At 35.9% G+C, this 65,942-nt stretch overlaps 1 protein-coding gene across 3 annotated transcripts; it reads left to right on the top strand.

The window, feature by feature from the left end:
* The first annotated feature begins 17,881 nt into the window (after positions 1-17,881).
* LOC134791996 (uncharacterized) lies at positions 17,882-58,238 on the top strand. Of its 3 annotated transcripts, none has more exons than XM_063763106.1 (7): positions 17,882-18,284; positions 33,389-33,540; positions 33,793-33,973; positions 35,416-35,644; positions 37,619-37,786; positions 56,093-56,882; positions 57,998-58,238. In XM_063763106.1, exons 1-6 carry the CDS (start codon positions 18,009-18,011, stop codon positions 56,854-56,856), a joined length of 1,770 nt encoding a protein of 589 aa, XP_063619176.1. In that variant the 5' UTR covers positions 17,882-18,008; the 3' UTR covers positions 56,857-56,882; positions 57,998-58,238. The 3 variants fall into 3 exon arrangements, with proteins under 3 accessions (XP_063619176.1, XP_063619177.1, XP_063619178.1); XM_063763107.1 differs by lacking the exon at positions 56,093-56,882 and adding an exon at positions 55,155-55,211; XM_063763108.1 differs by lacking the exon at positions 56,093-56,882.
* Positions 58,239-65,942: the final 7,704 nt, after the last annotated feature.

Raw genomic sequence — 65,942 nt, 5'->3', positions numbered from 1 at the left:
CTGCCACTTCAGCTTGCTAATTCTTTGAGCTATGTCGATAACTTTGGTTCTCTGTCGGATGTATTCGTTACGAATCCTATCCTTCAGAGAAAACTATCAATAAATCCTATCTATCCTATCAATAAATTACTAATTAAAATTTAAAAAAATCTTTCTATCGAGCCTACTTTAACCGTTTAAGGTTTTGGTTGAAGCCTGCCCTTGCTAAGTCTAGTTTCTGTATGTTTTTTTTTCAATTGCATTTTCCTTTGATTAGACCGTTTAAAAATTCAATATAAAAACTACAATTTTGCGTTAAGCGCCTCTTAAGTGGGCTCGATTTACTTACAACTTACAACGCAGTATGTCGCAAGCAACTTTGTAAATAGCGACATGTAAGTTTAATCCGCATTCGGATCCGGGAGCGAATCAATGACTTTCTCGAAAATTGTGTAGTTTAATACGGTAAAAGGAATCCGTAGTAGAGTGTTCAGATAAGGTTTCCTTGACTACTAAGTATAGTGCGACATAAAATAGTAGAAATTAAATAAAATGGAACTATAAAAATTCTATAAGTACTAAAGTGTTGCATTGTTTAAGCATTGTACGTCAAAAATATGACAGTATTTTCTACAATTACTTGTCGGACTATATATGTGAGGTCTTTGAAAATTGCGCTGAGAATGATTAGTGCTAAAACACAGGAACAATAATACGCATCTGTTCTGTTCTTGTCTTTAACTATTTTGCAATTGTCGGATTTTTTTAATGACACAAAATTTCAGTGCTTGAAACAGGTCTGCAAATTTATTTCAAGCAGTTTTACTGCCCGATTCGAACTTTAAGATACGTCAATTAATAGATCTAGAAACGATATGGATTAGATATGTCAGAGTCAAATGTGACGTTTCTTTGAACTCAACTAAATGGGGTTGGCCGGTGGAAGTTTTTAGCAGATGGCGCCATCATAGCTTGCCCTGTCAATCTCTAGAATTGTGTAAAATTTTTGTTTTTTTAATACCCTGGATGCCAGCCCTTTAAGCTAAATCTCATAGAAAAAGGGGCAAGCTATGATGGCGCCATCTATGCAAACCTCTGACAGTTGCCAACCCCATTGGCACATTATATCGCCCGATGAACCGATGAAGACGCAAATGAAGAGGATATTGCACCAAGATGGCGATAAAACTGCATTACTGCACTAATGCATATCGTATGCGCAACGGTTATCAGCCTTCAGATTGCACTTCCGTTACATTTAAAACTCATAAACTTATCTAGGTATTGGTAGGCGTGGCTCACTCCGCGATTTCGTCGCTTTGCTACAGGTAGCTAAAAGTACATCCGTTCCACACCAATTTTGGTGGTAAACCATAAGCCGCGCGTGGCGCTGTCGCCACCCAGCAGCCATATCTGTCCTGATCGTAACAGACGCGTTTTGTTAGAGAGTGAGTCTTCTGTACCTAGTACTATTATTTATTCTGTGGTATTGGCTATTGTGAATATACTTGTAAAAGTGATAAGAGTAGAAACTATTCCCCGATTCTGGCCCCACCTCTCAGTGGTCACCGATCCTGACCCCAGGGCCGATCCACCGCCCCCGGTGAACCTAAAAAAAAAAAAAAAAAAAAAAAAAAAAAAAAAAAAAAAAAAAAAAACAAATAGCCCCCCATTTGAATTGATTGCGCTAGGTCTCAGCAGTGCCCGGCGCCTCCTTCAGGTACTTACGAAATACGCTAATTAAACAATACACCTTGCTCACCACGGTAACAATAGGCTTATCGACCCTTTTCTATTGTTCGATCTCGACTCGGGCGCGTTATTGTGTTACCGAGAATACTACCTGGACCCTTCACCCACCGACGTCTTCATTCATGCCTTCTTTATGTGTGTATTATACTGTAGGTGTTTGTGATAGGTATTAGCGATAGGTATTTGCAATAGGTATTAGCGATAGGTATTTGCAAAAGGTACTTATTTGCGATGCATTATCTTATTATCTTACAACCTCTTGGAGCTATTTCGATTTATAAGGAATACAGTTCTAACCTAACCTAACCTAATTAGATTTTACACAAGTAATCCGTCGGTAGCCTAAACTAACCTAAACCTTCTTTTACCAAACCTAACTTGACCAAACCTAACTAAAATCAACCTAACTTCTCATTTCAAACTAACCTGATTTCACCTAGTCTTCGTTCAAGTTATATTTTAACCTAAATACCTAAACTTACCTATCCAAACTAAAGCATCCTACATATCGTATACATACTTACCTATATTGTGCATATTGTATTGTGTTATTTTATTTAGTTTTACCTATTTCTAACTCATTATTTTTGTCTGCGATAAATGCAATTCAACCTAATGTAGCCTTTTTTTATTCTTAAACTATTCTATCTTCTTAAACTTAGTATGTAAGTATGTCTCATTATCTAATACTATATATTTACTATACATTTTTATGTTCTTTGTAACACGATAGAAAGTAAACTCGTAGCTACTTGTTTCTTTGTATTATTAAAATAATAACGAGGCGTGTGAGGCATTTCTTGTGCACTTGTTTTCATTGTTATAACAGCTTAATTGCTTTATTGATAGACGTGTATTATATTTTATGCTGACAATGGATTATTATGTGGATATAATTTGGGTTTGAGTACAGGGAGCGTCTGTTTAGATGAACTTGTTGAGACATGTTACTTTGTATGATTTTAAAAAAATAACGAGACGTGTCAACTGGTTTCAACATGATTTAGTCTAATACGTCGGCATTTCTTGTGTGTTGGTATTCATTGTTATAACAGCATAATTGCTTTATTGGTAGACATCTATTATATTTTATACTGACAATGGATTTATTGTTTCCTATTATGCTTTTGAATTTCGGTTTTAGTAAAGAGAGCGTCTGTATTAGATGAACCTGTTGAGACATGATTTGAACGATACTGTATCCTGCTCACTATCACAGTATAAAAGTCGAAGAGAAATGGCTTTGAGTAAGTATTACTGTCGTGGCAGTCCTCTGTATCAGAGCTCCTTGTATCTACTGCAGTATATAGAAATATAGTGTTAATTCAACAGTGAAGTGTTTAAGTGTTTATAGAAAGACCCAACAATGGATGTAAGTATGTCTTTTATTACCGTAACTTACTTTGTTTTGTTTTCACTTGTGTTCTTTGTGTTTTAATTATCAAGATTGTAGACAGTGTGTAAATTATTGTTTTATATTGTTTCAGTTCACTGAAAATACTTTCAAGAACTATTACTACCCGGATGATAATAAAGACGAATCAAGCGATGAAGAGGGTACGCTTGGTCTCAAAGTTAAACAAGCCATCGCAAAGAAACGTTCAGGAAACAATATCGATAGCTTCTTTGAACGACCTAAAAAGCAGTCTAAAGTTGTGAAACGGTCTTCAAATGTGAGCAAAAGTTCACCAGACGGTGTTGCAAACTTGTCATCCGGACAAGACGACGGGGCCTATGCATCACATTTGATTAAAATCGAGATATATGATATGCATAAAATCAAAAACGTCCCACCCATGGAACACTGGAAGCATGCGGACTTCAGATTGAAATATTTTGCGTTGGAAGACGATTTGGAGCTACAAAATACGCGAAATATTATTTATAACATAACAAAGCAATTAGCTTCTAAGGACAGTAGTGTGAAATATTTTATAGATAATAAGAAACAGTGATAGTTATAATTATTAATGATAGTAGTAGCTTAATGATTGTGTTAACGTATTTCTCATTTTTTACCTCTCCTTAAGTACATTTTCCATGTAACAGATTATTTTTATTGTATCACATTACAACAAGTTTTAATTTAATACTTCTCATTTGTAAAGATTGCAGTCCCCACTCTTAGAAATCTTATACCTGTAGTCAACTATTTAAATGAAAGAAAGCACTGTATGATTTCTCATTTCATAATGGACTCTTTGAGTTGTGATGTCTACGATCTTGAACTTATCAGACTCTGTGAAGAAATAGAAGAAAATGAAGATCTATGCGAGGCTGCCCGTCTTGTGAGCCAACTACATCGAGAGGCGTAAGTAAAAGTATTCCTGTTCATACATGTTTATAACTCTTAACCAGTACCTGTTTAACAAAGGATGGGTTCCTCCTAACTTGTTGTGACCAGAACTTATTGTTAGGATAAACGTGGGGTGGGAGAGTGCTGGTTATATAAGCGGGGTATCTTGAGTTCATATCATTCAGTGTTTTGGTGCCGTGCTTGTACTGTGATATCCTTTTCCTTATTATCATATAATGGTGTTTACTTACTATCATATTGGTCTCACTTTGCCTCGTGATAAGATTGAGGAATTAAGTAAAGAATTTATTTTAGCATATTTTCATAGAAATATAAGAATGTGGTATATATCAAACAAATTACCTCACTCGTTACTGGAAGATTCTGATATTATACCGTATTATACACCATGTGATGGGCATATCAAAAATTCCAAGGGGAATACTCAGTCATCAGATGTGATTGATGGAGTTTTGATGATGCGGGCCTATTGTCAGCAGTGTCGAAAAGACTTACGTTAGTATATACAACCAACCGTTTTAGTAATTATTTTTATTTTATCTGACATTAAGATATTTATGTTTATTATGTATTGTTATAGATCTTCTCAAATAGGACGGGGAGTAAAAAGGACAGCTGCAGTTTTGGAGACCGAAGAATTCTTGGTGAAGAAAAACCGTTCAGCAGCTGCTGAACCTGTAGCATCAACATCATCCGAACCAGTTCCCGATGTCATTGTGAGTACAAATAATAATCATGAAATTGAATGTTCTGTGTGTAATAAGTTTGTTTCTAAAAGATATTTTAAAAATCATTTAAATAGTAATCTTCACAAAAATAATGTTTTAAGGGCTGACATTGAATGGGTTAATGTTCAGTTAATTGAAAATGCTTTTAAGAATAGGGTGGCCACTTACAGAATACTATTAAATGAAAATGTTCACCAACCATTTACTCCCGAATCCATTTTACTAGGAAATAAAGAGAAAATCTTTGCATTATTGGATCGTTCCCTCACTGATCACCATGCTTTAAAAGTAAACTTTATTTTGAATGCGGATTTTACTCAAGAGAGCAAACAAGTAAATAATACATTTGATTTCCAATTATGTAACAATGTAGTTGATGTTAGCAGCGACAAAGATGATATTTTCGAGTCAGTTGTTAAAGATATATTAACAAAATTATTTAACTTTGAGAGAAAAGACAGTGGATGGAGTTTAGTAAAATTTAACTATCTAGATGTCAATGTAAACAAATTTAATCCATTGCGTGGTTCTTCCTACATCGAATTACCACGTGATATTCAGAACAGAAAAGCAGTTATTAATGTAAAAAATAATGATCATGAATGTTTTAGATGGGCTGTATTGTCAGGCTTGTATCCACCTACAAGTCATCGTTCAAACACTACGAAATCGTATATAGCGCATAAAAATAAATTAAATTTTAGAAATTTAACTTTCCCACTTAAGGTTGGAGATATTCAGAAATTTGAAAAAATGAATGATATAAGTATAAACGTTTTTGGTCTTGAATACAATTCGAAAAGTAAAAAACATGACGTAGTAGGCCCATTACACTTAACAAAGTGCAAAAAAGCTACCCACTTGAATTTATTGTACATATCCAAAGACAGTAAGGGGCATTATTGCTATATCAAAAATTTATCTAGGTTAGTATCTAAACAATTATCAAATACACAGCATGCTGCACATATTTGTGATGGTTGTTTGTCGAACTTTACAACTCGCGACAATTTAATGAATCATCAAAGAAACGATTGTTTCCATGTTTGTACACATTTACCTTCAGAACAGGATAAAAAGAAAAACTGGTTCAATGAAAACGTTTCCTCCAATATACTTACTTTCGATAATTATGAACGTAAATTAAGGGTACCTTTTGTTATTTATGCTGATTTCGAGGCCTTTCTAAACCCGATTCAAACAGGTACAATTAATCCTACTACATCCTCAACAACAAATGTACAAAAACATGAGGTATATAGTTTTGGATACTACATTAAATGTTCTTATAATGATAAATTGTCAGTGTACAGAACATATAAAGGCAAAAATTGCACCCAGGAATTTATGAAGTATATGGAACAAGACTTAAAGGCTATTTGTAGGAGAAATACTTTTGTAAAAACTCCATTGCCTTTATCTAATGCAAATAATGTGCATATTGCTCAGAGTAGTACATGTTATATTTGTGATAAAAATTTAAACGAGGATTCAGTCATTTCCTATAATTACCATACTGGTCTTTATGAAGGAGTGGCACATAAATTTTGTTCTGAAAAATACAGGGCACCTAATTTTGTACCTGTATTTTTCCATAATTTGTGTAACTATGATAGTCATTTTATAGTGCATGGGCTTGGTTTGGCGGAAGGCGACATTGAACTGATTCCAGAGAACAAAGAGAAATACATTTCATTTTCTAAGAGCTTACAAATAAATAATCGCACAATTAAATTGAGATTTGTCGATTCACTTAAATTTATGTCCAGTAGTCTTGACAAATTGGCAAAAAACTTGTTGCCTGAACAATTTCATGAATTAAAATTGAATTTTTCATGCGAGGAGGATTTTAAACGCTTATTACGAAAGGGTGTCTATCCCTATGAACACATGTCATCATACGATTCTTTAAACTTAACAGCTCTTCCCTCTAAAGATGATTTCTTTAGTTCCTTGTCTGATAGTCACATCTCAGAAGAGGATTATGATCACGCAAAAGATGTTTGGTCTCATTTTCAATGCAAAAATATGGGTGATTATTCTGATTTATATTTAAAAACTGATGTTCTATTACTAACTGATATATTTGAAAATTTTAGAAACCTTTGTCTTAAGACGTATGGATTAGACCCCGCTCATTATTATACTGCTCCGGGATTAAGTTGGGATGCAATGTTAAGAACTACAAAAATAAAACTAGAACTCCTAACTGATATCGATAAAATAGCTTTTATATCAAAAAATATTCGAGGTGGCATATCACAATGTAGTAATAGATACGCGAAGGCTAATAATATTTTTTTGGAAGATTATAATCAAAATATCCCATCGTCATTTCTTATGTACTTTGATGCAAATAACCTTTACGGGTGGGCTATGTCTCAATGTCTTCCTACCGGTAAATTTGAATGGGTAAATACAGATACTGACTTTAATATATCTGATGACGCTGATCATGGTTTAATTTTAGAAGTTGATCTCGAATACCCTAACGAGTTGCATGACTCTCATTCAGATTTGCCATTTTGTCCTGAAAACGTTTGTTTGGGTAATTCCAAAGAAAAAAAATTAATTCCTAATTTAAATAAAAAAACGAATTATGTTATTCATTATAGAAATCTAAAACAGTGTTTGAAGAATGGTTTGAAATTGAGTAAAATCCATCGCATTCTTAAATTTCAGCAGTCTATGTGGTTAAAAAGTTACATAGATTTGAACACCCACATGCGATCACAGGCATCATCCGATTTTGAAAAAGATTTCTTTAAACTAATGAATAATTCAGTGTTCGGTAAAACCATGGAAAATGTTGCAAAACGCGTAAATGTCAAATTATTAAATCACTGGGAAAATCGAGGAAAAACGCAGGGGGTTCAATCTTTGATAGCGAAACCTGAGTTCCATAGTTTATCCATATTCTCTGAGAATTTAGTGGCCGTTCAATTGAATAAAACTAAAATATTTTATAATAAACCGATTTATCTGGGATTTTGCGTATTAGATATATCGAAAACTTTGATGTATGACTTTCACTACAGCTACATGAAAACCAAATATCCAGACAACCTTAAGCTTCTTTATACAGATACTGATAGCTTAGTATATCAAATTTTCACGGAAAATTATTACGCAGATATAAAATCAGATCTTAATTTATATTTTGATACATCTGACTATCCTCCTAACAATAAATATGATTTGCCGTTAATAAATAAAAAGCGATTAGGGTTTTTCAAAGATGAAAATAATGGTAGAATTTTAAAAGAGTTCGTAGGTCTGAGATCTAAAATGTATACTTTAGATGTTGAAAAATATGACGAGAATGATGAGAAAACTGAAAAATACGGTGTTTTATCAAAAGCCAAAGGAGTCAATAAATGTGTTACAAAAAAATTTACTCTTGACAATTACAAAACGTGTTTATTTAATAAAAATTTGCAACGCGCTCAAATGCTAAGATTTAAGTCTATAAAACATATAATATTCACTCAAAAAATAAATAAAATATCATTATCGCATGAAGATACAAAACGGTACTTATTAGAAAACTCTTCTGACACTCTAGCGTGGGGTCATTATAAAATACCGCAATAATGAAAAAGTTTCAAAGTTGTAATATAATCACACAGAACATTCGAATTCCAAATTATTGTTTGTACATTGTATATTTTTAAGGTATTACTTGTAAACATGTAAAAAAATGTATGAATTTTATTTTATTGTATCTTTTAAGGTATTTTTGTAAATATGAAACAAAAAAATAATGTTAAAAGTGTGATCATAAATAATAAAAAAAAATGTACGTAATCATTTTGTTTTGTTTTTTTGTCTACTATATCTGAGTTGTTTAAATAGTAATCATCTTTCTGAATATTACCATTTAAAGTCCATCCGTTAACATATCAACACTCACCCACACACATACACACATACACATAGATTACGATATTTAATAATGATTCACTTTTATCATCCTTTCACCACCATTGTCGCAGGTCCTAGTGGGTGTGGTAAAACGCAATTTGTTACAAACTTTTTGAATAACTCCAAAGAGATATGTAATGTTGAATTTGATGAAATTATTTGGTGTTATGATGAAATGCAACCTCTCTACAATCTGGAAAATGTAAATTATAGTCAAGGAATACCAGATTTTTCAATTTTTGATGGGAAGAAACCTAAACTTCTTATTATAGATGATTTGATGAGAGAATCGGATGGACGAATCGTTGACATTTTTACGAAAGGTAGTCATCATAGAAACTTAAGTGTTTTTTATATTACACAAAACGTATTTCATCAAGGTAGAGGTCAACGTGATATTTCATTGAATACAAGCTACATTGTATTTTTTTAAAATCCCAGGGATAAAACTCAAATACGCTACCTGTCACGACAAGTTTACCCAGAAAACTCAAAGTTTGTGGACGAAGCCTACAAAGATGCTACAAAGGAGGCTCATGGTTACCTCATGATTGACCTGAAACAAAATACAAATGACATATGCCGTTTTAAAACAAAAATATTTCCGTTTGATGGTCATTGCACAGTGTATGTACCTAAAAAGGGGTTTAAATATGATAAAAATCACCATATTTTAGTCAGTTCTACATGATGCATGCAAGAGTAAACACATATAAACATTTACTTGAAGCATTGCAGTTGCTTAAACCCAAATATCGTACTGCATTACTTAAATCTTGTGACGATGAAGAGATCAACATTATTTGTGAGTGCATTTATAACGTCCTAAATGGGAAAATTCCATTAGAAAAAAAAGAAAAGACGAAACTAAAAAAATATAAAGATATTTTAAGAAAATTAGTTTCGAAAGGGAAACATAAAATAAGAAAAACTGTTATAGTTCAAAAAGGAGGTGCATTTCTACCTATTATTTTAGGTGCAGTTTTAAGTGCTTTAGTGAACTCTTTATCATAAACAAAATGGAAAACACAAAAAAAATGTTATTAGTTGAATCAGATTTTATTGAAAGGCTGAAACGGAATGAGAGTCCACCCGAAAATTCCTCATCTCGGCTAGATGGAGAGATGCAAAAAATCCTTAAAAGTAAAATGAATGATCGCGAAAAGTGGACGTTATATTCTCAAGCATTACAAAGATTTCTACATTTTATTGAAACAGATCGAAAACCGTTTAGAATACCCATCGTGATGGAGGGGGTAGATCAAGTCATCAACGAAAGTAATGATATTATAAAAACAAAAGTGAACAAAAAGGAGGAGATTGAAAATAATGAGTCAGTTACAGATAATGTAACTGAAGCAGCCACACCGTCATCGTTTAATACACCACCTGGCGAAATAAATCAAGAACTAATGCCAATTAGTCCGTCAAAAATTATAAACATATTACCTAAATCTTATGAAAAAAAAGCTCGAACGTTGTTAGATTACATTGTTTCAAGTAAACCGAAAATTTGGTGGAAACAGACTGGTGAAGTTGTTATAAATAACCAAACCATTCAAAATAGTAATATTACTGATTTGGTAAGCGACACCGTTAGATGTCTTAAACGTCCTAAGCCAATTGGATGGGAAGTGTTTGCTTTACTTTTAAAAGATATCGAAGTTCCTAGGTCATGCATAGGTAATCCTACAAATTTAGCATTTATTAATGGTACTCCTTTGATTGAACCCTTTACCCCCTCCACATCTGTGAAGACGAGAGCCTCAACAGATAAAGATAATAACACTTCTACGCCTCTTGCTACACGGGAGCAAAAGCGATCCGGAAAGAAAATAGAGTGGGAAAGATGGACTCCTTATTAGATATTAACAGAATCTATTATGACGTCTCTAATCCAGCTGGCTATAGCAGTTTAAATAATTTATCAAAGGAAATGAAAGGTCAAATGAACAAAGAGGAAGTGAAAAAATGGTTACAATCTCAAGATACGCACACGCTGCATAAACCTATTCATAGACGATTTACTAGAAATAAATACATTCTCTCGAACTTTAATGAACTTTGGCAAGCTGATTTAAGTGATATGAGTACTTATAGTCAATATAATGATGGGTACAAATATATTCTTTGTGTTATTGATGTGTTCAGTAAATATGCTTTTGCAAGAGCCATGAAGAAGAAGGATTCAGCAACTGTTAAACAATGTTTTGAAAGCATATTTACTGAAGCCAACTCTGTTCCCCGTCACATCCAATCTGATAAAGGTACAGAATTTGTTTCAAAGGCGGTTAGAGATTACTTTAAGAGCAAAAATATTAATTATTATACCACTAATAACCCCGACATTAAAGCAAGTATAGTAGAAAGATTTCAAAGAACACTTAAAATGAAAATGTGGCGTTACTTCACTCATAAGAATACATATAACTACACAAATATATTACAAGATCTTCTACATTCTTACAACCATAGCTATCATTCTAGCATTAAAATGCGCCCAGTTGATGTTAGCTCTAATAATATTATGACTGTTTGGTGTAATTTATATGATCGCAAAAAAGATAGGCAAATTTCATTAGAAACTAAAAAACTAAATGTAGGTGATCATGTTAGAATCACTAAATATAAGCATGTGTTTCAAAAAGGTTATGAAAGTAATTGGAGTGATGAAATATTTATTATTGATTCGATTATTAACAGATCGCCACGAGTTGTTTATACAATAAAGGATTTAGAAGGTGAACCCATCATTGGTACATTTTATTCTAAAGAATTACAAAAGGTAACTTACCTCCCCTCCAACGAGTATAAAATTGATAAAATAATACGCTCGCGTCGAGTTGCTGGCAGAAAGGAAATACTAGTTAAGTGGCAAGGTTATCCTAATAAATTTAATTCTTGGATACCTGAATCAAACTTAAAGAAAATATGAGTGAAAATAGTTTTTATCTAACTTTGTTAAGTAATAGTTCATCAGATTATTACACGGATAACACGACTGCACATTTCTTAACTAAATTACCAAAGACCATTAAATTGGATGGAGAATGGGTAGTTGGGTTGGTGGAATTTCAATATCCTTGTTCCATGTATAATGTTCAAGAGCACGAAAACATCATTTATTTAAAGAAAAAGGTGTTATCACCCACCGATAAAACTACAAAAATAGTAGATATAAAAACTCATATACCAGCCACTACATATGATAATATAGATCATTTTCTTCAAGCGTTTAATGAAAACCCACAGTTAAAAAATAACGTAAAATTTCGATATGATGGATTAACAAAACTGGTTGGAATAGCAACAACAAATAAAGAAATAACATCTATCATTACAACTCCGATACTAAGTCTGCAATTGGGTTTTAAACCGAAAACAAATTTAAAACAAAATACATTAGGAAAAAGCCCTGCAAATTTATATTTAGGTTTACCATCTCAAATATTTGTTTATACTGATATAATACACCCACAAGTAGTCGGAGATGTTATTACTTCATTACTCAGAATAATACCTTTAGATCCAACTAAGTTCATTTATGGAGCTTATAAAACTCACATCTTCTCACCCGCTCATTATGTACCAGTTTTACGAAGAGAGTTCGATACCATTGAAATAGATATAAGAACAACGACTGGTGTCAGAGTACCATTTCAATTTGGATCTTCTTGCGTGAAGCTACACTTTCAACGAGTAAAATGATTTACAACAGATCGTCAGTCTCTTGTCCTTACGAACATTATTATTCACACCAAGCCGGCTCTGGGATAGGTATTGTCTATAAGGGAGTTCCATATCAACGAGGACATGGTATAGGCAGTTTTTTGGGTGGACTATTTAGATCAGTGCTCCCTTTGTTATCTAGCGGTTTAAAAACCATTGGAAAAGAAACCTTAGGGGCAGGGGTTGGTTTGTTAACTGATATGGTAAATTCTCGTCCTATGGATAGTTCCATTCGATCACGATTTAAGGAAGCGAGCGCTAACCTAAAAAGAAAGGCTGATGAAAAAATTGATTCTCTCATGTCAGGATCTGGGTATAAAATGTCGAATAAAAGAAGAGAACCACTCATTACTCGAAAAGCATCGCGACGAAGAGGAAGTAGAAATAATAATAAAAATAACGATATATTTTCAAGTTAAATAATGTCATTTCTACACAGTCATTCATGTGAATGTGCAAAATCTGAATTAGATATATTTGCCCTTCCATCAACTCAAACAAGTATTGAAAGCGGACATTGGATTCATTACAAACCAATTTCATCTTTAAGTGATGATGGCCCCATTGAATTTCAAGTACCTGGATCAGGAGATGACTACATTGATCTATCACACACAATGTTACATATTACTGCTAAAGTATTGAATCAAGATGGGACAAAATTAAAAGCAGATGCCGGAGTTGGACCCACCAATAACTGGCTACATTCCCTTTTCAACCAACTTGATGTATATTTAAATCAAAAACTCATATCACCCCCAAACAATACATATGCTTACCGTGCTTATATGGAAAATCTTCTCAACTATGGACCGGCAGCCAAAAAAACCCATCTTACTTGTGGGTTATGGTATGAGGATACCCCAGGTTTTATGGATACCGTTGATGCCAACAACAAAGGATTTCAGAAAAGACTAGAATTTATCAAAGAGAGTAAGGAAGTGGAAATGATTGGACATTTGCATGGCGATATATTTAACCAAGAGAAATTCTTGATAAATGGTGTTGAATTGCGTATTAAGTTAGTCCGATCAAAAGAATCATTTAATTTAATTTGTCATCAAGATAAAAAACTTAAAGTACAAATAACAGATGCTAGTCTCATTGTTAGAAGAACAAAAATCAATCCTAGCGTTTTGTTAGCCCATCAAAAAGTATTGGCAACAACGACTGCGAAGTACCCCATTACGAGAGCAGAAGTTAAGGTTCTCACAATACCAACAGGGGTCCAGGGTAAAACATTGGATAATATATTTCTCGGACAAATTCCTAAACGCTGTATTATTGGATTTGTATCAAATTCAGGTTTTAATGGAAATTTAGCTTTGAATCCATTTAATTTTCAAAATTATAATATGAATTCATTTAGCTTGTTTGTAGATGGTCATGAAATTCCTTCTAAAACATTACAACCGTCATTTAGTTCTGGTTTAATAGCGGCGGCATATCACACCTTATTTTCTGGAACTGGTATTCATTTTCACAACGAAGGTAATGGAATAAGTAGAACAGATTATGGTGGAGGATATTGTTTGTTATGTTTTGATTTAACCCCTGATTTATCTGCTAGTTCAACTTCACACTGGAATCTTGTTAGACATGGAAGTGTTCGGATAGAAGTACGCTTTGATTCGGCTCTAACTAGCACCATTAATTGTATCGTGTATGCAGAATTTGACAACATTATTGAAATAAACAAAAACCGTGATGTATCTGTAGATTATAATAGTTGAAAAACATAATTATATAAATACAATGTTTTCTTTCGTTTACTTTATTTTGTTGTAGTCATTGTTTGCAGCATCATCAAGACATAAATTGTTATTAATTAAGTAATTATGGATACTAATGAGATTCAATTTTGTATGAAGAAATTAAACCCACTTTTTGAATCAAATGTTTTTGCTGCTAACAAAATACCTATTTGGGTCGATCTACCTGTCTTTATTGTTAGTAATTTGGACCCTGACACGAAACCAGGCTCCCACTGGGTTGCCATACACATTGATGTTACTGGTATAGGAGAATATTTTGATTCCTTCGGACGGAAACCTTCAGGTTACCATAACTTATTTTTAAAAAGAAACACCAGACAGTGGTTTTATAACAATAAACCTCTTCAAAACCATTTTACTTCAGTTTGTGGTGAATATTGTCTAGTTTATTTGTATTTTAAATATCATGGAAAAACTATGACAGATATGCTAAGTTTGTTTTCTGATAATTCTGTATGTAATGACCTTATATTAAGGAATATGTTTAAACATTTTTTGTGAAATAAAATAATACGTGTACTTAAATAAGATTTTTTATTTTTTTCATATAATACAAAGACCTTTTAAACCACACATTTTTTTTTAAATTTTATTATTTACAAAATATTTCTTAACATTCTTTGTTACTTAAAAAACGAGACGACACAAAAAAATCTGTTACATGGAAAATGTACTTAAGGAGAGGTAAAAAATGAGAAATACGTTAACACAATCATTAAGCTACTACTATCATTAATAATTATAACTATCACTGTTTCTTATTATCTATAAAATATTTCACACTACTGTCCTTAGAAGCTAATTGCTTTGTTATGTTATAAATAATATTTCGCGTATTTTGTAGCTCCAAATCGTCTTCCAACGCAAAATATTTCAATCTGAAGTCCGCATGCTTCCAGTGTTCCATGGGTGGGACGTTTTTGATTTTATGCATATCATATATCTCGATTTTAATCAAATGTGATGCATAGGCCCCGTCGTCTTGTCCGGATGACAAGTTTGCAACACCGTCTGGTGAACTTTTGCTCACATTTGAAGACCGTTTCACAACTTTAGACTGCTTTTTAGGTCGTTCAAAGAAGCTATCGATATTGTTTCCTGAACGTTTCTTTGCGATGGCTTGTTTAACTTTGAGACCAAGCGTACCCTCTTCATCGCTTGATTCGTCTTTATTATCATCCGGGTAGTAATAGTTCTTGAAAGTATTTTCAGTGAACTGAAACAATATAAAACAATAATTTACACACTGTCTACAATCTTGATAATTAAAACACAAAGAACACAAGTGAAAACAAAACAAAGTAAGTTACGGTAATAAAAGACATACTTACATCCATTGTTGGGTCTTTCTATAAACACTTAAACACTTCACTGTTGAATTAACACTATATTTCTATATACTGCAGTAGATACAAGGAGCTCTGATACAGAGGACTGCCACGACAGTAATACTTACTCAAAGCCATTTCTCTTCGGCTTTTATACTGTGATAGTGAGCAGGATACAGTATCGTTCAAATCATGTCTCAACAGGTTCATCTAATACAGACGCTCTCTTTACTAAAACCGAAATTCAAAAGCATAATAGGAAACAATAAATCCATTGTCAGTATAAAATATAATAGATGTCTACCAATAAAGCAATTATGCTGTTATAACAATGAATACCAACACACAAGAAATGCCGACGTATTAGACTAAATCATGTTGAAACCAGTTGACACGTCTCGTTATTTTTTTAAAATCATACAAAGTAACATGTCTCAACAAGTTCATCTAAACAGACGCTCCCTGTACTCAAACCCAAATTATATCCACATAATAATCCATTGTCAGCATAAAATATAATACACGTCTATCAATAAAGCAATTAAGCTGTTATAACAATGAAAACAAGTGCACAAGAAATGCCTCACACGCCTCGTTATTATTTTAATAATACAAAGAAACAAGTAGCTACGAGTTTACTTTCTATCGTGTTACAAAGAACATAAAAATGTATAGTAAATATATAGTATTAGATAATGAGACATACTTACATACTAAGTTTAAGAAGATAGAATAGTTTAAGAATAAAAAAAGGCTACATTAGGTTGAATTGCATTTATCGCAGACAAAAATAATGAGTTAGAAATAGGTAAAACTAAATAAAATAACACAATACAATATGCACAATATAGGTAAGTATGTATACGATATGTAGGATGCTTTAGTTTGGATAGGTAAGTTTAGGTATTTAGGTTAAAATATAACTTGAACGAAGACTAGGTGAAATCAGGTTAGTTTGAAATGAGAAGTTAGGTTGATTTTAGTTAGGTTTGGTCAAGTTAGGTTTGGTAACAGAAGGTTTAGGTTAGTTTAGGCTACCGACGGATTACTTGTGTAAAATCTAATTAGGTTAGGTTAGGTTAGAACTGTATTCCTTATAAATCGAAATAGCTCCAAGAGGTTGTAAGATAATAAGATAATGCATCGCAAATAAGTACCTTTTGCAAATACCTATCGCTAATACCTATTGCAAATACCTATCGCTAATACCTATCACAAACACCTACAGTATAATACACACATAAAGAAGGCATGAATGAAGACGTCGGTGGGTGAAGGGTCCAGGTAGTATTCTCGGTAACACAATAACGCGCCCGAGTCGAGATCGAACAATAGAAAAGGGTCGATAAGCCTATTGTTACCGTGGTGAGCAAGGTGTATTGTTTAATTAGCGTATTTCGTAAGTACCTGAAGGAGGCGCCGGGCACTGCTGAGACCTAGCGCAATCAATTCAAATGGGGGGCTATTTGTTTTTTTTTTTTTTTTTTTTTTTTTTTTTTTTTTTTTTTTTTTTTTTTAGGTTCACCGGGGGCGGTGGATCGGCCCTGGGGTCAGGATCGGTGACCACTGAGAGGTGGGGCCAGAATCGGGGAATAGTTTCTACTGATAAGTACATTTCAAATCACTAACATTTTATAAACTTAAGTCCCCCGCCGCGGTTGTCTATTTGTATTCCCGATAAACTCAAAAACTATTGAAAGGATTTTCATGCAGTTTTCACTTTTCAATGGAGTGATTCTTGAGAAGGAGGTACCTAAGTAAATCATTTGTTAAAGTTTTGTGTATCCCGTGCGAAGCCGGGGCGGGTCGCTAGTGAAAAATAGTTGCGATCTGAAAATATATTGGAGAAACGAAGAACATATTTCTAATAAACTAAGTGGCCGTAGTAAATAGTCCATAATTTTAACCTGTGTAGAAAACATAACACATAAATAAATGCTCTTACCGGGACTCGCACCGGGGCCCTCTTCCTGCGTAGATAGAGTCACTACCGATTTGGCTAGGATGCCGTTGAAATCAAAATAAATATGGGGCCACCATTATTTAATGCATTTACCTATACATCTTTAATTATAATTACCTACCTATACATTTACTGTGTTGAAGTCAGAATAGAATATAATTTATCTTGTAGAGAATCAGGATGTTCATATAATTTCCTGTGCAAAATCATGAATAAGCGATAAAATTTAGAACGATATCTCAGGTCCATATTTTGCAAAAGTGTATCTATGATTGTATGTGATAAATAAGTATTAATAACATGAGTTTAAAGAAAATGAAGAAGTTGTCTGAACTCTCGAGCCATCGGAATAACAGTTTGGTGCGTGTCAGATAGAGGGCGCTGTTTACCATTTTCCTCGTGTACCATATTCGCAAGACATCCGTTTGCTCATACCCCGCAAGCGAGTCCGTATGTCCAAATGCTGACCCAAATAACACGAGCCAAGATAACACCTGATGCTGTTATGCGATAATGCACAATAATAGCAAAGAGGGGATTTCAAGTTTAAATAAAAAGAAACGGCGCCGCGCCGGTGAGAGTGACAGTGCATCGCGAGTCGCACGCGCACCGCCGCGCGAGAAAGTTTACAAGTTTTGGCGCCAACGTTCCGAATTCAAAAAACACTTTTGCTTTTTAAAACAGGAACAATCTGGCTGTGTTGTGTCTCGCTCTGTCGTACTGGGTTGGATAGTGACGTGTGTAATTAGTGACTTTCGCTGTTTGGACAGGATGATGCGTTGTATGAAGGTAAGGCTTGTTTACACGGTTAATTGCTCGCAGCTATTAATTTCTATATAAGTGCCAATCTGACGTGGAAAGTTGGGGAAATGAATATGGACTGATTGATTTGATTATACAATTGGATTCTAGTTTAACACATTTTATATTTCTCCACATTATTTAATATAAAGATAAGATAAATAAAATATTATTTGGAATAGTAACAAATTGTTATGCACAAAAAAGTTTTTTTATGTATTTAGCTTAACAAAACACACCAAAATCGAATTCGCTCTGTCAAGGGTAAACATACCTACTTATAAATCAAAATTGGTATAAAACAAAAATAAAACAATTGAACGTAATTTCAACTAGGAATTCAAAATAATTAAAGAGTAGCATGGGCTGACAGATCTGATAACATAGGTATTACCGACGTAATAGCAGAAAACAAAACAATAACAAGTATACCTGAGAGAAATATATATTTAAAGGGGCCCACTGATTAACAGTCCGCCGGACGGAATCGGCCTGTCAGTTAGAACAAAAAGTTGACAGTTCCGAACAACTGACAGGCAGATATCATCCGGCGGACTGTTAATCAGTGAGCCCCTTAAGAGCCAACGGGTTAAAGTTATTTACACCAGGAAGATATTTTTTTTTTTTTAAATGCTTTTTTTGTAAAATTTGAATCTGCTATACCTGATATTAAATTTATTTTCTGCTTGACATACATTTCAATTAAGTTTTTAAATCTTTAATTCATAGTTAGTTTTAATGTTTTTTTTTTATTATTACCAATTATATTTATCCTATAAAATGAATAATATAATATGATATTAAGTTAATCTTGTATAATTATTTAAAATATATAAATCATTAAATGGTATCCCTTTTACGTCTCTGCATGCTCAATAATGATTAGGTAACAAACATATATTTTATTTAATTATGTGTTTCATTTGAATTTATTTAATGTTCAAATTATTCGCTTAAATAAATAACTTATATTTACGTAATAATTCATTAATAATGTATAATCGACTTGTATAATTCCAGTCGCAACGATCGTTCGTGCTAAGTGTTAAATTTCTCTACAATTTTCATTTAGGTATTGTACTTAGAGCATTTAATAACCTGAGTCGCCTTTAAAAGCTTACCCCTCTGCCGAAAACCTTACACAATTGTGCAAACTTTTGTATGGACTGACGTTTATCTGACATGGCTATTTGTACGTTACGTACAAATCATGTTTCATGTACATATAGAGCCATACATTTGACGTGTTCCTCCTAGGGAATGCAAATCGGTTATTTTTTGTATGGAAATAACCGCGGTTTCGGTTAATAACCGATTATTTCCATACAAAAAATAACCGAAAATAACCGATTTGCATTCCCTAGTTCCTCCCCCGCAAAAATCGGCAGACTGTTTTGTACAGTCGCCATCAGATATATCGGAGCGGCCAAGGTGCTCACAAATATCGGAACACGCCTCTATTGTCAGGGCGTTAGAGCGCGTGTTCAGATATTGTGAACACCTTGGCCGCTCCGATATATCTGATGGCGACTGTACAGAAAATGACAGCCAAAGCGTCTCCAGTTACTAAATGCTCTAAGGTATTGTAGGTATTGTTTCTACATATAATAAGTATGTTACCTATATCGATCTCAAAACCATTAACTGTGACTTATTTGGGGATAATCAGACATTCGAAGTTCTTTCACATGGAATATTAGTAACATTACTACAATTATAGGTGTCAAAGCTTAAGAATATTATTAATAAGAAGTGTAGATATTTTTTCATTTAAATATAAACTCTACATACCTGATGTGTAGTTCCAATTTCAAAAACCCATTTGCTCATCTTATCGGGTTTGACCGCGGATGCTAGATGTCGACTGCGAAAATAATAGTCGTTTTGGTACCAAAACTGATGTATGGAGTGAGCACTCTATTCTTCCTATATTTCTCTATAACCGCGGTCACCATTCGATGTATGTATATTATTTGACTCAAGTACAGCCATCAATGGTTTATTCATTCATATATATATATCTATCTAATACCTTTAAACGAGCTATTCTTGTTTATATATTTCGGGGATCTCGGAAACAGTTCTAAGGATTTTGATGAAATTTTCTATAGGGGTTTTTGGGGGCGATAAATCGATCTAGCTAGGTCTTCATCATCATCATATCAGACAGAGACCGTCCACTCCTGGATATAGACCTCCCTCAAAGAGTGCCACAATGACCGGTCTTGCGCCACCCGCATCCAGCGGACTCCCGCGACCTTTACCATCAGTCCGCCTTGTGGGGGTTCTATCCACAGCTAGCTAGGTCTTATGTCTGGGAAAACGCGTATTTTTGAGTTTTTATATGTTTTCCGAGCAAAGCTCGGTCTCCCAGATATTGTCATTGAAATGCTCATAATTCAAACATTACATTTCATTAAAGTTTCCTCTTACACTAGCTTATTTTTCCGAGGCAGTTTTTGTTCATTAATAAATAGAAATTACAGGAAACAACCATTCTTATAAATATAAACATAGTATCTATATTGCCTTAAATAGTGCGTGTTACCTACATTGATGAATTAATGTTGCGTGAGCAATTAACATTTCAAGTAAATAAAACTTTTGCGTGATTTAGCTACGTTTTGGTCTCGTTGATTGGTTAAAGTTTTCAAGTTCTTGGAAGGTACCTAACTGGTGCTCTCTTATGCAAGCCAAACCCTTTCCGTAATAATGTTATTATCTCATTATATGGTACTGGTAATGCGAAAATTACATACAGGTCAAGTCATAAATTATCATAAATATCTCGCATTAATACATGCGTCCATCGCCAAAGCATCAGAGGGCCTACCGCGAACCCCGAAGTTCGCAAATTGCGGTATCTTTCTTTTTTAGTCCAATTAAGGCGTAATCAGAGTGACAGAAAATAATGAACACAATTTGCAAACTTCGGTATTCGCGGTCGGTAGGCCTTCACATCAGCGTGGAAAGAGCTTCCCTCAGGGCAGCGACGGGGGTGGCGGACCTCTCGCTACACAGCATAATAGCGGTGATGCTGGGTAGCGAGAGGAAATGGGAAGCGGTGGCCTCCTTCTGCGAAGAAGTTATGTCGCAGAAGGAGGAGGCGGAGAGGGAGCGAGAAGCGGCTGCTGACGCGCTTCCTCTCCGACGCAGGCGGCAGGGTCGAAGGCGAGGAGCGTATGCTCGCCTCGAGCCCTAGTGGGGCCAGTGGGTACCGAACCCGCATCGCATCGGCCCCACACACGTCGTAGGGGTGGGGATCAAGCGTTTCTGATCCCCCCCTGCATTGTGAGGGTGCCCTGGCGATAAGCCGGGGCTGCCGGAGGGCGCCGTGGTGGAATGACCTCGATCCCAGTGCGCCCTCACGAACGGCAAAGAGGGTGAAACGCCGGAGTGGGTTTAGTGGGTAGGGCCAAATTCTCCCCCCCCCCCCTCTCGCTAAGAGAGGGATAAGGAGCGGCGAGTCCCACACACTGTGCGTAAATGCATTCCCACTCCGTCAAAAAAAAAAAACCGTACCGTAACCGTTCACATCAGTCAAAAATCATCCGCAGCCGAAAAAAGCTTTGTACATCACTATTACCACCGTACAGCATCGTTATTTACGATTTCGGCCAGATCCCCAATCCATCTTACTTTTCTACGCTTCGTTTTCCTTGACTATTGACTATTGTTTTTACCATTGTTCAAATAAACTTCAATAGACAAATTATATAGTTTACACCCTCATAGTCCGGCCGTTGACATCGTTACGTCGAACGAAAGCGAGTTCGTCTTGCTTTCTGAGCCCATGTGTTCAAATTATAACTATTACAGCATTTGTTTATATTGACGTGTGTCATTGAGGCATATATTTTCCTATGCAACTGACCATTACCATGGCTGGTTGTTGGATAAAAATTACACAGGAACTGGACGGTTGAGCAATGTGATTTTTAAAGGTCTCAATGCAGTTTCAAGTCTAATGCTTGCCGCTTTGGAATGTTTTCCTTTTAACATTTTTATTTTCATTTCCCGGATATGTACATAAGTTGCGACACTCGCTTGTTTTTACATACAATAGTTGCCATTATTATACAATAATTTACAAACAACAATTGCCATTAGCAAACTTGTCGATAGCTTTTCCTTTTCTCTATTTTGAGCAATATGCCTACGGAGTCTGAGCCAAAGAGAATTAAATCGCTACGTTTTAGTCTGAGCCATAGAAAATCACAATGTGGATGGCAGTATTTACTATTTACATCTGGTTTTGTACACTGCGTAATATGAACATTGCCATACGAAGATTTACGACAGCATTTTTTACTTATAAGTTTAGTTTAAGTTTTGTAAAATTTTAGTTTTAATTTTGACGTTTAGTTTTTTTTTATCATTTTGTCTGTTATTAATAAAAAAATATTGGTCAACAACATTTAATAAAAAATCTCTTCTATGAATAAGAGCAAATGATTATTGTGATAAGGACGAAATTAAGGACGAAAAATGAACTGCAGTAACTAACTCGTAGCATGACGTGCACTTTTCATATACATAATATAAATTTGCATATAACTATACAAACAAACATAATAAAGAAATAGGTGAGAGGTCACATAGTTTAGCAAAGTTGCAAAGGTCATGCACTTAGTGATAAAAAGCTTACATAAAACCCATGATTCAGATGTAATTTACATTGAAATCGGCTTAAAATCACGCAATCACAAACCAGCTTACATCCGCATAGAAGAAAGTTCAAGCCTGTGAATCCTATTCAAGACTACCTAACCTAAACATGTACCTACTTGCGCAAACGCACAAAACGCGTCATCAGTCACTGAAGACGATCTACGTTATCTTGGCTAGTCCCCCTGTGAATTCTATTCAAGACTATCCAACCTAAAGTAGTGTTGGTAGGAACTCGAGTCCACTGAGTCTGAATTTGAAAAACTCAGCTCATTTTTGCGAAACTCGGCGCTTAAAAAACTTCTGAGTCTTTTAAGTCCTTAACCGAGTCCTTTGTTGAGTCTTTTTTAAGAGCAACTCAAAAGGACTCGAGTCTCCGAATACAGACTCCGTCAATAATTTTATAGGTTTTTCCTAAATAACAGTAAATAAATTAGGCGTTCATGTATGATATGTGTACCTAATTCACGAATTTTACATAAAGATGACGTTTGAATTTTTTTGTAAAAAAAATCGAGAGTTCTCTGAAAAGGACTCAAGTTACTACAAAAGACTCGAGTTTCTAACAAGTTGAAAAGAACTCGAGTTTAGACTTAATTATAAGTCTCAAAAACTGAGTCGAATCTTGAAGCAGATGACTCAAAGGTCTCGATCGACTCTTAACGAACACTAACCTAAATACATATTGCCGATTTGCGCAAACGCAAACTTTAAGATCAGTCAGTGAAAACAATGTACGATTGTCAGCTTGGATAGGCTCACTGTGAATCTTAGTTAAGACTACCTATTCAAACCTAAACGTGTTGCCTACTTGCGCAAACGCACCATCAGTCACCGAAGGCGAGCTGACAAAGACCAGAAACTCATTTCCTTCCTCTCGCAAACCGGTTAGGATAAAGATCTCCAAAATAATGTGTGACCGAGAAACCTAACAATGTATCATATTATATAATGTGGATTGTTTACGACAATTGCTCTCGCTGTTTGGGTACGGGTTGGGACCGCGTTAACGTGCTGGCAAATTGTTATGTCATCAGAGTTGTGAAGTTACTTTTGGAATATAATATATAATGGGTATAGCCCGACATACTTTAGTGATGTATTCTTTGTGCTAAATTGAGTTTAAATAGACATGACTTAGTTTTAATTATTAATTTTACCTTCTAATACACCGTTAATTTCAAGGATGCATTCCTTGGCTTTAAATTAAGTTATATTTTCAAAGATACCCGTATTCTAATCAACTCTGTTTTGAATATACCTAATTGTGACGTTATCTATGAAAAGGGACCTTATTGTCGATGGCGCTTACGCCATTATAAACGATGCTTCGATATAAATACAAGGCCGCGCGACGCTGTGCGGCGTAAGCGCCATCGACAATAAGGTCCCTTTTCATAGATAATGCCCCAATTAATCCTTTTTGTATCTGTTAAAACTTTTACAAGCGTGTGCAAGGGCTTAGGGCCTGTTTACATATTGATTAGTGTTAAGTACGAGTTCATACATTTTCTGCTAAACGTAGGTACTATTTCGGACGATCGATGTGGTATTTCCGCGTCTATTATGAGAAAAGCATCTAGTTTACAAATCTCGACCTAAATAGGAATTACCAGCCGTGTTATATCATATACCTGGGCTGGCACTGGCAACACCAGATTTGCTAGCCTTTATAGCAATGTATCATTGCTTTCGAGCAAAACTTGCTAGCGGTTACTCGTAAAATGAGTTTTAGCGCGCAGATTTTTACCGATACATATTTCCCGTTCTCCTAATATGACGCCATTACTAAGTAATTGCTAGTAGTGGCTATGCTAAGTATTATACTTAGTATAACTAACTGTATGACGACAGACTGGGCTCATTTTAGAGATGTTTGCGTGTTTGTGGTGCAAGTATAATGTGTCATAATTATGACGAGGTGTGTTATTTCAATCGCATACCATGCATGAGGCAAAGCCAAAAGTATATATACAGATGACGAATAATTGTTAAGAATCCCGAGACCACGGTATATTAGTGTCTGAAAACTCTGTTCACTTGCGTCTGCGCAACCGACGGAAAGAGGACCTGCAGTTTGTAATATTACTAGATTTACTAGTATTCACCTAGTAAGAAACTACGTCAACAATTCCAATGACAGTGTTGTGGGGTTATTGACTACCACGGAAAACCTGGTTTTTTAGACCGCAAACAGTGTTTTACACATTGGATTGTCGATACACGATGGCATATTAATTTTTTTTTTTTAGTAGGGGTGTCTTTCGCCACTCGTCACGGCTTTGTGCATAATGTGCATGCTCCCGCCAGTGGCCACAGAATGAGTCCAGGTCGTTTCGCCATCTCATTTTTGGCCTGCCTCTGCCTCGGGTAATCTGTGGTGCCCATTCGGTCGCTATTTTGGCCCATCTGTCCGGGTGCATCCGACAGATATGTCCCGTCCAATCCCACTTGAGCTTGGCGGCCTTCAAATAAATTTACACTTACAAGACGCTTTTTTTATTCTTTCTTTTTTCTTGTGACTTTTCGTAGCATCTGTCATCGCGATACATTTTTTCTATTCGTTTGCTGTTTGTCGTACGATTGTCGTCTTAGCTAGGCCCCCAGGGACCTTACGACCCCATACTGTAACGATATATATGACACCGCCGTAAGATTGTGCACCCGTTAGTTTACAATGATCTAACTTAGGTTAAATAATTATGTTAGGTTAGATTGTAATCTTTCTACCGTCAGTTTATAATTTAACTAGCGAGAATGTAAATTGAGGAGCGTTGTAGAAGCGCTGGTGGCCTAGCAGTAAGAGCGTGCGACTTTCAATCCGGCGGTCGCGGTCTCGTACCAATAAGTTTTTCGGAACTTATCATGTACGAAATATCATTTGATATTTACCAGTCGCTTTTCGGTGAAGGAAAATATCGCGAGGAAACCGGACTAATCCCGTAAAGGTCTAGTTTACCCTCTGGGTTGGAAGGTCAGATGGCACAGTCGCTTCCGTAAAATCTAGTGCCTACGCCAATTCTCGGGATTAGTTGCCAACCGGACCCCAGGCTCCCATGAGCCGTGGCAAAAAAGCCGGGACAACGTGAGGAAGAAGAAGGGTAAATTGACGAGCGTCTACAGTTTTATTAGAGGATTTTCTGATTTACGTAAAATAACCCAGAGCACGATAAACTCCAATGCAGACATAAGTAATGCAGAAAACCGGTCGAGAGGAGACACGGCCGCTTTCTTTCTTTACTATGCGTTAATGGACACCAGAGGACATTTACACTTGCAGATCTATATGCTTAATCACTTTTCTGCAAAACAAAAGTTTTAGAAAATAGTGTCTCGTCTTTTTTTGTTTAAAATTCTCAGTTTTTGTCGTCTCTCCTATCGTTTAGCAATCTCCACAAATTTAATGTGGTATTCAGAAATATTAGCCCAGTAAAGTCAGCTACATATATCTCATTCAACTTAAAGAGTTAGTACTGGAAAACTCAGAATGCACATCATTGGCCAGAGGTAAGACCGCTGCATGCGCATATGATGGGTTTACATGGCACCCAAATTTTAGTCAATATCTGTCTTCGTACAGTGCAGACGTGCTCTATAGGTTATCACCAGGGACCAGGGACAGGTGTGTCAGATTGTGTAAACGCGCATTTTGAACTACAAGACAATGGATAAGCTGAATAGGTATAATCTTGCTAATTGTTTGATGATCAAACAAATAATGCCGGCGATCACAAATTTATTGGCTTCTGTAGCAATTTTCTTTACAGCCATGACTGAACCTAACCGTAATATCAATTTTTATACCGCATTGATAGCCTATGTATTGTAGTACTTAGGTGTTGAATAAGGCACAAATGCAATTACTACAGACAATTATTTCGGAGGGTCCTGCCAATACACTTTGACCCATCAGGATCTTTTATGAAATCGCGCCCTCAGTAGCAACCTTTAGTCAACACGAGACGCTTTTTCGACCAGGATGAAAGAGCTCTGAATTCCTTCGGTTTCAAATAGCCTGAGGACCTACCGCGAACCACGTTTGATGTGTTGCCTCCCTGTCACACTTACGTACGAATTTACAAGTGTGACAGGGGGGCAACACGTCGAACGTGGTTCGCGGTAGGCCCTCTGATCCAAAGACTTTCGTTCTCTGTCTGGTTAGGGCTTGACATTTACACATTAAGTGCATTACTGTCTCTTTCCCGTCGCCACACATTCGACAATCGGCGTTGTCAGAGTGGCCCATCTTGGCCAAAACTCCTTTGGCCGTGTGGTGACCTGTAGACACCTCAGGGTGCGTAGACGAGGTGCCAATCGTTCACGCTCCGTAGTGTAGCGTTATCTCTCTCTATCACTCATCCATATTTGTGCGACAGAGACAGTTGCGTTTCGTTCGCTACGTAGCGTTGACGATTGGCATCTACGCACCCTGTTATAATTAGGTGCGTATTGTTAATACAATATCGACTTAATAGTCGATTCGTAACCGTAATAGTATCTTGTAACTGCACAATTTCCAGTATTTACCAATTAAAACCTTATTGACGCTGTCAAGCGACGCGTGAGCATCAATTTGTATTTCAAAAAATGTCTCAAAAGGAAACCGGCTATTTGTCATAGTTACAATTTTACGCGTGTATGGCCATGATGATTGGCGACCGTATGCTTTTTTATGACAACCTAGAATTTGGCGCACAAACACAATACATGTTTGTCTTGTTATTTCTTCAGATATCTACACTAGTCTGGTAAAACAACCAAACTAAAATGTGTTGTTTATTTCAATATATAATAATTTAACTAGCAGGTCATTGAAATAAAAATGTTTTCAAATTAAAACAAATTTTCATCCTGACAAGTTTAACGTAGTTCGTTTTTTTAGAATTAGAAAAAAGGTAAACAATCTTGATGTGTCTTTTAATTGAAAACACGTTTTAAAAATAAGTCAGGCAAATATGTAACAATTATGAATCTAATACGATCATTTATATTCTTCTGCTTTCATAAGTAATAGTTACTGATTTTTAAAAAGCGTTTTTCAATTAAAAGACATTTCAAGATCGCTTACTTTCTTTCTAGTAACGTGCTAAAAAAACGAACTATAATAAGGGTTTATGAATTTGAACTGATTTTTTTTCCATAACAAATCCAGATCAAATTAATAACCTTCTTATACCTATAGGTAATCAGAATAAGCCTCCGGACCAAAATTAAAATTAAAAAGTGTTATCTATCAATTACTCAAATCTAACACAAAAACAACAATCGTCAACATCTAACGGTAACAAACGAATCTAAATAAATGCCGTTTCGTTCCACGCTTAACAGCATAAACACGGCTGCATTCTATTCGGGGCGCGTTCCGTTTCGCGCGCGCTCGCGCGTGCAATTGAATCATTCGGAACCCCATTGCGAATGAATCGATTTGTTTAGTTATCAGTGACGATGACATTGCGGTTTTTCGTGTACGCATTTTTATTTGTTATAAAGTATGCGTAAAAAAGTAAGTAGGCACTAGTAGGCAAGTAGGTATCTATACCGAGTTAGTTTTGTAAGTAGGGATAGACGTCAACTTTAGAAATATAGGTGGGCGAGAAGGCGAAGGGTCGATATCCCTTACACATTATAAATTTTGCTTGTGTATTGTAAAATTATAAAATGTTGTGCTGCAATGCTGTTGCAAATGAAATGTAGGTAACCTTTAACGTGAAATAAATTGGCTTTTATGACACAAAGAAAACTTTGGAAAATCATAGATCTATATGCTGGCACCATAAAAAAGAAAAATACGAGCGTAAGAATTTTAAAGTAGATATATCAGTCTTTTATATATCAGGAAAACCGAGGAAAAGGTGAACTGTGTGAGAGATGATATGAAAAGAAAGTATGTGAATGAGATGACGGATGACACAAAGGTATGAAATGAATAAGTTTTTCGTTAAAATTTTCAAACAGACAATTTCAACAAACCCAAACACTTCCTGTGTCCATCATCAGATCAGCTCTATGGTAGGTACCATAATATTGCATTATAATTATAAGTATTATTAATAACCCAGCTTGGTACCTACTATGTAAGTACCTAGGTGAAGTTTGAGCTCAATCGAATAGTGGGAAGAGGATCTAATTTAACTTGTAAGATTTGACCTGAACATACATACATACAAATAGGTATTGCAAGTTCAATAAAAGCATGTAAAAAGACATGCTGTGCCGACTCTGCTACCATTGCCAGCACGCGCGTAATAGCACAGAGGATGGTAGGTCCATCTCCTATTACACTTTTGTTATCGGCATCTATTACTTATAGGCTATAAGTTATAGCCAGTTTCATTTCGGTATTTCTGTTATTGTATTTTTCTCAGATTAATAATTTGATGTAATATTGTTACGCTTATTACTATTAAGTGTAAAGTTCTGAAGGCGAATTCTTTTATTAAGCTTTTACGAGCATAACAACCTCGGAAATCTGCTTTTCTTTCGTTACCTAAAATAAACTTTCTTCGTAACTTTTATCAGAAAGTTAAATATCGCCAGGCGTGCGGAAAAGCACGATTGTCGGAGAATATGACTGTATTTAAAAGACATTTACTACGGTAATGCCACTGCAATATTGTGGAAGTACTAAATATTATATTAAAATGTACCACAAAGGGTATTATAATTATATGAAAGAGCCCTTCCTACTCGTAGAATAAAATTTTGAATTTTGAATAAAAATATTTAAAAAAATATTTGAGTTTCTCACAATAACTCATATCATTCCCATCTAGCTTTATTGATCATAGATACATATACACACAAACAATCAGGAGGGAAGATAAAATGAATACCTTAAAACCTAAGGGACTAAAACTAAAATACCACAACATATTTTTTTATAAATTTAAAACTGTGGAAATATAACAAGTACTTAGGTTCTATGTAGGTACTTTAGACCACATATACGCTGTTATGAAGATTCTATAAGCTTAAAAGTTTGTTGACGATATTGACCAACTGTAGCCTGTCCTTGTCTAACGATCTCGCATTGTTATATGTTAGAGCAGTGAAGAACCTATTCTTGGCACTCAACTTTCCGTAAAGACAGAGAACCTAAAAATGTCCCGTAGCGGGACAGTGGCAGATGTTCATCAGATATCTGCAAAATGGGGCTTGGCGGACAAAGGAATATGGCACTCTAGTTAATAATGTAAAACATGGAAGATATTTCGATTGGTTTAAACTATCCCGTAGTCTAAATTGCCTCCCTGCACCTTACCTAAGTTAGAAAATTAATACTTTTAACCAATTAGTAATAAAAATTCACAATGACAATAATTGTATAATAATATGGTCACTGTCCAAGTTTGGTAATCATTATATTACTGACGATTATACTTGTCATGCAATTTACAATGAACTCGCGTTGTGGTTTTGTTTTATTTCATTTTAGTTTCCGTTACATCATTAACGTCAGCACACTCATGCTAAATTAATGATGCACAAAAGCTTCTAGCGAGTACAATATACATGACAGTATGTACAGTCAGCAATGCTGTTAGCTTGGCACCCCTGCATATAAATATGTATATATGCAGGGTTTTGATACGCAGGCGAGATACTGTCGCTGCACTCCAAGCCGGCAGGAGTGCTATGCTAATAAAATTAATACCAGTAAGATGCCAAAACTTTTTACAACGTATTATTACTGAGCAAGGAAACCCATTTATGGAGTTAGGACTTAAGCTTACTTACCTACATATGACCACACATTAGAAATGAAAACCAAATGAATAATATTTAATATTTTTCATTGAAAATCAACACTCAAACAACTCAAAATTTTACTTTAATAAAATGCAACTAAAGTGAGCCTTTACTAGCTGGTGTGGTGAAAAATAGGATTGAATCTTGTGCAGCATATAAATGAGGTTAACAATGACATATATTTTATATTAGTAGGTACCTATTGTAATATGGCATACTTATATCATCGGCATGATTTCAGACGTAAATAACACGGAATGAAATATTATCTTCAATAACTAATAATTTTACATCCGTCACGAGACATAATTGTAAGGAAAACCTGTGGCATACCGCAGACATAAAATACTTAATATACCAACATCGTATCTTAAAAATACACTTAATGAGTACCTTAATGATTGATATTAAGATTCAAAATGCAGTGACCTGCCGGTTTTGATACCGCGGTTTGCCGCGCGGAAGGCGATGACGTCACGACTTTCGCTTTTCACTGCCAAGGCGCGCGCGGTGCGACCGATGACATGATCTTTGTAACGTTAAGTCACTTTTGGTGACAATATGAAACGTAGCTGCTGTCTTTGTCTCTCAGCTTGGGTGTGAAAGAGGTACGGGTAATTTGTAAAGATTATTGCGTGAAACGAATGTGATGAACTCTTGATCTCAATTAAGTGGAGAGGTGAATGAATAAAATGCTGCTATTATCTCATGACAAGCAAGAAAATTGATTTAAGTTAGTGCCTATGAAGCAGACAGTAATGATAACAGCTATGAATATTGTTGTATAATAAATGTAAATGGCTGTAACGATTTTATTATACCTAACACAAACAATACCTATACTTTATTAATGAAAGTAATTGCATTATAAATCAACATGATTTTCTCAGTCATGCGTGGCAGCATCTAGTTTTTCTTATTATATAGGTACTCAATATAATTTAATACCTACCTATTACACAATACACTTCTTTTATTTTTATGTTATTACGAGAGTGACGGATAAATACTATGGATCGATAACTTTTATTATTCGATGACTTTACATATTTAGCCCGAGAAAGGTCAAACTGAGGTCATAAGTATATTTGTTGAAATATCTTCAATTCTCGATTATAATATCCCAACAAATGTTGGAAACTGTTTGAAAATCTCATACCTCGAAATGGTTTTCGAAATAGAACATTAAAAAAACCGGCCAAGTGCGAGTCGGACTGCGCACGAAGGGTTCCGGACCATTACGCAAAATACGGCAAAAATATCACGTTTGTTGTGTGATAGCCCCACTTAAATATCTATTTTATTTTGTTTTTAGTATTTGTTGTTATAGCAGCAAAAGAAATACATCATTTGTGAAAATTTCAACTGTCTAACTATCACGGTTCATGTATTGCAGCCTGGTGACAGACGGACGGACAGCGGAGTCTTAGTAATGGGGTCCCGTTCTTACCCTTTGGGTACGGAACCCTAAAAATGAACAATCCTACTTCACCAACAGCACTATCAACCATAGAATATAACATTATGTCAGGTCATGTCATGTTACTTAGAACTCAAGTTCCGCCAGGTTGCTTTGATGGCGCCTGTTATGTTTTTCAAAGTTTGTTAAAACCTGTCTTCTTATACTGCGCAACTTTTTTTTTGTACTTCGGGTCCTGCTTCGAACATAATAATATTGCTCAACAGTATTCATCAATCGGACACTTCTCACACTAAAGTGCCCATTCTCCGTACAAGTCTCAAGTACAAATACTCAATAGGTAACTAATGAACTAATTTACAGTCATTGCGAGAATTTGCAAACTCTTTATTCGTGGTAAATTATTATTCATCTTTATGAGCCTTGCGTAATCCGTGCGTAAAATAATGCAAGACTCGGTGCATAAAACGTCAAGAAAAACGAGAAGAACATGTTTAAGTAACTCGAAGTAGGTATAATATTATACTGTACATTATGTTATAATCGACAATGGAACGATGCACGTTGTGCGTATTCAAAGGTAATGCTGCAGCAACGTTAAAGTTGATTCACGCTAGACCGGGCCGTGTCCGGGACGAGGCGTCCGACGCGTCATTTACTATGACGGCTGATCGGTGATCACGTGGTGCTTTCCATAGAAAGCGAAGCTCCGGAAGCTCCGGCCCGGCCACGGCCCGGTCTTAACAGGATGAGCGTCATAAGCGCGGCAGTAATGCGGCGGCGAATGTAACTCATTCTATGAAGGAAACTGACAGAGCGGTGTCAACAATGACGCCGCAATAGTAATGCAGCTGTAGTTGATATCCGAACGACACCTTAACATTCCATTTTTAGCGAATTTGTTTTTATGGTAATTCTATAAAGTTCACGTTCACGTCAAGCGCTGGTGACCTAGTGGTAAGAGAGTGCGACTTGAAATCCGGAGTTTTTCGGATACTTTACCAGTCGCTTTTCGGTGAAGGAAAATAACGCGAGGAAACCGGACTAATCCCAGTAAGGCCTTGTTTAGTTTAAGGTCAGATGGCATTCGGTTTCGTAAATACTAGTGCCTACGCCAATTCTTGGGATTAGTTTCCAAGCAGACTCCATGCTCCCATGAGCCGTGGCAAAATGCCGGGTCAACGCGACGAAGATGATGGTTCTATACAGTTCACGTAGCGTAAGGAAAAGTCTAATTTGTTTAATTCTCTTTCAGTTATGGATGATCGTGTGCCTAACGACCTCACTGGCAGCACCATCACCACAACAGCTGGGGCTGGACATCATTGACCTGGCTGCTATCAGCAGAATGTCTCCCAAACAGCTGGAAGCGCTAGCTGAGGGTCTGGCGGCGGAGGAAATCATGAGGTATTCACATTGAAATAAATAAAAAAGATATGTTGAGTAATTTTGACTTGATTGAATAGTCAAACTTTTTGTGGTCCTAATACTTGGGCTTAACTTTTCCCATTAGCGGGAGGAAATTCCTGTAAAACCACATTATTTTTGTAGCCATGACCAATTGACCATTTATGGCATTTATGTTAAGCCGAAGTCATCCCTAATTACTTCTACACGAGGAAGCAAGATTAGGTAACCTAAACAAATCTCTTTTTCTAGGACAAAGAGGTCATCAGCACAAGCCATTAGCTCGGTCGTCTCAAAAGCGTCATCAGCGTCATCCCTAGGCAGCAAGATCGGACTCCTCGGTCAGGCATCATCAGGGGCACTGAGTTTCATCGCCTCTGCTTCGAGCAAGTCAGGCCAACACGACGAACATCCTGGATATTCTTATGAACCGGTATAGTAAACGCATTTTTTTCACTGAGGTCTGGTTTTTGATCAAGGCTCGGATGCCGGGTAAAATTTCAGACCGTTATCAAGTAAAATCTTTCCATTTTGGTTTCGTTGTGCCAATAAGCCAAATAAGCTGATCGTCCGTTATTCTGCTGAGTGGTTACACCAGTATATTAAGGTTACCTACAAAAAAGTTCTTTAAACTTTCAAGTTTTAAAAAAAAGTTCGGAGCTTCGGAGTGTAACAAAAAAGACCGCTTTTTAAACCTCTGCCGAGCTTTGATTATGAGCCCGTTCTACAAATATTCTGTACGGTGATGGAAATAGATCAAACTACGATAAAACACTTATCGCAAATACACACTTACGTTTGTATTCTGTTGTCAAACAAGCAATAGGAAATTATCGCAGAAGCACTCGATAATTTCCCACGATTTCTGTACAGGAAAAGCTATGACATGCCATTTTTTTTCATAGCAATGACATGATATTGATTTTACTGAATTTAAATCTCCATTCCAAATTTATTTATATTTTTTTAATTGCAATTAATTATTTAGAAACTTGTAGTTCGTCAATTAACAGATACCTATTTGCTCAGATAAATATCTGGCTAGAAGATAAAAGTACTTACTTAACAAGCATTATTATGAGTTATAAATTAAAATTTAGCCACAACAACAATGCAGTTTTGTTGACCATTCCGGTAAAATATCGCAATATGGATCGTTATCCACGACCATGGAGGGGTGACCATCTTGAAGGGTCAGCTGATCAAGGGCGGCGGCGCTCTGGCTACGACCTTGGGCAAGGTTACTGTGACCACAATTAGTGAAACGTCACTAATTGTGGTTACAGTCATATTTTCCCATTACATATTATCAAATTATATAACACTGTTAGTGATTAGGTAATGTACCATATCTGTAAATTAATAAATTCTATCACTAAATCAGAAACTTATTACGAAAGGTATTTCGTAAATACAAAATGCTGTAAGGAGCTGAAATTTAACTATTTTTTAGTAGCTATAATATTATGTAATTCTGCTGAAATGAAATAAATAACATAGTTATAGCTCAATGATAGGAAGGGATTTAATCAATTGTTGCAAGTTCCGAATCACTTTAATATAGTATTTAGATTTTAATGGTGATCCATATCGAGTAACTGTTTTACCATAAAAATACAATACCAATACTCTAAGCGACACTATCCCACTAACCCGGGTTTACCGGTTAAACCTAGTGTCAAATTGTACTGGTAACCATGGTAACCGGTTAACCCCAGGTTAGTGGGATGGTGCAAGTGGCACTTAGGGCCAGTTACACACCTCAATACAGAAAACCATACTATGAATACAAAATAATTAAATTATTTACATATTCACCAGCCACGAATAGTTTTTTATCTTCAATACATTTTAAACCAACCCATACATCCGCAGCAAGAAAGCAAAGTCGACTTCTGGGGACTCAAGAAGTCCATCCTCTACACTCTACTACAAGCAGTCAAGGCCATCACCGGAGGGGTGACCATCTTGAAGGGTCAGCTGATCAAGGGCGGCGGCGCTCTGGCTACGACCTTGGGCAAGGTTATAGCAGTCAAGGGGGAAGCTGTCAGCAACTTTGGCAAGAAAATCGTGTCGTCAGCGGCTTTGAGCCATAAGAAGCCATGTAAGTGTTATATAATAAATTCACTAGGGAACTGTGCCATTAAGCATCTCGCACGCACTTATTGGTTCATGCGTGTGATTGTACCTAAGAGTCATGTCAATGTCGTGTCATAACAAGATCAAAGCTGTAACAAATGACTTAATCAGAATCGGCCTCTAAATTTTAATTGACGTGAAACTATAGTCTGTATCTTTAGGTAAAAAAAAGTAAAAAAATCTACCCTCAAATGGCTCCAGTTAACCAATAAATGTTATAACTACCCGAAAATGTACAAATTATTTGTTTACTCTTATTTAATTACCTTAAGATACAGAGTATAATCTTGCAGAGTTACGCGTATGTTGTTAGATCCGTATGTAGAGTCAATCAATTATAGCGGATGAAACAAAGGGCTAAATGTACCTATCCCACTGACAATACTTTAACAAATAGGTAGAGATACTAGAGATAAATCTAAATCACGATAAAAAAACCGGACAAGTGCGAGTCGGCGTCGGCTTCGTGTTCCTCATTGCTGAGGGTCGTCAAATCCCCGTGGAATCAGCTTCTCTTTGACGGTGTCCCGCCATCTGTGCCTGTTCTTGGCATCGTGAAGCGCGACATCATGCGACATGGATTGATTGTCCAGCCGGCCTAGCACATGATTGGCGCGACAGTATCTCGCGGCGATATAGTCTACCCGTCCCTCTTTTTTAACATAGTTAGAAAAAGACGTGTCTATCTCGCCGCGAGATACTGTCGCGCCAATCATGTGCTAGGCCTACAGCGTAGAACGGACTTGATCTGGAAAGTATCTAATATAGCCGAATTATTGTCCAACATATCTATTATTGTTAAACTGTTAGAGAATGGTAAATACTTTTGAGGGCACCTATATTCCTTTCTGTCCCGGCCGGGCACTGATGGGAATAGATGCATTCATATGAATCATGCCCGTCTGTCCCCGCCTCATGTATGGCGGCCGGCACGTGGGGCGGGGAGAAATGATACACGCTTTTGACACGTAGTCTGATCCTTTTTTGTTGCTGACTGTACTCGTAAGTGAGAAAGTTCGTTGCAAAAGTTTCCAGCGATGTCACGTAAGATGCAGTGAAAGGGCTTATGATTTGTAATCATTTTATGATCAAGTTCGATTAGTTTAGGATGCCCATTCAAATAATTTAGCATCAATTAGTACTTAATTAACATAAGATATAATTATATTTATTTTATAATTATGCAGAAAATTATTCGATATAATATGTAAAACTTTCTTTTCGCGTTTTGAACACATATTAACCGCGACCACGGCCAGTGAAACCTGTGTCGAAACGTCGGTAAATAAAGGTAATAAAATAAATTCGCGATAGACAATTAATTTTTCGATATAACGTAAGCACATAGGAAAACCATAAATGTCCTTATTTGTAAATCAAAATGGTTGCAAAATCTATTGTATTTAATTAATGCATTAATCCCACATAGTAACGGTAAATGTTTTCCTTGCCTCTTAATTATGTTTGAAGTTAATTATTATGCATTTACGCAATTATGTATAAGGATATATTATGACTCTTATTGTGAGATCATGCGTTTCTTCCTTCATATTTAAATTTAACGTAAGTAGTTATTTTAACTAAAATTAATTTCGGTACTGTTCCCTGAAGTTTGAGCGGGTCAACGCTATGCGCCTATAGCGACGTCCCGGCGACGCCGACGACGTCGGAGCGATGTGCAAATCGGGCGCAGTGTGCACTGCCCCATACATCACGTCGGAATATTTGACGAAGGGCTACCCCACACAAGCGTTTTCTGAGCGTCAGCGTCTATTAGTCAGCGCTATGGAAAATGGCGTCGCTGCGCAGTTGCGCCAACGTTGCATCGAGCAGCAGCCATAGAGTTAACTAGACACGACGCTCGGGAGACGCTAGTGGCTCTAAGGGTTGAAAACATACCCCGTATTCATAATAATATGATCTGTGTTTGAATTTCCAGCACCGCCGGTCTACGGGCCGCCGCCTGCGCATATTGACTACCCGCCGAGCGCATACGGCGCGCCGACAGCCCCCGCGCATTACTCGGCGCCGACCGCGCCGGCGCACTACGGCGCGCCGTCGGCGCCCACAGGCTTCGCTTCACACAAATACCCCTCGCATTTAGACGGTATGTACGACTAAACACAGTTATGCTGTTAGTTCGTGTTTAATTTGGAAAAACTTGGCTGTGACAAAATATAGGGGCATCGTAGTCGACGCAGCAGTTAGTGTGCAAGGTTAGCGTAGACAGGTCCTGTTACACTAGCAGAAATTTGATTATTGTTATCATAATTTGAGTTTCTCAATCCGCCTGCTGTATAAATAAAAGGTTACTATGATATCATTAACTGCGTATGTGTACGGATAAGTGCGACTAGGTATTCCACTCCTGCTGTTTTTGAAGTACTAAGTGACTAAAACTCGAATTGACATATCCCATTACCTACGTAAGTGGAGTATAGGATAGGCCAATTCGAGTTTTAGTTATATTTTGATCTGTTTCCGATATGATACTGATCTGTCAGTGTCAAAAGTGACATTTATTCAAACCACAAACGTCACTTAGTCAGATCAGTATCATATCGGGAACAGGTCGAATATTTAGTAATAAACTCGATTTGGCCTGTTAGTGTATGACCTATTATGCAATAATAATAACATAATCGTAAAGATGTGTATAATATAGCATAGCGCCGGTAGATCGGTATCTTAGAAAGTGCGGAAGTTTAATCTTTGAACTCTATTAATTATATACCTACCTAATACTCTTTTGAGTTTTGGGTTACATATTTTTTATTGGAATAGAACATCAGCAGATCACCGCATGATAATTCTATTTTATGGAGTGTTTAACTAATTGGTAGTATCTATTAGTTCAACTATCTATAAAATGTTATTAGGTATTCCGGATAAATATCCACCGGTGAACTCAAACGAGTTCACCTAGGAATGAATTCGAAATAAATAAATGTAAAATGAATGATGCATTTAAAATAAGATTATATAGTTAGTATACATTATAATTATGTACAATCTTAACCTATTGTTGATATTCGAAATAAATGCTGGTCATTCGTCACATTTCTGCACATATTAGGTAGGTACGTAATACCTAATGGTTTGTTTAGGTTTTTTATTGGTTCCAAACAAAACTTTGTTCACCGACCCCTTATTTAAATATTAATTTCCAAATAAACTTAATAATTGAGGTTAAAAAAATGGATTGCATTATTCGGAATAAAAATATTGAATTGAATTGAATTGAAAAAGACAATAACACGTTGTGTAGGCCCTGGCCTCGTAATTAATTTCAAAACACGTATATAGACGCAATACAAACAGTACATTAAAACGAAATAGTTTAAGGAATTTTAGCGAAATCTTAGACTTATCTGTAATTAGTCAACCTTTTGTCGAATCACGTAAAATCGTAAAATTTTAATGAACGAAACATTACAACATTATCTCCTTTGCCCAAGTGGTAATAAAATTAATGCTACATTACCAAATATAAACTCAATAAACACATTTATCTATCGTATACAATAATACCATTGTTTTATGGTTAAATATGTGTTACTGCAGACAACCATAATATAGATAACCATAATTTAGGCATTAAAAAGTTTTGATGGTTGCGACAACGGCACATTTTGTACAGACAGGTACAGATACATACTGTAGTAAATAGGAAGGTAATAAATAAGCAATATATTATACAAACAATAACCTGTGTTGTAATTGACACTTGAGGAGATTGTATATTTCTTCTCTTTACTTCTATACTTCGCCGCGAAAACATATTTTCACCACAACAACAAAGGATCTGTTTATTCTTCAAAACCGGATGAGAAAGTAGCATTTTGTCCACAAGAGAGGCTAAGTAAGTTGATGCTAATTTTGAGTTGTTACCTCATGTATTGACATTTAAATTATTATCTTGAAAGATAAATATTTAATCATAGTAAAGCGTCTAAACGAAAGAAAACTCTTTTAGAAATCGATTTTCGCTCATGTCATCTCGGATATGGGTGAATTTGGTATCGATGCATTCAGTGTAATGCCCTGAACACAAATATATGAGATGACAAGCGCGAAAGTGGTGGGGGTAGTTGACGTCATAAAGTCGCCAGTACAAACTGTTTTTTATTATCTTTTAAACATACCATGTGGAGTACCAAATGAAAGGGATTTGTGAGTAGATCCACAAATATATAACATACTGTACCATTTTCAATACTTGGTCTAACTAATTATTAGAAAACGTTCAAAAATTTCACTATCCACAGTTGACTTCGAACTGCTCTAAATTGAAAATGGCTAAATAGATTAGTCCAAAATACATACCAACACTCATACCAAGTGACTAAATTGACAAAATTGATATAATTAACATTATATCAATTTGATACCAAGTGACAAAATTGATATAATTAATATTATATCAATTTTGAAAATGGCGCCCGCTAATGAAAAAAGGGAGGGGGGATAGTTTTTTTCTTACTATAGCAATATGGGTACCAAATGAAAGCTAGTGAAAAGACCATTTCAAAAATATATGTAAACTGTCGGGTTTTTTTGTTTGTTTTAATAATAGTTGCAGTTTAATGTAACACAAAATTATACTTTTTTTCAACTTGATGTACTTTTCTTAGTTTTTGATATATCTGGTTAATTATTTTTTAACATTATATAGAGGATATTCACAGTCATTTAGTATGTATTTTGGCTAATCTATTCAGCCATTTTCGATTTAGAGCAGTTCGAAGTCAACTGTGGATTGTGAAATTTTTGAATGTTTTCTAATAATTTGTTAGTATTGAAAATGGTACAGTATGTTATATATTTGTGATCTACTCACAACGCCCTTTCATTTGGTACCCCACATAGTATGTTTAAAAGAAAATAAAAAAACAGTTTGTACTGGCGACTTTATGACGTCATAGCAACTACCCCCACCACTTTCGCGCTTGTCATCTGATATATTTGTGTTCAGGGCTTTACGTTGAATGCATCGATACCATAATCACCCATATCCGAGACGACATGAACGAGAACTAACCTAAAGCCTGTGTTAACGCTCTACCAGAGATATATATAACTCCGTATACGATAAATAAAGTCTAAGAAAAAAACGTGCCTCGGACGGCCAAGGAAAAGTCATTCTCGAATAGATGGCGCCATTACCTTTGGCCTATTCTCGGCTAGATGGCGTTAACGACACCGTTTGGTATTTAACAATTTTAACACATATCAGTGAAAGCACATGGGTCAGTATGGAACAATAAAAAATAAGAATCATTTATCTGTAAACATATTTTGATTATTTTATACATTTTCAATTTTATTTTAAGTTTTAATCGTGTGTCGATAGATGGCAGTAAATGTACCGTGACTACAAAATTGACAATGACAGGACCCCTCTATACTATCTATTCTCTTTGACTCTACTAACTATAACGTTTATTTGGATTTGATTGGTAATACGAGTATTTTAGAGCCATTATTTTCCTGGCGTTGGTGTGGTGAAAAATGTTGTGAATCACTAGGTATCATAATTTGTTTAACTCTCTTACCTCAAGATTCCACTTTTCCAATTTTGGAATCTTTCGCCTGCTGGGGTATCAATTAGCACGAGTGGTTAAACAACTTTGTCCACTTGTAAAACAAATAACTATTTCCTATAACATCCTAAAGGAACGAAATCCGTCATTACATATTACGCAACCCAAGGTAACAAACCAGAAAGAAGTCATACACAGATGTAACTGTTGCGTAAAACATTATTGGCCATGGAAAAAAAACGATACGGATACGTGCGCTGGCTTTAATGAGTGGACCAGTTAATATAGGCTGTCATTTGCGAATTGGTTTTTCCGAGGAACTTCAATAGTTTAACACTTGATGGCACACGAATAGAATAGCTAAATACATGAAACTTTAAAGTGTGCTAAAAATCAAAATACATTTTATTTTTATAAGTCGCTGAACAAATGTTGGTCAGTTTGAGGACTACAGCCTACAGTTTAATTTTTGCTTGTATATAGTGTACATCAGCTGTCAAAAAAATTGACTCAAAAGTTAGGTAAATGATAATCGTTTTAATTATTAATGACATTTTGTAAAAACTAAGTAAGAAAAATATTCTTAATAAAAATTCTTGGTCAACGATATTTTTGCGCCACCAAGTAAATTTAAACAGCAATTTGAATGAAATGTTAATTATTATGTCATGCATTTTGTGCAATAATAAGTGACCTCTTTAAACTTTGACATATTACTTAACATGTTTTGTTAGATCGATATATTATCCTCCATAGATGTCAATAAAAAATGATTGTAAGATTTCGACAAAACTCGATGAGATTTACAATCACAAATTAAATAACTTGGCAAATTAGCTTAATTACCATGGAAAGTATCAAAGCTAAAAAAGTGGAACATGAAGCTAAACATTTCCTAATAGTAATCAAGAGTGACCTAGACAGGAACCGAGCATTATAACGTAACTTCCGTGTGAATCCTCAAGTTACATCACTATGAATAGCTAACGTAATTAATATAGATATTGAATCAATTGAACTCTTGATATTTTAGTATTTTAGGTCATAAAAATTCGTGAGATCATAAACTTCCTAGATAGATAATCATAAAATGAAGTACCGTAAAACGGGGTGAGTAGGTTTCGCGGGGAGAGGTGGGTTATGAATGGGGAGAGAAGGTTTGAGAGGGGGGTGAGTAGGGATTTTAAGGCTACTGCTACAAAAATAATGTATTCCAATTTAAAATGGAGCTATAGTAATACGCATAATAAAATAAATCGATCCAACAATCTTCCAAAATCACCTTTGTATGAAAACCCCTCTCACCCCAAATACGAGGCACTACGGGGTGACGTGGGTTTTCCTCTTTATCGTCAAAGTTATGAAATGGAACTACCCAAAATAAAATAAAAACTAAAATACAAACGTCCGGAACACTTATTATATATATACACCATTCAGTTTTCATATGTAAAAATAAAATGTTATAGAGGTTAGAATTTCAGTTTTGACCCTACTCACCCCATTTTACGGTAGGTAAAACTTTGAAAGTATTTGTTACTACCGTGAAGCCACCCAACCATGGACCAATATTTAATACAAAGTCTATGGTCTAAAAGCTTCAATACGTGATTAACTGATTATGTGTAATATCAATGTTTTTTTTTTGGGTTTGCAAGAGTGTGGTCCCATTAATTTGCAACTGCGTGTTTTAAATAAAAGTTACACTTAAACAAAAATACATTATGTATTCGAATTAGTTTAATTCCATATTTGGTACTTCGACGAATAATATAAATTACGAACAACACGTTCATGAGGTAAAATATAAATGCCATTGGTATTATGTAATTGGAAAATAATATTGTATAATGATGACAGTCATAACTTACCTTTGACCTGACCATATAGGTCACTCGTTATTTAACCGAAAAAGGAAATTGTACGAGGAATAGAAAAATGAGTAAAATTATAAATAATTAATGAATATTTCAAACAATGAATAACTGGAAGACGATGAGACTAAAAATATTCGTATTTTCACTGGCACTGCGGTATTTAAATAACTCATGAATTATTCAATTCGAAAAGTGTAACCTACTTACATCACGCGTATTTTGTTTCAACTTCAAAACAATGTACCTACTTAAGTAAAAATACTAAGGATCCATAATATTACCGAATATTTTTTTCGTTAACTTGAGATTGTTAGACTTTAGGAGTCTAACTAATATTTACAACAACAATCGTGAAACTTATATTTATACGATTTAACAGAAGCGCTTTCTCCCAGTTGCCATTTGTGTAAAAACTTCAGTAGACTTTGCAGTCAGCTTACAAATGATTGTGGCTGGAATGCAGTCCTTTTATTTCGCTCAATCTTGAAAATAACTAACTTCATCCAATCCAAGAAGGAATTTCTAAAGGAATGCTTGTTGAAAAGAAATGATGAAAACTGCAGTTTGCTATTACAATTCATCCCATTGGCTATTTTATTTCAGAGCTGATAGTGATGTCCTCGGTGGTAGACAACTCGGTGGTCTCTGACTTACCACCGCCACCGTACCCTCCTCCGGAGTTATACGAACGATACTATGATTTAGTTGACGCCCTTTGGTAAGACGACATCGATCAGATGTTGGTACATATTTTGTGTACTGTTCAATGATTGTTTGTGTTTCTTGTAGCTAGTTGTATGTACTCGTAGTTCTTCGTTCTTCTCTTCATTACTTGACAACATTTTTACTATCCTTGTAGCTTCTAGTATTTATTGTATTTAGATTTTGGTTATCGTCCTCTTTGCTCTGTGTTTTACCTTAACAATTATGTTGTTATTGTAATTAGCTCTCGCTTCGTTTTCCTCTTCATTAGTGACGTGTTCTGATCGTCTATTTATTATTGATTTCACTAACATAACATGTTCTAGTTTTTGCTTCTTCGACGACCTTCCTACTTCGAAGCACACATTTACATAAATGTCTGCTTTCCCTTTCAAACGGAAACAGATATTTATCCGTAACGACGATTACTCAAACGTCGCGAGTATCTAAATAGGTAATTTCAAAATTTTACCCAATAATTTGGGTTTGGCAAGTGTGTTACATGGCGCGGATTTTGGGATTGCAAAATAGGATGAACGTTTGTTACTAATGTTGGATTACTTTAACGTGTTTTACATGTTTATGTGTGAAACTTTAAGGTCTAACAATGCGTGTATTGTTGCCGGGAAAAGTTTAGTCACACGCCTTTTCCGATCGTTTTTGCATGTGATATATAATGACAAATAAAATAATGTAAGTGTTAATAATAATATTCTTTATTATGCACCACATAGTGAAATGGGTTTACCCTTGAATTGCCGACAGACATTTCATCGAAAGTTATTTCGAAGACAACGTTTCAAGTATTTTCATTTCATCGACAAGTTATTGCGTCGAAGAATCGATACTAGTAAATTTAAATCGGGGACTTTTAATTGGTACTTGAGTTATTTTACATATAGTTTATATCGTGGTATTTCTTTACGGGTTTTCTTATTTCATTTTGGATTGTATTTAATAAAATTTATTACGCGTAAAATTATTTCAATTTGTAATATTTCGTTATCGAAACTAAAAGCAGTCACGTCAGTCGGCTCACTCTGCGTGATTATAAGTATGTGGGTAGTTTAAGATATAAAATTGTTTTTCTGAACATACATAATTTTGAGAAAGCGGCAATTTTAAGTTTGCGCTCTAATTTTGAAGATATAATTTTACAAGGCTGCCATTTTCATTTTGGATAAATTATAAATAGGTTGGTAACAATAATTTAAGCCATTCATTTATGTGCAGGGTCGCAGTTCTAACCTAACCTAAACCTACTTTGAAAGCCGTTCGTTTCTGTGTGGGTCGCAGTTCTAACCTAACCTAAACCTACTTTGATAGCCGTTCGTTTATGTGTGGGGTTGCAGTTCTAACCTAACCTAAACCTACTTTGAAAGCCGGTCGTTTCTGTGTGGGGTCGCAATTCTAACCTAACCTAAACCTACTTTAAAAGCCGTTCGTTTCTGTGTGGGGTCGCAGTTCTAACCTAACCTAAACCTACTTTGAAAGCCGTTCGTTTCTGTGTGGGGTTGCAGTTCTAACCTAACCTAAACCGACTTTGATAGCCGTTCGTTTTTGTGTGGGGTCGCAGTTCTAACCTAACCTAAACCTACTTTGATAGCCGTTCGTTTCGGTGTGGGGTCGCAGTTCTAACCTAACCTAAATCTAAAATTCTTACAACAGAAAAATGTGTAAATGTGTAGTACGACATATAAAAATGTATTAAAGTAATACGTCGAACAAATGAATTGCAATGTTTAGTAGTTGTGCCAATTAAAATAATTTGAAACGAATTAGCGATCAAGTAATATTCGTAGAATAGTATTTCTACGTAGTGAGAAAAATTGAAATAAATAGTATATGAAACAAAATAACGCCAAACAATATTACTAGTATTAACGTTTCGATGAATCGTTGTCGATGAAATAATATTCGATGAAAAGTTTGTCGGCAAAACAAGGGTACACCAGTGAAATGAGAATACAGAAAAAGAATACACATTACATTAGGTAACAACAGGTGAATAATTTACGAGTCTAAGAAATAATTATGAAGATTTTTTTTTATATCCTTGTTTTGACAAGGATCAATCGGTACACGGTTGTGCAATTATTTATGATTGAATGTATAGTTTCTATACTAGAAATATCTAAGAAATAAATTAGAAATTTTCAAATTTTAAGAATAATATTAGTCTTAATACATCCGTTTTCAGGGTGCCGTCGTACTCGAAGGGTTACAATCGGAATCCTAATATTAAACTTGTCTTGCTTTAATATGAATTCACGTTAGATAAGATGTAAGATAATAAGACCAAAAATGTTGTGTGAATGATAGAGATAAAGTTCCGCTCATCAAAGCATACAATACAAGTATGTTTTGAATAGCAATACCATGATAATTTTATTTAAATAAAAGCTCTTTATGTGATAATCATTGTACGACATGATTAAACTAATCAATTCAGTGTGTGTCTTTTAAGATCTATTGATTCAAAATTTGCGGGTAGTTCTCCATATTACTAATACTAATATTACTATTTGGGGTACTTTAATAAATAATAATAAAAAATAGTTCGTTTACCGATGAGCATACTTTTATTTTAAAGATGACTTTAACTGAGATAAAGTTACTGAACCTTGAGATGTGGCTAATATGACGTTTGTTTTGATGGCATAACATTGTCATAATCACGAAGCTCTCATAATTAAGTTTAATTATTATAACTATGTGCGGCCGGAAATATATAATTATATTAAGTACGGAATAACATTGTCCGTGATTGTTTTGACCTAGTTTTACAATATAGTATTTCGCTTTACATTTTTCTTAAAACAGTTTCATTCGATTTACAACTTTCGATTTTTAATTCGGCAATAATCATAAATAACTTAATAGATGAATTAACGTGAATACACAAGTCTAGCTTGTCTGGGTATTTTAAATTGGACTTTATTGGGAAAGAAAAAGATTCCAAATTGGCTTGGTGATCGGGTTAGGTGAAAGTACATTATGTCACCGGTCGGACTGGCTGTACGGCTTCACATGTGGACAGGAACAAGGAAACTTTGCCTTAATCATATAGTATTAAACAGCTAAATTCTGTACCGAGAAATTAGTATCATATAACATCTTGCATGCACAAACAAGGTCTTTAATTATTTCCATCAGCTTATCGGTGGACCGTTTGAGGTGTAATGATGATGAAAACACGTATTAGCAAATAGTTATTTTAATAAATAATTTAAGAATAAAATATAGCACATTTTCCGTGAGTAACACAGGCAAACTGACAAACGGCCTAATTCGAAATTGCTCCAGATACGATAGGGATCGGATATATCAAAGTCAAAAGTGATGTTTTTATTTAAAAGAAACATTTTTCGACATATGCACGGAAAGTGCTCTTTACCGCCCTAGTGTGGTAATTAGCACAATATGTGCCTATGTCGAAAATCTAAAGGGACCCATATGTAATGTAAAACGTTGTACGTTGTACAATACACGTGCGAAACACAAATTCGCAACGATTGGCGATAAATTGAAACAAGACCGAAGGGAATGTTTTAAATCGACGCGAGACACTACTTTTCGCACTTGTATTATATTGTACTAAGTATCATATTTCTGCACGAATAACGTCAATATCGTAATAAAATGAATATCATCAGAAGTTAATCGCCGTTATGAAGATAAACATTTTTTATTCCTTGTTCACTTAGCGTGACGAATAGTCTAGACGGGCCAACAGACACCGTAATTTCCGACCTATTTATTTAACTACCTCTTCAATGGCGGCGACCAAAATTGACGACCGCAAAACGCATCGTTGTTTTATTAAATTATATGATTATTAAATGATGTAATGGCACAAACTAGATTATGTAATTGCAGTTTTCTTGGTATTTCCACTTGGGTAAGTTAGGGATAATACGCCTTATAAGCACAACAATCTTTGTGATTTTGTCGAGTGCCATATACGTCATATCTTCATAGGAAATTGGCATTAAGATAGCACCGCCACACTCTGTCATTAAAAATTCTCTACAGAATATTTACAAAATATTTTTTGTACGATGTCTATTTATTACCTACTACTAACATTTTGTCTCACGAAGTTGATGTTAAATAATTCATATTAAAAACAACAGCAAACAGCGAGGAAATGCCGCCAGCATCCATGGTACAGTCAACTTTAAAAATATGGGTGCAGAAATCATCTCAAAAATATGTCCCATAGCTCTTATCTCAGCGAATTAAGAGCTATGGGACATATTTTTGAATAAGTTGGCTACACCCATATTTTTAGAGTTGACTGTACAATACCTCAAGGGCCTATTTTAGATTAAAGCTAGTTATTAATTTCGTCCACTGTATATATCTTGTATGTAAATGAATTATAGAACTTTAGAGTTGCTTTTTCGACTAGTGATAATGATAATAAACGTTATATACGCTGCTCGATTACTATCTTAACTTTTTTTTTCTTAGCCTATTTGGGTGTCCCAGTGCTGGGCAAAGGCCTCTCCCCTATCATAACTATCAGAGTGTGGAAGTGTTATCATAACTATTATCGATATAATCTATCGATTGTATGATAACAATCGATAGTTCTGTGAAAGCTTCTAAACTTGTTTGCTCATATTTAGAGAGAACGCGTAAATTGTGTTTATGTAGGAAGTGTCTTGCTACTGACACATTACACAATGCTTTCTGCCGATACTTGTTTAAGGGCTCATCCGTAGTGATAAGCGATAGCGGATTAAATGTTACTTATTGCAATCATATTGTCACTCGATTATAAGTTAAATCACGGTTACATAATTACATAAAGACCGCGCCGAAAATATATCGGTTTATCTCATATTAATTAATGTCAGAAAGTAATATCTCTTAAAATGACAATAATATTATTAAAAAAAAATTGTAATATATTTTTATAAGTTATATTATTTGTATCTCCTTGGATATCACGGGCCTATAATCCCGGCTTTTTGATAGGCTTGCGTGGGGACACAGATCCAACACGTAGAGGCCCCTTGGAGAGCTTTTATGTCATGTAGAACGCCTGCTGGAACCCGTTCACAGGTGCTACAATAGACACCCATGAACCGGTCTCAGCAGGCATTGGGACTATTGTAGAAAAAGAGAACAGTATACCGGTCTATGGATTGAAGTTTGGGTGGACTATGAGACTGGGTTATTACAAAGACGTACGGACACCTGCCATAACAATGTTCACACAAGTTATCGAGGCAGGTGGTGACTCGCCGCGCACTAGATGGGCCCCTGAAACTGCCGTCGCGAAGACGACCAGGAGCAACATCGGTGTGAGCGGCTCAGGGGTGTCGAGAGGTGTGCGCCGCTTTCTACCCAGTGGCTGTTAGCAGCCTACAATGTTATGTTAAGTGGAATTCACATTTCAAATATTTTATCATCTAATCAGTGATATTGAGTTGAAAAGATGTTATTATTATAAAAGTATTCGTCACATATTATAAAACATAGATTTGACTTTATTCCAGATTATTTACAAAATCAATATAATTTATAATTACTCAAAAAAAACAATTAAAAAAAAACAGCCTATATACGTCCCACTGCTGGGCACATGCCTCCTCTCACTCGCAGGAGGACTTGGGTTATAGTCCCCACGCTGGCCCAATGCGGATTGGGGACTTCACATACACCTTTGAATTTCTTCGCGGATGTATGCAGGTTTCCTCACGATGTTTTCCTTCACCGAAAAGCAAGTGGTAAATATCAAATGATATTTCGTACATAAGTTCCGAAAAACTCATTGGTACGAGCCAGGATTTGAACTAGGGCTCGCGGTCGTGTCCGGGTTTCGTGTACACGTGTTCGGTACCCGTTTCCGAACTACACGTACACGGTTTTCTGACCCGTTCTACACGTGTAGTCGTGCACACGTGTAATTAAGATCCGTGTATCCGGGTACCCGTGTACCCGTGTACACGGCGAAACGGACCTTAAATACACGCGGGCCTAACCCGTCCTTGGCGTGTAGCGGAGATTGTAGTAATGTATATATGGATGTTCAATGTGATTGATATGTGTTGTACCAATTTAATTTATTTTTCACCTCAGCAGCTCGAACAAGGGTACTTTGCTAACAGTGAGCAAAATGCGATTTTGTTAAAGGAAAATATAACATATTCCGTTCGTGGTAGTTTCAGTCAGATATGGGCAAAATTCATTTCATAATAATTTTTTCGAATGATCATTCGTGTTCAATTCATTCGCGAATTATTTATTCGGCGAATAAAATAGCCCACGAATAAATTATTTGCGAATAATATTGTCGAATAGTTAGCTTACAAAATAACTATTTAGCTGTTTTATATCCCAATAGTAAAAAGAAAATGTTTTCTATCGGTTTATCTGGTTGGTTGATTTGAGGTGTGGAAACTGGGAATACGCCTCATGTATTGGCGGTCACGTGGGGCGAGAACAACTGGAAATACACCAATAATGGGGGTATTCCCGTTTGTCCCCTTCGGGAACATGTGGGAAAAGACAAACAATCTTTCCCATTTGTCCCCACTTCATTGAAGCAGGAACAAATAGGAACACACCATTAACGGGTGTATTCTTATTGTTCCCCGATGGGAATAGGCGCTGCATATAAAACATTTCCATTTGTCCCTCATGTATGGCGTAGGTCACGTGGATAGGGGACAAATGGGATTACATCAATAATGCACCCATTATAACCAATAATGGGTGTATGCCCATTTGTCCCCGCGGGGAACATATAGGAAAAGAAGCCGCATATAAATATTTCCCATTTGTTCCCACCTTATTTTTGTAAGGACAAAAGGGAACACACCATTTTCGGATGTATTCCCATTTGTCCCCGCCGGGTACAGAAGTGATAGGATTTGCATATAAATATTTCCCATCTGTACCCTCCTTATTGGTGTGGGGACAAATGGGAACACACCATTTTCGGAAGAATTCCTATTTGTCCACGCCGCGAGAGACATTTGGGAAAAGACGCTGCATAGAAATCTTTTGTATCGGCATCAAATGGAAACACCAATATCGGGGACAAATGGGAACACCAAAACTCATATAAAACATTCCCATTTGTCCCCGCCTCGTGTATGGCGTAGGTCACGTGAATCGGGGACAAATGGGAATACACCAATAATGCACCCATCATTACCAATAATGGGTGAATTCCCATTTGTCTCCGCGGGGAACATATGTGAAGACCCTGCATAAAAATATTTTCCATTTTTCCCCACCTTATTGGGGTGGGGATAATTGGGAACACAATTTTCGGATGTATTCCCATTAGTCTACGTCGGGAACTGATGGAATAGGTGCTGCATATAAATCGTACCCATTTGTCTCCGCCTCGGGGACAAATGGGAACACCAATATCGGGGACAAATGGGAACACCAAAACTCATATACAACATGCACATTTGTGCCCGCCTCATGTATGGTGTAGGTCACGTGAATCGGGGACAAATGGGAATACACAAATAATGCACCCGTCATTACCAATAATGGTCGAATTCCCATTTGTCTCCGCGGGGAACATATGTGAAGACCCTGCATAAAAATATTTTCCATTTTTCCCCACCTTATTGGGGTGGGGATAATTGGGAACACAATTTTCGGATGTATTCCCATTTGTCTACGTCGGGAACTGATGGAATAGGTGCTGCATATAAATCGTACCCATTTGTCTCCGCCTCACGTATGGCGGCGGTCACGTAGGGCAGGAACAAATATGAATACACCAATAAAGAGTGTATTCCCATTTGTTCCCGCGAGAAACTTATGGGGAAAGACGCTGCATAGAAATCTTTTGAGGTGGGGACAAATGGCAACGCCAATATCGGGGACAAATGGGAACACCAAAATTCATATAAACATTCCCATTTGTCCCCGCCTCGTGCATGGCGTAGGTCACGTGAATTGGAGACAAATGGGAATACACCAATAATGCACCCATTATTGGTGTATTCCCATATTACTAATAATTACCAATAATGGGTGAATTCCCATTTATCTCCGCGGGGAACATATGGGTAGACCCTACATAATAATATTTTACACAAATATCGGATGTATTCTCACTTGTCCCGGCCGGGAACAAATGGGAATAGGCGCTGCATATAAACAATTCCCATTTGTCCCCACCATGGATGGCGACGGTCAGTTGGGGCCTTTCCCAAAATTTTCCTTGGCTCTAAAATACGCTGCAGTTGCATACCTGTTCAGATTTGCCATCTGAGTGTGTATTACAAAAATCCTTCGTGTAATTTATTCGAATAATTCATTTCTTATTCGAAATTCTAAACGAATGGTTTATTCGCGAATATTAATCTCACCATAATTATTTAGATTAAAAATGATTCGAATAATGCCCAACTCTGGTTTCAGTAAGCATAACTATCTACTTTTGTATTAAATAATCATTTAGGTTTACATAACACTTTAAACTCTCGCGTTTTGTACACATATTTAATTACACAAACGGGTCTACCGCGATATAATTTCATTTTTTTTACCTTTAATTCCGACGTTTCAGCTGAGTTGCACCAGCTGTGGTCACGGAAAGACTGACGTCCCAACAAATGGTAACATGGTGGTGGTGGTATTTAGGTTTACTTTAATTATCAAAAAACTACATCAATGAAGAAACTGAAATACCAACAATGAAGTCAACGGTTACTGAGATATTGTTAATTTTAATCTTATGATTATTGAAACAAATTGTACTTACCTACCTATTATTGACATTACAAATCAATCCAGTAAAACTGCAAAGTAGGTAATCGAATCTTCCTAACCTTCCACATATTCAATCGTATGTCTTCATAGCACGAATCTCCGCTACACGAGAGTGAAGGGTCGAACCGGCGGGTAAATAAGATCCGTTATTTCGTGTATCCGTGTACCCGTGTACACGGGTACCCGTGTAAACGTTTCCGAATCCGGGCGGGCTCGTGTAGTTCGGGTTCTTAAGCCCGGCGGGCTTAAGAACACGGGTACCCGTGTCAGCGTGTAACACGTGTATCGGGAGCTCTAATTTGAACCCGCGACCTCCGGATTGAAAGTCGGACGTCATATCCACTCGGCCACCACCGCTTTACTTAAATACTTAAAAGTACCTATTTCATAAATGAAACTGGTCATTTAATATTTAGTATCAAAATTATCATTCTATTAACTTTATAATTTCAGTCGGAATAGTCAGGCTAAGCTAACTCTGCACCGTGTTTGATAACACAGAGTGTGGAAGCGTTATCACAAACTATCAAACACGGTGTAAACTCAGCAAGGTAGCAACATAAAAATAATTCCGAATCAAAAACGCTTCCGCTTCCTCGTCCGCGATCGCTCAAGCATGGTAACTTCATCTCAAACGGTGAAAGAGAACCTTAACTTGTGAAAGGTGGAATCGATGATATAATATGAATCATCGCGTACCTACCGGAGCGTGTTGTTATATCATTTGGCCGAGATAATATAATTTGGGCCAGTTGGATGGTCTAATCTACTTACTCGTTCTAGCTAGTGTATCTTATAAATAAATATTATAGGAAATTATTACACAAATTGACTAAGTCCCACAGTAAGCTCAATAAGGCTTGTGTTGTGGGTACCGTAAATCGGGGTCAACAGAAATCGCGGGGTGAATAGAGAAATTTTTAATTTTTTTTTTAAAGTTGTTATATTTAAAAACGTACATCTCTAAATATAGATTTTTTGAAATGTGTAAATAGTAGACTATTTATTCTCTACACTGATACCAAAAGAACTTCATCAAACTGCCTAAAAGTTAAATTTTTGTGACTCTAAAGTAAGGTCTCGCCGAGGTAAGAAATGAAGCCTGTCTGAACTTTGTTCTAGCTTCACTAATTTTCTGTATAAACAAGCATTATTTTTGCAAAAAACTAATAACAAGCAATTCTACGTGATAAAGGGGTCAGTGGACACGCATATGGGGTCTTCTTCTTCTGGGGTGAATAGTTACGCCATAGGGGGTGATTAGATACAACAAAGGGGTGTAAAGACACGCCTTGGGGGTTAAAAGACACGGAAAGATAATTTTGTGTGAAATACCTGTTTAACAGATATATATACCATTTGCCAATAGAGTATCAACATAATAATGACCAAATTCGATGCCTATGATAACTAAAACTTAATATTTCTATTCACCCCTTTCTTGTGTCTATCGACCCCGTTTTAAGGATATGGAGAAAACAGGTAGTTTTCTTTGATTTTCTCTGAATTGGGTAGGTAAAAAATTATTTCACAAATCCAAAATTGAAGAACTAACCCCGACTCAAAATTGATATCAAAATTTTTACTTTCATCATTTGGGTTATTGGAGAAAATCGTCCTTGAAGTTGAAAATCGTATCTTTTCACCCCGTTTTACGGTACTTAGACAACGATATATATAATATATACATATTTATAAATACTTAAATATATAGAAAACACCCATGACTCAGGAACAAATATCTGTGTCCATCACACAAATAAATGCCCTTACCGGGATTCGAACCCAGGACCATCGGCTTCACAGGAAGGGCCACTACCCACTAGGCCAGACCGGTCGTCAATCTTATATTACGATTATAATAATTATGACGGCAAGTGGCAAAATATATCGTAACACCTTTGTTATTATAGAAATAAGGATGTGTTCCGATTTATTTGGCTACTTTGGCCGACTTGGCTGTCATTACGATGTATTTTTAATGCTGACTGTACCAGGTAGCGCCATCTATTATCACTCATTAAAACTTTATTAAGTAAAACAACCTCTAATCGTGAACTATCCTTTAATAAAATAGGGTATCATCTACACACATTTATATCAAATCAAATATCGTATTTTTTTGGTTTTTACACATAGAATACATAAATAGTGCTATTAATAACTATATTTATATCCTGAAGCAGTTAATCTCGGAAATTTTCAAGATTATTTAAGTACTTAGGTTAGGTTTAGGTACTTATTTCAGACTGGGTTAGGTATTATTATGAATAAGTGGTTAATTGTAGTTAAAATATTTAAAACAATGCCCAAATCATTCATTTCTTACTTACCTACATAATATATGCCTATACATTTCAAAAACATATTACAAAAATAAGCTGTTAGAGTTAGACCAAGAAAAGTCTGCAGCGATTTTGATAGCATACGCAGTGCAAAAGTTACGAGTATTTATACGTCTTAATTTCATAGAAGTTTGACGTTTAAAATAACACTTGCACTGCGTGTGATATCAAAGTCGTTGCAGACTTGTCTTGGTCTAACTCTACCAAATTAATTTTCAGGTATCTATTTATTCCAATAATCTATTTTTTAGGTATTCTAGGAGACGCATCGATACACCAAGTCATTCCTGTTCACTTTCGCAGACTAGGTATCTCTTTCATACACGCACACGACAGTGATTGATGGAATTTGAACGACGAGATGACAGACTTTTACTATCTTACGTCAATGACAGAACTGTGACTGGTCTACCTAAGAAATAAGGTCAGGTGTCACGTGGGGTAAATATAAAACACGGGTATAGACCGACCGCTTAAATGAGTCCTCGCCTGCGCGGTACGGGTGCGACGGGGTAGAACGACTAAGGGTGGCGGGGAAGGTGCGAGCGGCAGGCGTACGGCGCCCGCTACCCCGCTACCCTTAGTCGTCCTACCCCGTCGCCCCCGTACCGCGCAGGCGAGGACTCATTTAAGCGATCGGTCTATAAAATTAAGACTAAGTTTTTAATCCTCAAAAACTTATTCTATTCCATTTAAAAAGGAGCCGAGTGTATAGACTTCCTCTTAAATGGAATAGGAAAGATATAATATAAGTTTTTGAGGGTTAAAAACTTAGTCTTATTTTTACCCGTTTTTTATTTACCCCACCTAACCCTATTGCTAAACAAAAGCACGCGGCGTGAATTTAATATTAGGACTGAACAGTGAATTATAAAGATAAGATATTTAAAATAAGGTAGGTACTGATAAATTACAAAAGTATGCGTAATTCTGGTTGAAAATTATCTAAGGGCCACTTACGCGTTCCAGAGTTAGCTAACTAATTCGGAGTTAATCGTTTATACTTACAGTACAGTTTAACCCTGTTTAAACGGTTAACTCCGAGTTAGCAGGCTAAAATCCACGAACGCGCAAGTAAAAGGCCTAAGGAAACTAGATTTAAATTTCCCTTAATACCCAAATTTCAATATTTAGTTAAGTTTTCTATGAAATAACTTTATGACTGATTTGAACTGATTCTCCGAGACAGGGCGAGGTAGACTGAACGGAGTTCACGCCGGACTCGTCATACTCACGCCGCTGGAAGATGGGGGCACCAGCGAGGCTCAGCACATACACACCGGCCACACCCCCCTCGAACCACCCTCCTCCATCCTCCACACCGCCTTCAGCGCCATCAAAAATGTCTTCTCCTCAGTCACACCTTTCCAATCCCCTGAACCAGAAGCAGATACCTATCAACCCCCACCCCCACCAGCTCCCGCCTTCAAACCAATGACCTGGGGCGCCGTCAACTCCTACGGAGAACCGGCCATGGTCGAAGCGCACCCGGACTATGACCCTCGCAACCCATACCCGCCTTTCGATAAAGCCTCCAACAAAAAGGGTGGCGTACCTCGACCGGTCCCAGTCTTCCACAAAACAGGCTTGACTGATGAAAAAATACAAAAGATTAGTCATAATTTGAAAAAAATTGCTGCTTTTATGAATGACAACATTCAAAGATCCTCGGAAGAGCATCCGAAAATGACTCCAATGGATGTCTATAGGGACATGCTTGTCAAAGGCGAAATCAGTCTAATCCCAACTCCTGTAGTAACCGACAATGAAATAGGGGTTTTATCCGCTGACCTCCTCCCTTCTGAGTCCCCAACGACGACAACGACAACGACCACGACAACAACAACGACAACAACGACAGAGAAACCAAAGACATCGACAGAAAACCAGACGGATAGGAGAAAGAAGGATGTGAAGTATTTCCTACGAGGGAACAGAATAGTCGTAGTTTGATCGACTGACCGACAAGACTGACTGAGGTACGTCCGACTAACGACTATAACTGACCGACGTTGTTGATACTGGAAAATACACTATACGTATTAATGTAAGCAATATGGATAATTGTGGCTATGGGATAAGTGTGGCTGGCCTTCACATTGGAGCCTATTGCCATTTGCGAGTAGGTACATACATTTGTTACTTGCTATTTTCGTTTAGTGGCAAATGTATGAACTCGCAATCGCAATATTCGCAATGTATGAACTAATCAATGTGTAAACAGGTCTCATTGTGAATGCGAACCACACATGATTACATACTGCCACACTTAGCCGTTTTGCCCTTATCCACTTTCGTCCATGGTTATGTTTTCCTAAACCATATTGAGAGTATTACAGAATAGCGACGGTTCTTGACTTTTGTAGATCATCCGACTGACTTAACACACACATGCACATCACTAACACACTCTATTATATGTAGTTGTAGTTAGAAGTAGTTAGATACACATATTTAATACTATATATACTTTGTTTTAGATAATCTTAGTGTAAGTACCTATCTATTAATGACTTCTGGTATTTAGAAAATAGTGAATTTTGACAAAAATGTATGACTTCTGCTTTTTCTCTAAAATTACAAGTACCTAAATAGTCATAACAAATTTAAATGTACATACCTGTGGTAACATTTAAGGATGACTCACGCTTGAACGGTCCGGGTCTGGGCCGAGGCGTTCACTTCGTTTTCTTTAGAAAGTGTCGGAAGCCGGACCTTTCTAGGTGATTCACCCTTCAGTCAGAAAGGTGGGTTAAATAATGTCAACGTGAAATTTCATAAAATTCTAAAGACGTATTTACTCCATGGACGCAAATCGCCATGTTGACCTTAATGTAGGTACTGCATTATAATGTCCCTAATGAACTCTAACCTTCTTCTATCCCTAAAGGGAACCACAGATTAAGTACCAGTTTGCCGGACGATATCAGCCTGTCAGCCCTGTCAGTTAAACGCAAAAAGTAACAGTTGCGAGTTCCGACATCTCAACTGACAGGCTGCTATCTTCCGGCGAACTGGTAATCTGTGGGCGCCTTAACTTTTGATTTTTCTTCAATGCAATACTCCAAACTTACAATAATCCTATGCTTTTCAGATGTTCCTGAGCAAGGTGCGGTGTTAGGTGGCGAGGAGCTGCAACATTACTACTACCACCAGTAACATTGGTCGCCAGTGATAAATAGTTAATAGGGCCCTGCCGGTCTACGCAAGTCTGGGCATTTATCTTAAAATGTGCACTTTATGTGCCTTCGTACACACGAACTACACACTAAATACACACTTAAATAATATATTTAGTATGCTTAAGCACTGATCCTTACATACAACTTACAGATTTCGAGATAATAAGTTCATGTTTTGAACAGCCAAACTTAACAGAATGTAAAAATTGGAATAACGCTCAATAGGTGCTATAAAATAGTACACAACCTTGATACTTTGCTTGTAATATAAACGTAGGAGTTTACACAAAGTATGAACAAAAATATTAGGTACTGACCGAAATGTCTTCCTGACATAAATGAGCAAGTTGTGAAAGTTTCCAAAAACTTGGAAAACTTCTCAGAAATTTTCAAATAAATTCACACAGTTTCATTTTTTAAATTGAATTTTCGTTTTCCTTACAAAAATGTGAGAAGTTTCCTAAGTATTTCAATGGGGAAATTTCACAATTCTAGAAAGTTTCCGACGGCAGATGAATATTCAAGAGATTATACAGCTTGTCATAAGAATCTCGCACATCTCGATTGGACCACGCGAATAGATTTTGGTACATTAAAAAAAGCAGTAACTTGCGTAGACGTTTCAGAGGCTAACATTAGTTTATCCGCACCTGTTTAGAATCGTGTATTATTAAGTAAATAAGTCGCTATTTATCTAATATATAACTAAATTAATATTCGAACAAAATTATTACTCGTGTGTATGTGTTTGTATGTACGCAATGATTGATTTTTTTGAGTTGTATGATCAGAAATGGCTCAATACCAAAGTTATATAGTGTCATTGGTTTCCGAAATTTCAGAAATATGTAACTATTCTTTAACATTGGTAAAGCAAGATAGTGTTTGGGCAACAAAACGTGATATTGTTCAGGAAGACCAAATGTTTTTATGCCGAGTTTCCGTAGTAGCGGGGCATTCCAGAAAAGTGTCGGATACATGACACTATTTTTATTGGCATGATAAAGTAAACATTTTTAGCTTTAAATTCAACGGTATAAAATACTTACAGATTTGTGCAGGTTTTTATAGTTCGTTTTTTTATCAGTAGAAAAAGCGATCTTAACGTGTCTTTTAATTGAAAAACGCTGTTTAAAAATCAGTATCTATTACTTATGAAAGCAAAAGAATGTAAATCATCGTATATGATTCATAATTGTTAAATATTTGCCGGGACTTATTTTTCAAAAGTGTTTTTCAATAAAATGACACGTCAAGATTGTTTACCTTTTTTTAATGCCAAAAAAAAACAAATTAAGTATAGCGTAGCGTCCCGAATCCCCGAAGTTGATTCTTTTGTGAAATGCCCCAGCAGAGCTATCACATAGCCATTTAAGTAGGTACATATTTAGTGAGCAATTTGTTTTTGTTGTTTTAATGCAATGTATAATTTTGTTATAACGATAATTTAAATGATGTCGTTTTTACAGATAGGTACTAAGTAGTTACATATTTTATGCATACCAAAATATGTTTTTCCTATAATTATAATTAATGGCATGTCAAAGTATCAAAACACCTAAGTTCGTAGAGTTAACAACCCAAATTTAGATATCACGTTTCGATGACCAAACTCTAATTACAAGTATATTCATGCCGTTGCGGTGAAAATAAATTCCGAAGGTTGAAATTTGTAATTCAACTAAAATAATCGTTAGAGTTGTATAAAAACTCTATACAATTTTAAAATATTAAGAGATTTTATAACTATCGCCTATCCAAACTATTCTGTTCACTTTTTTCCCCTAAGGAAATAATGACACAAAATGAAATGGGTTTGTATTGTACAAATATTTTTCGAACAAAAACCTAAGTTAACACTTGTAGCCTTTTTATATCTGATTTAAAACATTATCCTAAGCTTATTTATTTAAACGCATAAATATTGTAAATAATCAGTGTAGTTAACATAGAACGAATTTACTAGCGAGGGTGTACATAACATAATGCTCAATTAATATTGTATTTATATCTTTATGTAGGTATTGAGTATTTGATAAATAAATATTAAGGGTATTGATCTGTGTTTTATTTTATTTTTAAATATTATTGTTTTTGTAATACATAATTATAATATTTTTTTAATAGCCTATGTTCTGTCCCACTGCTGATGCTGGGCTGGGTAAATCCAATCAAAATCAAATCGTAGCTACTGTTGAAGAAAGTATTTTTCACCACCTACTTTTAATTGCAAAGTTGAATTTTATTCACATGTGAGGCAAAGTAATCAAATGCAAATTTTGAGTTGTTTTCTTATGTTTGCTGGTAGAATTGACTTTTAAATGATGATTTTGGATGATAAATATTTAATAACATTCATTTGGATTTGGTTAGGTTTGATTTTGTTTGATATTTTACATTTGATATTTGCTTCGGGTTGGTGTGGTGAAAAATTTTGTGTTTCACTCGGGGGCAAATTTTGTTTAACCCTCGTGCTTTGAAACCCTCGCAACGCTCATGATTCCATTTTTTGAACCACGATATTATTAGCACGAGCGGTTAAACAACAACTTTGCCCCCTTGTAAAACAAATAACTATATTTCAACAATAATAATATTTGATTGATATTGACAACTTATCTGGCGTTAGTTAGGGACACTTTTATAGGCAAGGTCACTAGATCCTAGCTAAGAAATAAAGCCGATGGTCCGGTTTAAATATGAGCCACTGATATCTGATCCAATTGAACTTTGGCGTACTTCCTTCCATTTTTTTTACAATATCACAATAATACAAGTCATATTTTGCCCAAAGGCTCAGCTTAACGATACAGCGGGGAAATGCGGCCAGTGTCCTGGGGACTATGCCCCAGGTGACATTAGGTATCGTCGATTGATGAAGAACCTATGTAAACATTGTAAATATATATTATAACTTCCTTCCCTTATTTAATTGACAATGCTAATTAGGTATACTAACATGGAGCTGGTCTGATGAATTGAAGATGCAATCAGAAGTTAGCTAATGAATCTCTTTGGTGGAAAAATATAAGCACATCGAGTTTAGGCTCATTAGAAAGGGCTCAAAAAGTACTTCATAGACTTGCAAAGAATTGCAGAGGAGAGGAAGTACAGTCAGCAATAACCTCGTAAGACCCAGCATATAGTTTTCATATTTTTTATTTGAACCTTATTCTATAAGTAAGTAATTAAAAAGCAATGAAACAAAAGAAATTCTACTTTATTTGGTTCATGAAAGGTTCAAATTAGATTGCACGATTATGTACATTGTAATGTACATTTAGTCTCAGGAGGATAAAAGTGTGTATCAAATATTTTTACACAGCAGGTAATTTGTCTTAGTGTAGCAATGAAACGTGTTTCTACAACAATAGTATGTAAAAAAAAAAATAGCCACAACCGAATACAGAACCTCCTCCTTCTATGAAATTGAAGTCGGTTAAAAACCCGTTAAATCATTGGCATTCTTTTTAAAACGCGAAAATATTAGAGGCGATAACATTGCAACAACTATGAAAGACTAATTTTCTAAATACCAGCTAATGGAAAATTGTTGAGAATAAGCAGTGCCAGGTGAAAAAATATATGTGAGAAATAAAACAAAGTATTTATGACACACGTGTAAATGATAATAATTCTAAAGATAAGAATGAGTATTAGGTACCTAGTAAAATACAAAATAAAATTAATTATTCTTGTATTTATTTAAGATTTGAGATACTTTATCTGGGGGCACGGCCGTGCCCCCGCCAAGACGAGACAAAGGGCAAAAGGCAGTGCATATCTTTTCTCGGCACGTTTCGTCGTATTTTCGAACCCTCATAGTTTCGGCTTGGATAATGATAGAGAGCTGAAAATTTTTATTTACTATGTAGTTAGTGGACTTATCAAAAACACCAAGTTTTATTAGGCTACCTATTATACTTAAAATTTTATAGATACTTTAATTTCCACTGTGCGAACCATATGAAATTCGTGTCATAGAAAATACAGACTACTTCCTGAAGACCTAGAAGGCTGAAATTTGGCATGTAAAGATAGGTCTGTATGCTAACACATATGGTGATGAGAAATCTGTAACTTTCGCCCTGCAACCTCTTGAAATGGGGGTACCTAAAAATTGCTGTAAATCTGAAAACATTGGTTCCCGAAGTCCTAGAATCGTAAAATTTTGTGCGGTAGCAGTGATTGGAGTGCTAATAAAGAAACAACAATAAAAAAAACCAAAAAGTTTTCGAAGTGCAGATTTGAACCAGCTTCACGTAAACCAGCCAAGTAGCGCCCTCTATATTGACACTGTTTCTTGTCGTAAACTTTTCGAAACCTTACTTACCTACAACTTCAAACACAAGGGAGGTTCTGTGAGCTGAAGAACCTCGCGAACATAGCCTAAATAAGTGTAGCCTATTAGAAGTGTAGCCTATATTGATACTAAAATTGTTTTATCGAACCTGATTAGCAGTTAAAGGAGATCGTCGATTTTGTTCGGCACGTGGGCCCAGAACAAAGTTGAGCGTTTTGGATTGACCCACGAACGTCTTATTAATCGTCATAATCTCAAGATTACGAAAGTAAACACAGAATTACGAAAAAAACGGGAATGATGAGAAATCCTGCAGTGAAAACATGAATCTAGAAAGAAAAACTTTTGTACAGCTATGCGTATACCATTCATACTATTCCGTAAATAAAGTCCGGTTTTTTTTCAGAAAAAATTACAAGATCTGGCGTGTAAATATAACTGAAAATTTTTCTCATATAATATGAAGTAATATTTTGATCTCGTTTGTAGTTCATTACTTCCTAATAAAAGTGAACATATATTGTTAGTAGGGAATATTACGGGAATTCTGCGTAGGTGGCGCCACTACCACTATCTAGATCTGTCACAATCTGGGGGTCCACCGTGAAACAAGAGATTCGAAATTTCGTTATCTAACCACTCTATCACTCTTGCATATTCGAGCGATAAAGAGGCAGATAACTCAATTTCAATTTTCGCATATCCCGGTAGGCCCTTGTTAACAAACCGCCTTGATGCATTAATGTCATATTTTATTGTGTGTGAAAACTTGTCAAAAAACAGTTTAAGGTACAGTATGTATAAGTTACTCTATGATTTTACTAGAGGCGGTAGTGCTGCACTCTGGCGGCAGAACATTGCAGTAATATAACACTTTAAACTCTCGCGTTTTGTACACATATTATGCTGGTGCAACTCAGCTGAAACGTCGGAATTAAAGGTAAAAACAATGAAATTATATCGCGGTAGACCCGTTTGTGTAATTAAATATTGCAGTAATATCCCCTATTGACCATTTGTAATACTTCATTCAACAATAATAAGGTTTATTTCAGGTTGGCGTTGCTTGCAAATATGTGACAGATTGATAAAAGATGAATGCGTTTCGTTGTATAAAAGGAGTAATATATATTATCATTATTTTGTAAACATTTACATCTCTTAAATTTAAACCAAAATGCAAAGACAATTAAGTATTTTTTCTAAACTACGTATGTTAGATATTTTGATAGCCGTTTGTAATTTAAACGTAGATACAATAAAATTAATAATAAACGATACTGTGATATTTTTAAATAGTATCGAAACGCACGTATGTCAGTTATGAGGCTATAACAGACAGTGGCAGTTAGTGTCAAACTAGAATACAGACTTGTCTACCCACCTATTACCCACCATAAAGCTTAGTGCAAAGAGAATATATAGCTCCTTAGTGAAAAAACCTCACGGTTTGTGTGAATTTGAGGGTTATGTCAATGCTAATAAAGATGTTGACGACGCAAAGCTTTTGTTAATAAATGTATTGATTAACGGAAATAAATAATGTAATGTCTTTTTATTATGTATTTCTAATTCCCGTTTCATTTACACCCAAGATTATATATTTTTCCGTAATAAAATCCGTATATAATTACTGTAATAGTCTGTACCATATACGCGATGGTTTTTCCTACGGGCCCAAAATCGACGATCTCCTTTCTGCACTCGATGTAAGCATGTAAATAGCTAGAACACATGTCTCAAAAAAGAAAAAATGTCTAATGATATTGAAACCGCTACTTCTTTAGGCGCTGATCTACAATAACTTTATCATTTTGTGAATTTTCCAAAAACTGAATAGATACCAATTCAAAACACACAAGAACACAAAATACACAAAAATCGGTTGAGTAAGCTGAATCAGAGACCTTCGTTAACGCGGGTCATTAAAAAAATCCCTATTATGTTTATAATGCTTTAAAATTTCTAGAAACTTACAATTTATAATACATAAAATTCCTGACTTATAATTTATATAGGCCCTACAGAGATGGCGCTAGCAATAGGTAGGTACGTAACTTTTATAAAAACCAAAATGTTAAAATGTTTTAAAATTATGCCTGTGTTTATATGACCTTTTATTATCATAGTTTCTATAAACGAATATGTAATTTTTAGCCTATTTCTAGCTGGTATATCAACTCTTACAAAAATGAATGAAATCCCACCAAAAACATTTCATGTAAAGTGTTGCCAAGACTAGGCGCATAAAGCTTTTACACTAAAAAGATATCAGATCCCGTAGTAGGTACCAATACTTTTACTCTGTCAGTCCTAACTTTATAAGCTCTAACTGTATAAAGCCAACATCTTGGTCAAACAGTACGGCTTGGCCGTTTCGTTGCAGTCACATAAACACTCCCTCGGTGGACTTGTTGTGCAAAGTAGTAACACAGGTCTTTCAAATTCTGAAAGTGTCATAACGGGATTGTCCATATGACAGCAACGAAACGGCCAAGCCGTACTGTTTGACCAAGATGTTGGCTTTATACAGTTAGAGCTTATAAAGTTAGGACTGACAGAGTAAAAGTCTTGGTACCTACTACGGGATCTGATATATTTTTAGTGTAAAAGCTTTATGCGCCTAGTCTTGGCAACACTTTACATGAAATGTTTTTGGTGGGATCTGTTATTCCTGGCACGATTGATTAAGTAAGTCCGTAAGATAGTCACATGCACAGCAATGTTTATAAGGGAACTAAAAATCCACGATTCTTTCTGAAGTAAAATTTATAAACTCGGTTATAGATAATTCCATGACCATCTGCGCATCCTGGGTGCGCTGGGTGGGTGGGAGAGCGGTGGTAGCCGAGTGGATATGACGTCCGACTTTCAATCCGGAGGTCGCGGGTTCAAATCCTGGCTCGTACCAATGAGTTTTTCGGAACTTATGTACGAAATATCATTTGGTATTTACCACTAGCTTTTCGGTGAAGGAAACATCGTGAGGAAACCTGCATACATCTGCGAAGAAATTCAAAGGTGTATGTGAAGTCCCCAATCCGCATTGGGCTAGCGTGGGGACTATAGCCCAAGCCCTCTCGCGCATGAGAGGAGGCCTGTGCCCAGCAGTGGGACGTATATAGGCTGAAATGATGATGATGATGATGAGCATCCTGGGTGCAACATCGTTAAGTGGTTAAGAGCGGTAGGTAAGTAATGAACCCTCGTGGTCGCGCGCTGTCGCTCTGTTGGTGGGTTGAGGAACGGCAGGTAAGTACCCATCCCATACACAAAAAGGGGCCAAGTGCGAGTCGGACTCGCACATGAAGGGTTCCGTAGCAGCAAGTAACATAATAAAATTGCGGTTTACGATTTATAACGTATTAAAAAAATCACAGATTTCGTGCCTCACACGACTATCGAGCACATTGGAAATGAATCTACGGAATTCGAAAAAATATTGTCGCTGAGCGACGAGAAAGTCTGGATAAGGGAAAAGTTACAAAATAAAACTACAACGTTGAATGATAATTATTTTATTCTTAGATTTACACAAGTATCCTGGACATAAC

Source organism: Cydia splendana, chromosome 7 (genome assembly GCF_910591565.1).
Source record: "Cydia splendana chromosome 7, ilCydSple1.2, whole genome shotgun sequence".
In the NCBI taxonomy this organism is placed as follows: Eukaryota; Metazoa; Arthropoda; class Insecta; order Lepidoptera; family Tortricidae; genus Cydia; species Cydia splendana.
Note: the sequence above shows the minus strand (reverse complement) of the source record. Positions and strands in the feature narration are given on the sequence as shown.

What these genes read in the sequence shown, in the direction of transcription:
- LOC134791996 (XM_063763106.1), top strand. Translation starts at nt 18,009, where the DNA reads ATGCACAATAATAGCAAAGAGGGGATTTCAAGTTTAAATAAAAAGAAA. An exon ending in GCGGCGGAGGAAATCATGAG is followed by an intron (nt 33,541 to 33,792) that starts GTATTCACATTG and finishes CTCTTTTTCTAG; the next exon opens with GACAAAGAGGTCATCAGCAC. An exon ending in ATACCCCTCGCATTTAGACG is followed by an intron (nt 37,787 to 56,092) that starts GTATGTACGACT and finishes TCTCCGAGACAG; the next exon opens with GGCGAGGTAGACTGAACGGA.